Genomic DNA, 65,388 nt, shown 5'->3' with positions numbered 1-65,388 from the left:
TTAGTTTTTAGTTGAAAACCGAAGACAGTTACAATTATCCATGCTCTGGCCTACTGCTAAGCTCTTAAACACGGCTTTAAACACTGAGTTGTCTCACTGCCCTGCGCACAATTGATTTTGACAATCTTTTCGCCATTGGGAAAAACACATAACTCACTGATGACTGTGGGCCTGCACTCCTCGGCTCCTTGGGAACCACAAAAATTATGCTAGCATTAATGTTTAATATTGCCAGGGACTCAAGAGATGCACATGTGTGCAAGGTCCTTTGTCTTTGTGTCAAGCGAAATGTGCTTCGATGCAAGGCAAAAATCATTTCAAATGGAGGAACAAGGAGAGAGAGAGAGTGCTTCCCCTTGGTCACCTCATGGTGAATAATGCAAAGATGGGGAAAAGATGACGACTGGGCCTGTGCAAACAGACCAGGCCTCGGTAAGGCCAGGCCCACTGAGAGCTGACCCACACAATTTCCTTACATCTGTTCAGTGTATTGAAAACAACATTTCGCAGTCTTAGAAGCGCAATTATTGAGATGTATGTGTGCTTACTGCGTGTAATCAAATAAGTCGTGTCTGCTTGTAGCAGGTATTAAAGGAATAGTTCACCCAAATTTTTTTATTCTGTCATCATTTATTCACCCAAGTAGTTCCAAACCTATATGAATTTCTTTGTTCTGATGAACACAAAGGAAGATATTTTGGAAAACGTTTGTAACCAGCCGAGTTGTTTGGCAGAACAAAAAAATTTGAGGGTAAGTAAATGACAGAATTTTCATTTTTGGGTGAATTATTCATTTAATGGTACAGCGAACACAATAAAGTTCCAACAAATACATTATCTACATACATGTATGGCTTTCTGCGGGTCACAAAACAGAACTTTAAACAATTTCCCTGATGAAAACAAACAGAGTCATAGTTATTCAGGTGGTCTCAGATGGTCTTCCAACCTGGTTTAGCAAGTTGGTTTTAGACAGAGTGACAATAACAGCCATTTTCCCAGGACTTCTATATTATTGCCTAATATAGGCTTGGCTTTGTTTGCGTGCAGATTCATCGATGTATGACATCAGTTCCTAAAATTTTCAAAACGTTTTTTGATACTTTGAATCAAAGCGCTACAAAAAATCCTGGCAAAGATGCGTCCTGGAAAAAAATGTCTCTTATTTGGACCACGTTAGTTGGGACAATAACAAGCCAGTTTCCGTAGGCCAAAAATAACATAAAAGTACCATAAACCTACTTCATGAATCTAACATGCTGTTTTGCAAGCCTTCTTGAGGCATATACTAACGTGTTGTGTGAGGAAAGGTGCGACATTTTATTTTTTAACGAAACCAATGACTTCTAATTGTTTTTATATTATAAACATACAGAATAATCGCTACTATGAACAGAAATTACCTGATTGCTGAATTAATGTAGTTTGCAGGCTGAATTTCCACTGATATATCCTCGCGAGCTACACGCAAAAACGTACACGGACACCCGTTGTCCGATTCACTAATAAATGACTCATATGAGTCGGTTCTTTTAATGAATCCTTCAAAATAGTAGCTAATATTCGTAAATCAGTGTTATTATACTTTATATAACAACGTGTGTTCAAAGATTTTGTAACATATACGCATAAAAGTGTGGGGTCAGTAATATTTTTAAAGAAACCTACTTGTATTCAACACGCCACAGAAACTGATCAGGTTGCAAAAATATTCAGCGGCACATTTATTTACAACATTGATAATCTTGCTATTGAAACTACAGCTTTGCCATCAATGAACATGAATTGTTTTAAAATATGCGACCTTGGTGAACATAAGAGACTTCTTTTAAAAACATTTAAAATAGAATAAAATAACTTTTTAACGTTGCATATTTGTTTCTTAAATGTTATTTTGATAAGCTTAGGCCACGACAAAAATTCAAGCAAGGATCAGCTTGAAATAACTTTGTTATTGCCTGATGATGACAACGATGACCTTAAGCCTAGAATAAGAGGGGAATAATTAGTTGCACATGATTTCAGCAGTCTGATAAAGCGTGACATTATCCAGGTCAAAACTGTCTGTGAATCAAAAACAGGACAGAAAATCAGTGTCCTTATCAAAAGACCCCAGGACAGCCACAGGCTGTGTAGTATGAGCACATCCCTGTGCAATACCTGCATTTAGAGCTTTCACGAAAACTTGTGACATACTAGCAGAGATGACTCATCCACAGACCACCGCTGCCTTTCCAAAACCATCGAGGGCAGATGGGATGCATGGCGCGTGCATTGTTGTGTTGTACGTGTCTCAGACTCAGACCCGTTTTATAGCATCCTCATTTATATCCCACTTTATATTATAGAACAGTATACAAGACAGATGGGCTCTCTTTCTTCTTTAATAAAACACCATAAAATAACCTCCCCTGTGAGAAACGTGATCAATGAGCAAATGAATCTGAGCCTTGTGTCCTGACAAACTGATCTCTTAATATGTACACTGAGCACATAAATAACATATAAGTTCTGCAGTCACGTATAAATGAAGAACTGCACAAGAAGTCAATTTCAGCATATGCTAAGATTTAAATAAAAGATATACTTGAGTATTACCGTAGTATTAAAACCGCCTACATTTTTCCTGAGCAATGAATGAACTCTGGAGCATTGCCATGTACACCACTGAATTATCCACAATCATAATTTTTTGTCAAATGCTTTTAATCCGGTACTTTAAGCGTTGCATGTGTATGCATTGTTTTATTTTTAGTATATTACTATATGAACAGTGATTGCTTTCTACTACATTTTATTGTAGTAGTTTCTTCTCTAATTTTAATGAAAATATTTCAGATTCTTTATGTCCCCGTCATGTTTTATGCTTACTATAGCCTGCAACATTTAACAAAAACAAAATAATTACAAAATTCCTAATCTGGTCCAGGGTCTGCCTTCATAAGATAAGGAGCACTTTTAATCAACAACATTCTATTGTGTTTGTGTGAGTGTACAGGTCAGGTCAGGCTGTCTTCCATACAACCCTCACTACTATCCTAAGCAGATCTTCCTGTAGTCGCAACTGAAATGCAATAACACCAGCGTGATGACCTCACATTAGCCCTCCACCTCTCTGACACCACATCCGCCAGACCACTCTGATCACGTAATGGCTGTGACCGACCGCTGCTGGAGATTCTCAGTGAAGCTGAGTGTGGCAGCGCATGGCTGAGCTTTGCTAACCTTCTTGTTAACCCTCTTTGTGTGAGAAAACCGTACAGTACCTAAAGCATCATCATCGGCAGTTCATTTGCTGGTACTCAGGGCATGTGTGATTACCGACAGGCAGCGGTGAGGAGGTCTCAGCCCCTCTCTGAGTGATTACTAATTACAGCTCAGACTGAGAGGGTGGCTGCTGGTGGAGGAAACTCAGCTAGAACAACAACGCCACACTGAAGTTCACAGCAGAAGGAACACTCTGGTTTATATGTGGTGAGAAAGCAGAAGACAGTCTCTCCATCATCTATCTATCTATCTATCTATCTATCTATCTATCTCCATCTATCTATCTATCTATCTATCTATCTATCTATCTATCTATCTATCTATCTATCTATCTATCTATCTATCCATCCATCCATCCATCCATCTTCTACATAAAGACTACAACTACCGTCTTCTCCTGGTATTATTAGCTGCTCTTTGAAAAAGTATGACCATCAAATTCTAAACAAAAGAAAGTTGAGGGAGGGAGGGGAATATATTCCGCATCTTCTTTTCATCTTTACAAGCACTCCCATTTCTGTCAGCCTGCATCAGAGACATTTGTGGCTTTCTTTTTATATGCCTTAACAAAGAGAGGCAGAGGAAAGAATGGCTGCGACTTAAAGTGACAGCAACATTAAAGGATGGCCTTCATCTGGCATCTTGCAGGGAAAGTGACATTTAGAGGTGCACCTTGAGAACTGTCTGTTTACCTCACTGGACTGTGGGATGCATGAAGAGTCGCCACGTTGATGGCACTGTGGGGAATGTAAACTTCAACAAGTGAAATGCAACCTGGGCACATTTTGTCAGATGACTGACATGTTGGAGAGGAGCTTGCGCTGCTTTTATTTGAATGAGAGACAGGAGAGAGCTTTCACATATTTATACGGATGCAATGAATTCTTCAAACTGCATTAAAGCTGAGGCGCAAACACACATATACATCGTTCGCGAATAAAATGCTATTTCTGAGAAGCTATCAATAGAGCAAATAATAAACCTGCATTACATTTAAGAGGTCATTTGGAAGAGCACTGCAATTTTAGATGTCTATAATGCCATCTAATTTTATGCAGGAGTCTAGAATGTTCCAGTGTAAAATAGTCCGCAATTCCATGCCATTACCTTCCCCTGTAATGAAAGGACATTTTCACTGTTTTGACACATGTCACTCAGGTGACAGGGTGCTTGCGACGTATTTTTGGAGTTGGCCTACACTTGCTTTTCAGAGCTGGCTGGTACAATTTTTCAGGAGAAGTCTTCTCTCTAAACCATTGATTTTCCAGCGTGACAGGTGTTCACTCTTGTGTGCCATTCGGAATTGATTTGAGAATGCCTTTTGAATTCTAATTCAATTACTAACTTTAAACTGAGGTAACAAATACAATGCGAATTGAAATTTAAGTAGAATTAAAAGGAACTGAAATACAAATAAAATCACACACAGTAATGTATTGACTATTATGTATTAAATTTCAATATATGTATATATTAGTGCTATCAAATGACTATTCACAATTAATTGCAGGTTTATATGTGTGTGCATTGTATAATTATTATGGAAATATAAATCCACACATATACAGCATGTATTTTGAAAAAAAAAATTACATATACGTATATATTTATATAGTTTATATCACCTATAAATATATTTAATATATAAATGCAACATATTTTTTAATATATATATATATATATATATATATATATATATATATATATATATATGTGTGTGTGTGTGTGTGCGTTATATACAAAATACATATACACACTACACGCATATATTTTGTAAAAAAAAAAAAGAAAAATAACTTTTATTTGGGATATACATACATGTATATAACAAACTGTATTTTAAAAAGGTATAGGTTTAAGGACTGATAGAAGAGGGCAGATGTAGAGAAGGTAGGGCTCCAAATAAACCACTCCCCCCAGCTACACTGTGATTGGCTGACCTGATCCAATGAGTGGTAAAACAAATGAAGTGTCACAGTGGGAGATTAGATAAATAAGTGAGTGAGGAGCAGAAGGTGGACTCGGGTTTATTTCAATTTGGCCAGATCACTAGAGCGTTGCAGGGTCTCAATCCCTAATGACCAGAGGGGGATGGGAGTGTGGAGATTGTATGGACTCTGTTTGGAGGAGGGGAGTATACACAGACAAATGGATCTGAGATAAACAGAGTCCTTAAGACGGTCTCAGTCGCCACATTGGGGATCAATGGATGGCACCGTTTTATTCAGACAGTCATAGTATATAATATATTTTAATCTTCATGCTATCATGCCACCTTGGTCTTCTTGGAAATATAGTTCTGATAATAAAAGTTACTAAACAAACCGATCAGGCTGAAGGCATATCCGAGCACTATAATATTCATGGAGTCAGGAAAGTCACAGTCAGCAAAGAGGTTAACTGCAGTGTGAATGGTCACAATGAAGAACTGGAGCTGAGGGGGACATAGAAAGGCAGTGATACAAAAGCGGCCGAGCCTAAATGTGGAATTATTATAACCTCAAAAAAATCATTTTGAAAGTCTTACCAGCTGAAGCGAAGTAAGGTAGTGTTTCCACCACAAGTACTTATGCATTCGCTGGCCCAGTGCTGCCAGGCCATAGTACATGTACATCACCACGTGAACAAAAGAATTTATGAGGCCAATAAAGAACGCTGAGGGAGAGAGAACATAAATAATTATGTAAATCATTCCCTGCCATGACACTTCAGAACATATGGCGCTCTGAATAAAACAGCAAACATACATGAGATGAGTTGCCTAACATAAAGACAATACTTTCATTGTCTATTTCTGAAGCAATACATCATCTAGTGGTACTAGATTGCTACTGCACCTACATCAAGCCCAAATACAGAAAATCACATTTAGGAGCTTTTTGATAAAAAACGATTTTATTATAAAATTATTTTGCAATTATAGCATAATACGAGTGAAAATGAACACGAATGCATTATTTGACATGATCTAATTTGCATCTTAAGCTTCAATAGAATCTTTTGTGCTAGTTTAATACAAGGTTTAAACTATATGTTAAATGTCGCCTCAGTATTTTGGACCTACAATAGTTCAACCTAATAGTTTATTTTGCAAAGTAATTAGGAATAGTTCACCCAACAATCTAAAATTCACATCAGTTAAACAGATTTGTCAGCATTACATCTAGTGAATGGGTGCCGCCACATCGAGAGTCCAAACAGCTGATAAAAACATCACAACTTCAATCCTTCCTTTAACATTTTGTGAGGTAAAAAAAACTGTTTGTAATAAATTCACTGTAACTTCAAACTGTTTTCCTCCAGCTAAAACATGCTCTATCCAAAAGCTACGGCTTTTTTTCAGTTTCAGTTCCCTGAATCAGGAGGGAAATATTAAGCATGATTATGATATCAAGCAGATAAAGCATGCAGTGTTTACAATCCAAAACAGTTCTAAACAAACATGTCGGTGGATTTTAATGTAATACGACAAAAATAATGACAGATTAATAATCAATGTGTTAATTACGAAATATAGCTTTTCAATTTAGGTGACGTTTGGACTCTTATCCTGACGGCACCCATTCACTGCAGAGGATTCACCGATGAGCAAGTAATGTTCTGCTACATTTCTAAAAATCTGTTCTGATTAAGAAACAAACTTAGTTATATATTGAGCAGCTTGAGGGGGGAGTAAATATTTAGTAATGATTTACTAAATATTTTTTGTGTGAACTTCACACAACCTTTCTAATAGGTCTCTTGATTATAACATTGCATCTTACTCCAAAGTAAGAACACTTACACTGCCCTCCCGCAACATACTTGACCCCCGCCCACCAGTTGAAAATCATGGTGCCATGATGATAAACATGCAAAAAGGTCAGTTGATTATTCTTCTTCCTCAGAATGAAGAACACCTGATGATAATGACATTTACTTATTTATAAATAAAATAGCATAAGGCATTCATAGACATGATATCAAAGGACTAGATTCACTTACTGTATCGGTAAGTTCAATGACTTTGGAGAAGTAGAACCACCAGCACACTCTGGCCATCTGCATGCCGTTAAAATTGCACAAAATTGCAATAAGCATAATTCTTCACCTAGCAGAAATATTAACTTCTTAGGGGAAAATACAAATAAATTACAGTAAAATAATGTGCTTACCCTCATTGCCAATGGTGTTTCAGAGTAGTCGACAGGCTGACAAACCAAACTGTAATTCGCAAACCAAGAAGATGCTGTGAACTATAAGCGAAATGAATGAACGAACCGACCCATGAATGAAAATTACGTTTTTAATCTTTGTTTCCCGTACCTCATAAAACATGTAAGCAGAAAGGCACACCATGGAAAAATTGTAAATAATAAGGAGAGCTTTGATGTTGACTGGTTCTCTGTAAGACATCAGTTTGGGACCAAGCCAGACGATGACCAGGTAAAACAGGAAGATCCCACCGACAGACAGAGGAGAGTAAACCAAAAGCCATCCATCTGTCCTCTTGTCTGTTGGAACGAGTTTCATTAGCTCGTTATATTACCCGATGTAGCTGTTAAAGTGCTTTATCAAAGTATTTCATACTGCTTTCTTAAATGCAGCCTGTCGGTGAATGTAAGGAAAACGAACAACTGTTGTAAGTCTACGGCTGCTGTAGTTTGTTGAGTCGTATGAAATGATAAAGATAGCTCATACCTCCGTTTTCTAGGACCCACTGGTGAAATATCTGGATCCTCTGCCATGTCGACGGGGATACAGACACCTGAGCGATTAATAATGAAAGAAAACCGGTGTTTGTTAATCTATGGAAATATTGTAAAAGCAACAAGGAACAAGCGAACAAACTAAACTATGCCCTAAAGTAGCTTATTTTCAATATTTGAGAAACGTTTTGTGTATTTTAAACGTAAATGCCTTACCATTACGCCCGGTGTTCATTCAGTAATGCCCGAACAGCGCCATCCATCGGTTGAATGCGGGAACAGCGCGAGGCTTCTTTGAAGGGTGTGACTTTTGCAGCGAAAGGAGTAGCCTAACTGGGTAAAAATGTCAATTATGATAGCTATTTTAGCTCCACGAGAGACAAAACATGTTGTTATCAACGGAATTACGACACCGAGCTCTCGTTCAGCATAAATCAGTGGCTCAATGAGGAGTTAAGACGTTTACACATGGCATCCTCCACAAGACGGATTACCAAAATCCCCCGGATAACTTTATTCTTTACCAACAGCTATTTTGAGCGTTGCCCAGTATTAGCTATTTAAGTGGCTTTTTAAGGACACTATCAATTAAGCCTAATTAACAGGATACACGATGAGGCTAATGTTTTTAGGTTTGGTTTTAAAAAGTAGGCCTGAAAATTACTTCTCTGTCTTAGAAATAATTGTGCTAATAGGCAGATTGAAAAACAAAAAGTTTTACTCAATTAATTACAGGTTGTAGAGTATGTCTTCTCTGAAAAAGTGATGCTTTGTTATATTGTCTAAATACATTATATGAGTTGACGGTGGGTTTTGTGGAACATATAGCTGATTTGTTAGGACTGGTCAAGGTGGTCTACCAGTCCTATTAAACCATGACCAAGGTCTACCAAGTCAGTCCCAGCCCCATCTTCTAAAATAGAATGACCATAAATGCAATCACATAAATCCAATAGCTACCAAAGAAATAGTTTCCAAATTTAACAGCCCAGTATGATGAAGCTTTTGACAGGAAACGTAGATTCTGTATATTAAATGCTGTATATTAAATACACTTTCTTTCATACCACTTTGGGTCATAAACATACTTCCTTAACACATCATACCATCGCATAAATACAAGTCAACAAATAATACAAATAGCAAACTCTTTCGTTCAGCAAACATATAATCCCTAAAAGTAAGGAGGAATTCAAAAGCCTCGTGCAAATGATTTTTCCGCTCAACATCTGCATGCAGACCCCTGACTCAGGTTTAAAGTGCACACTTCATTAAGAGCAATGAGAACCAACTGAATTCCTCCTTAAAGGTCAATATAAGGTCTGACACAAGAGCAGCTGCGTATAGATAAAAGAGAGTACATTTATAAACTAAAATACAACAATTATCGAGAAACAAAACAAACAAGAAGACCCAAATTTTAGTGATGACTATGTTCTTGATGCGAATGCTGTACTGGCTCCTTTGAAATGCTGGTCACATCTGAATCACCGGTGCTGTTCGTTTTATTTTTATGGTAATGATGATGATGATGATGCACATGATGATGATGATGATGATGACGCTCAGGTTGATGGTGATGGTGCTCAACAGTTACGGGCTCTGTATTGTTAGTCTTCCGGTTCTCTTCTGTAAGCTCCTTTGCGTCATTTTTGTTGTTTTCGAAGCCTTCTGATATGGAGGAGTTTGCATGCAACTGGAAGAGAGTTTCAATAAGTGAACATTTTGCAAACATTTAGAAGCAACACTTCCTGAAGCTTTTCTGAAGATTTTCACTCACTGAGCAGTTGCATATGTTTTTGTGGTACGTAGCCCTGATGGCAGCTTCTACATAAGGGTAGTGAAGGAAGCTATAGGGCAGGACAATGTGGAAGGTGAGATGTCCACATCTGTGCAGAAAGGACATACAAAAGAATGACCATGGCGTTTAATGCAAAAAAATTATGCTTGAGAAAAAGATTTCAGATGTTCATTTTTTTTTCCGGAGAACCTTCATACGAGTACAAATAAGTCACGTGACCTTAAAGAGAAACTAGTCAGACTGGTCGTATTACCGGATGGATTTAATAGTGTGCTTAGCCCATACCTGTCATAAACTAAGAAATCATCCTTGTCTCCATCTAGGATGTCCCAGACGTCATTTTGCAGTGGGCTCTGCTGATACACAGGGATGCCCTCTGCTGTCCGTCTCTTCAGCTCCCAGTACATGGCTCTGGACTGCGCATCCTGCTCATTGACGACCAGGAATGATATGTTAGTCAGCTTGCCACGCGCCAGCTTGTCACGCAGGTCTCCCAACCTTCAGAAAAACAAAAGAACGATCTGATTTAACTGACTCAAGTTTACCGAGATCGTTTGTACAAACCCTGAAATTCTACCTACTAGAAACAAAATCAGTCACTTTAAACAAGGAGGGTCTTTCTACAAAGCGTGTCATTTCTGTCCCTCACATAAATGTGAATATTATTTCATTATATGTTCTAATTAATTTGATTGCATTTATATATGCATGATTACTAAATAATACGAATTTGTATGATTACTAAATATTATTAATAAATACATAAAGGCTATTACTTAGTCTAAAAATAATTTTGTCTAATTAAATGTTTAATCATTTAGATTCTTTTTTTTTTAAATGAAACATAAATAAAAGTCAACATTTACATTACTGTTTTGTTACCCTCGCATAAATGTGTTATATATTATATTATTATATATTCTACTCGATTTGATAGCATTTATATACTTTAACTGGTATGATTACTAAACACTAAAAGTCATATCTCTTATAATCTCACCTTCTCTTATAATAGCACCTCGCAGTTTCTTTTCTCATTTGTTAAATATCTGCTATAAAAATCTGTAAGAGATTACTTTAAAGAATGAGCCAGTAAACTACACAGCACTAGATCTCTCACCTGGCGGCCTGCGTGAGACAGAACTGTCAGCTCGCTTTAAGAAGAGCCACAACGACTACATTTCCTAGCAGGTCCTTCATTGGAACCTCGTCCTCGATCTCCCACTTCGGAGCAGGCTTACAAATCCGGGAGCCAGTGCTTTCCTTCTCCACAATCAGCGATGAAGCTCCCAGCAGAGCTGGAAAAGCAGACAACCACAGAGCCCAGAGAGCCTGCATCACGTCCGCTGAACTTCACCCACCGCAACAGCTGCAAACAAAAAACAACCATCAAACTGAAGCACTACATTCGTTTTTACATTTATTTCATCCCATATAAAAGCAAAACTGATACGATTAGCACAAACCTCAAGCTACGACCCTTGGCCTCCTCTGTGTTAAAAATAATGAGGGTAAGTTGTCTGGTCCACACTTTTAAAGCTCACAATCTGGACAAACCTCCCCCTAAACAAACAGAACAAACCAGTAAAAGATGGGATCGGGGCCTGGTGTGATACAAAGTGAGTGATCCAAGATAAATATGAATACAAGATAAACACACTAGTTGATAACAAACCGAACAAATCTTTAGGGATTTTTTTTTTTACATGAAAAAATTTTGTTCACTAAATTTTTGTTCAGCTCACTAAATATGCAAATGATTTGAGCTTCTGTATGGCCTTTTACATAAAAAGACTTGAGAGAGGTATAAAGCATGCAAGTAAAGGAATAAATATTCTCGGATCAGATTTGTTTGGAATCTACACAGAGGCAAAATGCTGTTTTATAGCTGCTGCGATGCTCTGATTGATCTCCTGGTTATTTGAGTTGACAAATGAAACATAAATCGATCTACAATTACCGAAGTTTAAAATCTTGGGGGCGGTTCATGCGCGTTTTATTTAATTTTCCTTCTCCCTGGCAGTTTTGGTTACTGTTTGCTCGAGCTAAACATTCGGTGATCACATCATCTGAAAAACAAGTGCATCTGTAAATTTACTTTTCATGATGCAATGGATCCCTGAGTGACCGATGTTTATCAATTACTATACAGGTTTGTGGAAAGGTAATGCATGGTAGATATTTTAAAAGAATGTTCTTGTCGGCTCGTTCCTTTCTGTTAACAAACACAGGGACATTCGAGGGGCTTCGGATGTGCACCGCATGTGAATAAATGAGAAAATGTAGATTGAAAGTTTTATTTTGTAAACTGGCCTCGTTGTAAATACACCACAGTTAACAATCTGACATTTACACTCGACATAACATTCCTGAAAGATCTTACACCATCGCATAGGAATTGATTTGTTTTGCAAACAACAGTGTTTTATCCTTGAAATGATTGGGCCAAAGTACACACTTTAATCCACAGAGCAATAACCTTCAGTACACTCTAAATATCCAAGCAGCAATAAGAGCCAACACAAATTAACAGTAACCCCCAGAACTAAACATACTGTGTTTTTTATTAAACTGCTTTTAATTGATTGTGATTATTTGGATCTAATACAAGTTTTTTACATAATAAATGTATGTGTACGTATTTACATGTATATATACATACAAATACACATTTTATATTGTATATAAATATTTAATAGAAAAACGTTAGACTTCTCTTAAATATATACATGCGTTTTTATATACATAAATTCACACAGTACACACACATTTTACGAAAACAAAAACTTTTATTTTGGATGCAATTAATCATTTGACAGCACTAGTTTGATGTTCCTCAAACGTCCCTATTAATGTGTTTTGTGAACTTTTCTGTAAACACTTTTTTTTTTTTTACCATAACATTAAACGGTTACCGTTCTTTTGTGTTCTACAGAAGTCAATCCTACAGGTTCAGGAAAACATGTGGGTGAGGAAAAAAAAAAAAAAAAAAAAAGTTTATTTTGGGGTGATCTACGCCTTTAAGACACACAGTTGACAAGGGATCCATCAAAGAGCTGTTGAAATAAAACTGTACAGACAGGGGGTGGCAAACATGAACACAAAGGGAAAAAAAAAACATAAACCAGAAACTCTGGTTTGCGGACAGGCAGAAGTTTATTATTCAGAACAGTCCCCTCAGTTTGGCAACTGCATGAATCACTTGTGTGGTGGCTCTATAAATATGTGCCATCTCCCTGCTGCTAAACCAGATTTACAACGCTTTAAAACAGAACCACTGCCGACACACCACTTTAAAACAGTGACATTTGCAAAGTCTTTTTCGTCAACTTCCTCACAGAAACGAGCGAAATCTTTCTAATATCTTTGTCTCAGTAGCAAAAATCAAGTTTAGAGTGAAACATTTGGTTTTCAGGGTACATTCTTATGAACAACTGAAACGATTCACTGACAGTTCACCTCAGTTCTTTAACAGGTGCAATATTTGCATCGGGGGATTCCAACCACACAGCCAGACGCAGCAAGACCGAAAGATCTCTTTTTGTTAAAGAAAAGAAAACACAAAGTAGTAAATCATCTCCAGGCTGCTGTGGTATTTGCGCAAAATGGTTTTAAAACGCAACAACAACAACCCAAAATAGTTTAACCCGGTAAACAAACATCTTCAGCTTCGCCTTTGGCTGGTTTAACAGTCAAGCATTAGTGCATTTTCTCGCAAACACAGTGTTTCAGGTCATGACCCCGATCAGTCCTTCATCACTCGTCACGTTTCCCTCTGGGCTGTCGCAAGCTGTTATGATGCCCAGGCCGAGCTCCGCCAGTTCGTCCTGCATACTCGTGGTCACCATCATTTTGGGCTCCAGTCGGTTGCAAAGCGTCCTGTATGAAGGTAAAGGGTAGCCCAGTTCCCTTAGGAACTCGTATCCTTTAACCCCGACTGCGCAGCGAATTTTACGGGCTGTCAGTAAAGTGTCGTGGGACCACACTGCCCTCCGAGAACGCTTGGCCAACGTCAGGGCACGTATCTGATCCTCGAACAGAAACACCTGCAGCCCCTTCTCTATTTTACTCAGTTTGTAAAGACGTTTCTTCATCTCCTCTGCCTGTGTTACAAAGAAATGAGGAAAAGCGCTTTCATTCGCTGATATGTACTGTCTGTAATGATTTATTGGACTGAATATTACCTCTCTCTGTAGTCTGACTGTGTGCTGCTGTTGCTGCTCCAGTTTGGTTTTATAATGCTGGCAGAGAGAGCAGGGTCGCTCCTCGTCTGTTCTCTGAAGCCCGTCCTCCTCTGAATCCACCGGGGGCTGTCGACGGGCATATCCATGGTCCCCCATGTTCAAGTCCTTTTCCACTACACGAAAAACACAATGTGTTCATCCCCGCAGCACACAAAGTCACCATAAAGGGACTGTGTTCATACCCAAAATGTATGGTTTGTATAGAAAAGAACTGTTTAACCTTTGAATGCAAGTATAACTAACATGGATGGAGGTCTATTGATGGTGATTTTTAACACTGTTGGACAGGAAAAAAAAAAAAAAAAAAATGCTTACACCATTACATATCTCTGGTCACTAGCGACCCCATTAACTTTTTTCTTTTTGTAAAAACTAAAAGAAACAGAAAATAGATATTCTTTTACAAATGTGATCTTTTCCCCTTGCCCTTTTATTGATAATGAATACTTTGAGGAATATTAAGAAGGTTAATATTAAGAAGGTTAAATTAAGAGGCTAACATTAGAAAAGAATGTAGAGGTATTCATTTAACGGTTAAACTTTCATAGAAAACCTAGCAACTGATTTGGAATGGCATGAGTATCGCAAATAATAATAATAATAATAATAATAATAATAATAAAAGGACTCATTTATGCCTTCATATAAGTAAGTTTCCAAACACCCAGTACACAAAAATAATAATAACCATGTTAAGTTTTCAGTCCATTGCCTCAAATATGTGACCCTGGACCATCTTATAGGGGAGAGAAATATACACTGAAATATAAACGTATCTATTTTTTTTTTATCCTTTGTGGCTAACGACTGATAACTTTACCTGGCTCATTTTTAACAGGTAACACTACTTGAGGGGTGACAGGAGAGGGAGGGTCGGGAACATTGAACAGTGTGGGGATTGCGTTGGGTTTGAGTTTCCTTCCCCCTGCTGGTGATCTGGCGATCTCCTCAAACTGGCTTTCTTCAAAGTGGTCCTGCAAGTCATGGAAACGAAGCTTTACGACAAAAGCACACATATACGATTACACAGAAAGGAAGCCAGAAGAATGACTTCATTGTTGTCTTCTGCAGAATTTAATTCTCGCATGCTTTCACTTGCCTGGCACAGTCTGGAGCAGGGAGTCGGTACAAAATCACGCCGACAGTTTACAAGCCACTTTCTCATGCGCACGGGGTCTTTAGGAAAGCGAAAGAGCTGCTTTCCAATAGTTGTAGAGTTCGAGCAGTTTGGAGCGGAGCATCCACCCATTTTTATTTGCATTCGCCAAATGTTTAACTTATCATCTGGGCAGAACTACGGTGACACGTAGCGGACTGCTAGCAGAGGACTTAGCAGGTGTATTACTAAAAATACTTTGCAATTAAGAAAAAGATGCAGCGGTTATTTTAGCAGACGCACGCAGTGACTTTACGGGCGGCCTCTTTAATGCATTGAGTACAAAATGCGATTTCTTAAGACGAATGTGATTTACTAGTAAGTGAAATGTAGAGTTTGTTTGAGCCAAAATGGCGTCGGTAACTTCGCTAGGCTACTTGATGACGTTTACGTGAGAGCTGACTTTAGATATGCCTGTATAAAATTCACTCACATTTAGCACGTATTGTGACAAAGGAATAACGTTAAATACTACGTTATTTTTTTTTAATCTGATTACACGTTTTTAACGGAATTTTATTGCTCTGTAGTATTTATTTCAGTAACAACAGTTAAATAAAAAAACTAAAGAATACGTAACTGTCAAAAGAACAAAACAAGAGCTATTCAGAATAAACAAATTTATAACACATATGCATTTTTATCAATCCGTAAAGTCCATTTTAAAGTAAATATTTAGGTAATTTATTATATTTTAATATGTACTTTACACTCCAGTCCAGTAGGTGGCGGCAACGTGCAACCAATCTGTAAACAGCAGAAACTCAAACCGGAAGTACACAAACTCACGTGTAACATGCACGGGCGATAGAACTTGGAAGTGTGAAAAACAGATTTACGATTTTTAGGGAGTAAAAAAAACAAGACCCATGTAACGACGAAAACACGCATATTATAGATATGTTCGATTATAATTTGTTTTACTCTGCGAGATGACATTTTCATCATTTCAGCATTTTGTTTTACTTACACCAGCGGAGACGTAGATAGCTTACTTAAGCGGTTAGAGGAAAGTCTTGGGTACAGTGAAGTCCCCGTGTTTCGCAGATGTTAATTCATCTGGTGAATTTGTAAAATGTCATCCTCAATGATAGTCCCGGTTATAGATGTGCAGGGAAACAACTTTAAGGAGTTGTGGGCAGCGATGGTCATAGCCATTAAAACATCTTCATTCATCGCCATTGATACGGTAAGAAACGGAAGATGCGAGTGTTTACATACGAAACTAGAGCGATATCATTCATGTACCGCGGTCTCTTGCAGGAACTGAGTGGTCTTGGATCAAGGAAAGCTCTTCTAGCCGAGTAAGTTGTGTGGTTAAAATATTCTTATCCAATATCTGAAGACGTGGTAATGTTTTTCTTACTTGTTTTTATCCTTTAAAGATCCATAGAGGACAGATACAAAGCCATATGTCATGCAGCTCGATCGCGGTCCATACTTTCATTGGGCTTTGCTTGTTATAAAAAGCTTGACAACAAAGTAAGTCTCTGCCATGAACATTTTTGATTGTATGAATGCCAAAAAGGACATTACATTAATTGTTGTATATTTCTTGTCTTTAGGCGGACAGCACGTACCTGGTCCAGGTTTACAATCTGACCTTGCTTTGTTCAGAGGAGTACATCATTGAACCTCAGTCAGTGCAGTTTCTTGTACAACACGGATTTGACTTCAACAAGCAATATGCTGAAGGCATTTCTTATTATAAGGGTAACGATAAAGTAAGTATGATTAGACATTTAACCAAAAACTTTGATATTTTCAGATTTCTTGACATTTAACAGGTTGGTGTGTTCTGTGCTTGTTTTAGGGAGGTGATGCCCACGGGGTAAACATGCGCTCCTTGTTCGTAGAACTGCTTAGGGCCAACAAGCCCTTAGTGGTTCATAATGGTCTGATAGACATGGTCTTCTTGTACCAATGCTTCTATGCCCATCTTCCCGATCGACTGGGCACCTTCATTGCCGATCTATCCCAGATGTTTCCATCAGGCATCTATGACACAAAGTACGCAACGGAGTATGAGCTGCGGTTCTCGGCCTCTTACCTGGAATACGCCTATAAGAAGTGGTAAGTCTCAATATGTCAAAAATGCATAAAAGTGTCTGTGCAGTGGCTCAAGTTTCAGATGTTTTCGTTGTCCTCAACAGTAAGTTGGAAAACGGCAAAGCCATTGCCGGAGATGGCAATAGGAGTCATGTGTTCCTGGAGTTTTGTAAATACACAGGCAACATGCAGAGCTACATAGACTACAGGCCGTGCTTGGACAACCAGAATCAGGACGGTGCCCTCAACATTTGCGTTCAGTTCTCTGTGAGTTCCTCTAACTCAAAGTTTGTCTATTTTATGAAACATTTCTTGCTTTTTAAATTTAAGAATCTTAAAAATTCTTTATTGTGGTTTCCACAAAGATGTTTAGCAGCATAGCTGTTTTCAGTGTTCCTAACAAGAAGTGATGTTTCTTGAGCAGAATATCAGCATATTAAAAATGATTTCTGAAGCACTGCCTGATACTGAAGACTGGAGTATTGGCTGCTGAAAATTCATCACAGGAATAAATTACATTTCCAAAATAGAAGACATTTTAAAAAGTAATATTTCACAGTATATCACAGTTGCACCTAACATTAAAACGTCTAAACATTTAATCCTCAAATTGATGTAGAATCAACCAAAATGTCAGATTTCTTTAATGGCATCTTTTACTATCAAAATCAATGTCAGTAGAGTAAATGTTGATAAATTATCAGATTAAAAGGTTTATAAGCATAAATGTTGCATTTACCTTTAGTGTGAAATCACTTGAGATGTTTCTGTTGTGGTGCTCGAATGAGAACTGTTACCCACTTCATTTGTCATGCAAAACAAAACCATTAGCTAATAATAATTCTTCAATATTCACCCTTTTATGATTGTATCCTGCAGGCCTGAAGAGATGTTGTACTCAGATTACAAAATGTATATGTGACACACTAATTGTTTTCTGCTCTAGGCGTATGGATGGTGTCCTAATGGCTCTCAGTGCTCCTTGTCACATGACACAGACCTTATAATCCAGCATGATGAGAAGATCAGAGAAGACAAGAGGAAGAAGAGGAAGCGTAAGAACAAAAAAAAAGGTTCTCAAGGGCCCTCTGAGACATGCGGTTCCCCACAGGGCAAAAGGTCACACTTTGAAGAGACTGAGCTGGACCAGGCAGTGCCTGTATCTGAACAAGCGCTCCCTGAACATCAGGAGAAGACCGCAAGTTCTGAGCCAACAGATGCCACCCATGCGTTTGAACCTGGGAAAGCAGCCAGCACGAATGAAAATGAGGAATCCCAGCCAGAAGCATCTTCCGAAGCTCCCGTTAGACCAAAAGGGAAGAAAGCGGAAGGAGGAACTCACCGAGCAGGGTTTGATGCTTTCATGACCGGCTATATTTTTGCCTACGCCAGAAATCTGACTGAAAGCGCAGAAGAATCCAGCACTGCTCCTCTCATCCCTGCATGTCTCAATAAGCTCTTCCTCAGTGGCAAGTCTGTTCCTCTACATGTAGCCAAAAGCACCTTCTCCAAGTCTTCAAAGGCTCATGTGCACAAGATGGACTACATCTGGGGAAAAAGCACTGCTGTAAAATCTGAAGGAACTGCATAGAAAGCTTTGATTTTAGATTTCATTTCTTGTCAAATAAAATGTATGTTTCTGTCCATGGCTTGTATGTTTTTTCCTCTACTGATTTATTTGAATCTAAATCAAGGCAGACAAGACTGTATCCTTTTAACTGTACTAGTCTAGATAGCATCTATAATATATGTCTATGGGAAAAACAAACAAACAAAAATTGTCATATAAGAAAGCCACAATAAATACCAATAAGACATTCTGAATTTATTTTAAACAATTGGGAATACACACATGCATTTAAACAACTAAAGCCATATAAATTGGGAAAATAAGTCCTGATCTGTCTTTGGTACAAATATACATCTCTGAATCAGTTACAAATCTACAATCTAAAAGTGTTGAAAAAAAAAACAGTCAGGACAAAGCAGGAAAAGAGTTAAGAACAAACTAGCATAAACTGACCATTTTTCAACATGTACAGAAATCAGTTTATATAAACAACACAGTTTAAACAGTTCACAGACATAGTAAAATTACTTTTTCTTCTCATAAATATCAAAATAAATCATCTCTATAAAACTATCATGCCTTGGTTAAATTTATTGCATAGAAATGTAGTGACAAATAATAGATAAAATAAAAAAAAAAAGGTTCAAACCATTTAACTTATTTCAAGTGCAATTACGATTTTAAGTAGATACAGACATGGACTTTTTAGTTTTTGAAGACCTGAGAGGTCAAAGAGCGAAAATGATCCTCGTTTTGAAATTACCGTGGCACACACCCAGTTTAGCGTAGGATCAAAACAGGAGCTTATTAAGATGCGAGACGACGTGGAATGTTTGCTGCGGATTTTCTAAGCCCATGCAGTGCAAAAAGACTCAATCACCTTTCTCCAAAGACATTTGTTCTTCGATGAATTCTACACAATCAAACGCGTAGAAACCGCATACAGTTGGTGTACAAAATAAAAACAGCATATGTGGTACGTGCAACCAATAGCATGTATTGTCAAGAAAAAAAAAAACAAATCACAGATTGTGTCTCATTATTAGCCCTGTGTGAGGTGACGTCCAATGAATATTTTCCATAGTGTGATGAGCAATTACTACCACATGGACCGGATCAGTGTTTCACACCTCTTTTCCTGCTCTTTCGATAAATCCAAGCCGCCCTTTTAGCTTAAGTTACAAGGGTTTACATCCCCCGAAGGACAAAATATATACAACTTATATTCGTATTAAATATTTAACCAATATAATCTCTGTTCGTGTGGCATCTTATCAGTTCAAACTCGAGAAAGCGTGGCTGGCGTATGCCCTTTTAACCATCTAGATGTCACATCTGGAGATGCGTTCTCCTGAAGATGTGGCTTTGCAGGCTGTTAGGACTATCGGACAGAGTTCCTGTGGCTCTACGGACATGCTCAGCGTGAGTGAGTTCTTGTTGGAGATCATCAAGCCATCCTGGTCTTCGGCCTCCATGTCTTCGCATAAGCCGCCGAGGCTGCCGTTCTGTATCTGGCTGAAGATTGTGTCCTTATCATCCGCAGGGCTTCCTCTGCTGCTGGAGCAGTCCATGGCCTCCGCTTCTCCTCCTTCAGAGGGTACCAGAGACGACCAGTCCTCCTCCGCTCCCACCTCCTCCTGCCTTTCTGCTCGCGGTTTGTACGGAGGGATCTCGTTAACAGCGTACTTCTTAGCCCAGCTGCTCAATGCTTTTTGCTTGCTTTCGCCGCTGGGTTGTCCGGCCTCGCTCTTGGACGTTGGGTGAGGTGAGAAGAAGACATCCGAGTGGGGCAGCTGGGGAGAGACTGGGAGCGAGCGGCACAGGCGACCGGGCAGCTGCCAGGTCTCCGGCCAGGTCGGGGTGCAGTTGTTTCCGGAGGCTCCCGAGCTGATGTTGGGATGGGGCTGGTATGAACTTTGACTGCCGCGAGGCGAGTGCAAATCAAACATGAGCGAGAAGACCGATTTGCTGGGCATGTCGTAAAACTTGATCTTGCCACCTTTTAAGTCCTCTCGGGCACTGAAAGGGTTGACTTTCGGCTGCCCGTGTATGAAGCCCCTGGGTCCTGGGTTGTAGTAAGGGTCCTGGACATTCACTTTGCGAGCGGGCTTACGAGAGAAAATGTCAGATTGGCTACGAGAAAGCCATATGTTGCGACGTGGACGGGGGGACTTGGGTGGAATCTTATCATCCTGAAAAACAAGAGGATTTAACCTCTTTATACCCTTTTCACCTGGACCTAAAAAACACCAAAAAACAATAAGAGAGGCATTAGGCACATTTGATAACATTATAACATGGTGTGTATGTATGTATGTATATATATATATATATATATATATATATATATATATATATATATATATATATATATATATATATATATATATATATGGTAACTGAGATAAATGTTTTACAAATATTGTTCATTGTTAATAATTAGTTATTAACAATGAACATCCAAAATAAGTTTTTGTTGTTTACATAATGTGTGTGTACTGTGCATGTTTATTATGTGTGTGTGTGTGTGTGTGTGTGTGTGTGTGTATATATATATATAAAATATATACATACATACACACACACATATACACATATATATATACATATATATATATATATATATATATATATATATATATATTAGTACATTGCTGTGTCTGAGCATATTGACCAGAGCCAGACAGGGTTTGGAGTGTGTTGATCAATGACAGAAAACCTGTTTAAAAACTATTTTTTTGCTAGTCAACAGTACTGAAACTTTCAAGTCTGAGAGTATATTCTTAAACACTAGGGGGTGACAAAATCTGTAATGTGCATTTGAATATGTGAAAGGAAAAGAGCTTTGTCATGTGTAACATATCGAAACTCAAAAGCACACATGAAGTATATTAAAAACCTTCAACTGAGACACTGAGCATTACAAGGCTGACAATTTAAAAAGTTTTGGGTATTGAAATTGCATCAATTTATAATAAGAGTTTTATATTTTAATACAATTTTAAAATGTAATTTAGTCTTGTAATGGACTAAATGGTTTAGTTCCTGCAGTCATTACTCCAGTCATCAGTGTTACATAATAATTCTGAATATTATTATGCTGATTTAATGTTCAAATAGGGTTTCTTATTATCATCAAAGCTGAAAACTGTTGCACTACATCATGCATGCATTTTTTTCTACATTCTTTGATAAATAAAAAGGAAATAAAATAAACGCACACACACTTGATAAAATCTATAACATAACATTAAAATCTAAAAAAGCATAGGTGAAATATTAACACAAATTCATTCATCGGAGCACTGTTATTATATCGTTACTATATTTAAATTTACTCCATTTTAATAGTAATGTTATAGTTATTACCGTCATAAAAATACGCTTACCTTCCTGTATATCAATATAAAACATACTGCCTCGTTCTATTTTGTTAATTAAAATCTATCACTGTGTCAAGCTCAATATACTTAAATATTTTATAAAAATATTTTGTAGTTTCCTCTTAATTGAATGCTTCATGGCTGAATAAAAGTGCTAATATCTCACTGACCCCAGACATTTGAATGGTAGTGTATCTAATGCATGGGGCTCAATGAGGCTCTAATCTTTTCTAGCCACACATTGTTTTGTGACTTATTCCTTGTTTGTGCAGGATATGAATTAGCACTAAACGGACACTGGGTTGTGAGACTGCAAAGAACAGAGGGAGAAAGTAAAAGCAATTCTCATAAGGGAAAAACATCCAATCCATAAAGCTCATAGACAAAGACAGCGTTACTGTCTCCAATCCCGTTGGTTTTCCAGTCTCCTTGTTCTTAGAACTCATTGGCCCTGCGGTATTACATGGAAAGTGAGTGCTGGATGGTATGAGCAAAGCCTCAGGGGGCGGCAGGATGTACTAGCTCTCTGTCAAAGCAACTCGCATCAAAGATGTGTTCAAAGCACATCAAAGCTTTTGGTTTAGTGCCAGAAATAGTGACTCAAATATTATGTCACAGACACCTGTAGTTTTCATTATCATATTGACAGTTTGCAGGTCAGAAAATCTATACTGGGATTAAAATAAACTGTGTGAATAAACACACCTTTAGGCAAGGGTTTTTTCTCCACCTCTCCGGCAGTTAGTAGCATCCTCTCCCTCTCGGATTCATCAGCTTTCAGTTTTTTCTGGATTTCTTCCAGCCTCTTTACTAAATCTGGGAACGAGGGCCTGAGCTTTGGATCCATCTGGGATATAAGCAGAGTCAACAAGAACATAAAAACACATCAGCATCTAATTCTGGAGAAGCGCCACGTTCTCACTTCTATTCTAAGAATGCTACGCTGCACGTATAATGTTATAGTGGGACAGTTTCATTTTCATGATCAAAACAACTAGCAATGTTGTAGTTGCTCATCTGTTCATAATTCGTATCATTATTATTTTATATCTGAAGTTTTAAAACTGTCAAAATTGTACTATTGTAAAAAAGAAAGTTCAAAACAGCATTTAGCTGAAATAAAGCAGTCAACATCTGAAGCTCAAAGTTGTCCTAAAACCAAAATGCGTTCTTTTTTGATCCACTTCAAATGTTGACTGCTGTACTTGCCGCTTTCCGGATGGTTTGATAAAAAGAAACTCACATTGCAACAGTTGAAGGCAAGCTGCAGGAAGTCTGAAGGACAATCTCCAACCATGTGCTGGAAGGCATGGTAATCTAAGCCAAAGTTCTGCAAGGAGCAAATGTAGGGGGTAAATATTACACTCGGGACAAAGACGTTTTAAGGACTAGCATAACAAGTGATGTCGTTACCAAGTTTATCTCCAAAACATATTAGAGAGGTTTAAAATTACTGCTCACTTCAGTGCGTGGTAGGTAGTCAGGGTCAGCCTGTATCCTTGCAATTATCTCACACAAAATAATGCCATACGAAAAGACATCAGCCTAGGAATGAATACAAAGAAATGATAATGTGTCCTGTAAGACAATGCCAAGAAACGAGTCTTATGATAGTGCTGAGTGTCAACGGCAACCGAGGATCTAACCTTCTCATTATATGGCTCGTCTCTCAACACTTCTGGAGCCATCCAGAATGGGGATCCCACCACGGACAGCTTCTCCCCCTCGAAACTGAACACAAAGGATAGACGTTGTATAAATACAGGCACTTAAGCACTTATAATGACTAAGGCCCAATCCTATTTCTACCCCTTAGTTCTTCCCCTTTCACCTCCTCCTCCGTTTTGAACGTTCACGTGAAGGGGTAGGGGTGTCTCGATTTTCTTTTAGTTGGAGGGGTAGGGGTAAGGGGAAGAGCCTTCTTCAAACAAAGATTTTTTTGTGACCACGCTTCAAAGAGGTATGATTTTTTTCCTCAGCATAACCCGGCTACAGCGCCAACTTAATTTAATATCTTTATTAACATTTAGCGAAGGGGTAGGGGTATAAAACAGAATTGGGATTCGGAATAAATGGCCTCCGAGGCAGCAGTACTATGAAAAAGGAAGTTTTTGAACAATGTGCTCTGAATAGGGAAGGGATGACCAGTTGATCAACAATGCGACTACTCAATTATCTTTGTCTAATTTTTCCTCTTTTTTAGTTTCTATTTTTTTAGCAGTACTGCTTTAAATAGACCTTTGTCAGACCGTTTTACATAACATTGTCTTGCACGTCTGCACGAGCACGAATGCAGCATTCACCACATGTTCGAAGTAAAAGTTCACCCAGAAATGTTTATTCTTTTATCAATTACAGACACTTTCATTGACTTTTAAAACACAAATGAAAATATTTGTAATAAAATCTGTGATAAACGGACATGAACAGATGATATATGATCAGTTACGCTTGACGTGCAAGAACAAACCTCATTGGGATTTTTTGTTTTTGCCAAAACTTGCTTATGTAACATGCAAAAACAAACCTTGCTTTCACGCGTAGGCCAAGCACATTTGAGCTTCCACATTTACATATTTTTGATGTGCTCTGTGCATGTGTGTTTGTCTATATGTGAATAAAAGTCTACATTGAATCTATTCATTATATAAAGCGACTGTCTCCTCAGAACGCTTGATTAATCTGCTCTATTCACGTGGGATACTCTCATAATGTCTTAAGTGTCAAAGTTTCAGTTGAGTGGGCACTAAATGCTGGCACTGAAATGTTCTAAAAAAAATATTGAGTGGAGGGTTTAATTTAAAATATTTTTTGACATTTTTCATTTTTGGGGTGAACCAACCCTTTAAAACGGTGTGTAGGTAAAAAAAACAAACCAAAACAAACAAATTTAACATGTTTATTGAGACACCTGTATCATATATCATGAATGTTTATAGTATATATTTTTATTTTTTATTTTTATTTCTGCACATTTTATATTTTGTATATTGTACATATTTCTCTTTATATCTGTCTTGTCTTGTTATCGTGTTGCACTGTAGAGTTTTTGTCACTAAAACAAATTCCTTGTATGTGCAAACATACCTGGCAATAAAGTGATTCTGATTCTGATCATACGCAAAGCACATCTTCCAAGTGCATGTTATATAACCTGAAATCAGTCTAATTATACAGAGCTTCCAGTTTACAGAGAAGAAATGACTAGCTGTCCAGGTAACCAAATTAACTAATGTTTTTGCTTAAAAATATGCAGCATTGCACTGGTAGTGAGGAGGTAATGGGAGAGGTACATCCTGATTTTGCTGAGTTTGACATGTTTCTAGGTTAATTTTGTTGACCCTGGAACAGTATTTTCATCCAAAAATGTCTTGGCCATATCTTTACACCTAAACCTAACCTTACTCATGAGTAATCCCTAAAATCAGATTTAAATGATAAATGAATGATACTGATGTATAATTACCAAACACTGACTGTAAGCCTAAACTTACAAAAACTAACAAAAACTAAACTGGTTCTTAAATATGATTGGTTAGTTACAATGTTGTACAAGGGTCAACAAAGATATTGACCTGGGAACACATCAAACTCAGCAAAATCAGGTTCTGCAATGGGAGAGGAAGGGTCTTCAACTGCTCTGGTATTATTAGCTCTCTTAAAAGTTGACTTTGGACGGTATGTTCCTTCCAAATCAGATAGTACCACCCCCTGCTAGTAACGCTTGTATCTGACCATTGACTCCTTTCAGACTTTCATAAACAAAACAAATGGATGCCCACTTTATTGAAGTTTTAATTTTCACATAAGCAGCAGAGTGAAATTAGTGCATGCTTTCCTTATTCTGAAAAGTCTCCACTTCGGCTGTTACTCACTCATGACTGGGGATTTTCTCAGCAAGGCCGAAGTCTCCAACAATCGCAGTGTAGCCATTCTCATCAGACTTGATCAGGCAGTTCTGAGAGAACATCAAAAGGAAAGAAACAGTAACTAGAAGAACATATCGCTCCTCCCACAGGATACCTTACACTGGAGATTCAGTCAATTAGAATCACTTAAACAGAAAGTAATGATGTAGCAAGGAAAGCCAAGGGGGTGATTCCCACAGCGTACAATTATGGGAAGTCCCACAAGTGCTTAGGAGAGAACACAACAGCTGGAGGTAGAGACAGCATGTCAGTGCATGCCACCAACAAGAGCCTTGCGAAGACTAAATCAAAGCACCTGTTTCATTGCTGACTGATATAGTCTTCTTGTTTATAAAGTTACATCATTAAACCCACAGGACAAGTGTACCGTCTTCAGTACATCCTGTAATTGCCCATCTTTATCAAGCTAAAAAAAATAAAAATTATTACATACACTACCGTTCATAAGAGTGGTATAAGTAGGATTTTTTTTAAGGGGTCATATGATGTGGCTAAAGAGAACATTATTTTGTGTATTTGGTGTAATGCAACATTACACATGGCATTTCTACATACTGCTCATTATCATTTCTACTCTAAGCCATGCCTTTCTGAAATGGGTCGATTTGTACAAAGCTCATCATTCTAGAAAAGCGAGGCCAGCTATCCAGTGTGTTGTGATTGGCTGAATACCTCAAGCATGTGCCAGAAATGTTACGTTTTTGCATCCAGTATGAATATAATTATGGATTATCATGACTTGGTACTGTATTTTTAAGTGTTGCGTTGCGTCGTGCTAGTGGTGTAATGGATTGTAATGAACTGCTGATACTGACACACATTCAGTTTCTTTCCCTGTCCACTTTATACATTAAGACATAACCCATCACTTTCAAAATTACACACAGCGTCTCTAGAACACGGCCTCGGCAGCAATACTACAGCGAGAATGATAGTTTAGCCTTCTTCCTTTGCATAACTATTTGGGAGGTGTTATGAAAATAAGCAAACACAGTGACATAGAAATGTTAAACTTTAAACAATCCATTTTAGGGGGGTGTGTACAAGTCATAACTTTTATGAAGAATATCTCTTTGGTTTTGCAAATTTAGGGATCTTATCTATGCACTAACAGCTTGTAACAATTCAAAGAGAAAGGAAAACTTGAAATCACATCATATGACCCCTTAAATTAATTAATACTTTTATTCAGCAAAGAAGCATTAGATGTAATCGACAGTGAAGGCTTCCTCTGTTGATGGTAGAAGGTAGCATGACTTAATAATAAAGTGATAATAATACTGTTTTTTGAGCACCAAATACACATAGTACAACAATTCCAGAAGGACAGTGTGACATTTAAATCAGTAATCACTGCTGAAAAGTCATCTTTGTCATTACAGGAATAAATAAACTTTAAAATACATAAAAACTGAAAATGTCACGATAACAGGGAATAAATAGAGTGATGGAGCTCTGTACCTTGGAGGTGAGATCTCTGTGAAAAATGCCCTTGGAGTGTAGGTAACTGAGGCCCATGGCAATTTCTAAAGCCAGTTTGACCCGCGTGGCCCAGCTCAGGTACTTATTGCTGTCCAGCAGCTGCTCCAAGTTGCCACCATTAATATACTGAAAAAAAAGAAGAAGAAATGTCATGTGACAAATATCACAATATTTTTCTCTCTTATAGCCCTCAAATTATTCAAATTGCATTCAAGAGGGTGCAACAGATAGGATGATGGGTTAAATTTGACTCAAATGTAAATGCACAAGAACCTGATAAAACAATTATCTGATGTTCAACAATAATGTGCAATAATGAAATCTGTACAACTTGAATCTTTGCATCATGGGGATTATAATTATTTTGATGGTCACAGTACTTTGTGTTTACAACACCGAAGTGAATCCAATCAGTTTCCTGTGGGTAAAAGTATTCCATGCCAACTCTCAAGTGGATTGGTTTTCAAGTCACAAAAGCGTGCAAATTAGCAGAGCCCAGCAGGAGCCCTTTAAGTGCTTCTGTTTCACATAGTGAATTTGCATGACAGCACCATCTAATAATTAGGCAATTATTCTGCAAGAGATATATTAACTATTCTTTTGCAGCAGTGAATGGTTTATGTCTGATTAACTTTAAAACAAGTCTTTGAGAGATTAGTGTATGTGGCACACATGCTACTTACTAGGAGCCTGATGCATTCACCACGGGGCACTGGTCTCAACAGCGTCCTAATTTTGGGTTGCCCGAAATGATCTGTGCTGACAGATAAAGGGCTCCACATTTAGCTAACTAAATTAGCCACGGCTGACTAAACAGAGGAGACCTTAGTATGCGGTCAGCACAGCGAGGTATCAACAGGCAGACAAGACGGCTGAGTCGAAATGACAGCACCTTCCAGTTTCCCATAATTCTGGTGCAGTGTCCCGAATCAGGTTGTCAACAGACATACTCCCCGGCTCTTCATACATTTTTAATGGCTGCTACCATATATAATCTAAGTGAGTAAAATAACCAAATAGGGTTGTGCCTTTGTAGTCTACTCGCATTTGCAGGCAAACGTAGAAGTTACTCTATCAAAATTTGCTGTCCACGGCACAACCTTGAGATAAATGTTTACAAAAAACGCCAGCAAACATCTAATTATCTGAATTCCCTGGAACTTCAAATAGGCAAAATGAACACTTAGCCCCGTCTCAACTCGCATACTCAGCCCTCTCGTCCCTCCAACGAGTCAACACTTTCCTGCATGTTATGTTGTTGGCTAATGGTACGCTGTAAAGCTCAACAAAAGCGTCAAAGACGCATTGCATAATGTAAAAACACATTTTTCAGTTATCAATTCTGTTTTAGAAACACAATTTGCAAGCAGCTGTAATTTATTCTGTAAACAAAAATGGGTGGAGGGGGCTTAGGAAAAGCGACGCTTGCATGTTCATTTGCATGTATTCGAAGACCGGGACATTGGTACATTGTAGATGGTCAGCTAAGCCAAATCAGACTGCTTGTTCAGTCTAATCCCATTTCTCCCTCTTCTTACAGACCTGATCCCATGCCCAACATCAAATCGCAAACGCAGGTCGGGAAATCTTTCATTTGGAAGTGCCATGCTGGCTTCATCTTTCAGTAAGTTAAAGCTAATCCTACATCATACCATTTGGTCAGCGTAGAGTATCTGATGTACTGCCAGACCGAGTAGGCCAGGTTAGGTCTAAAGCTGTGTTACTTCAGGTGATTAGGCGACTGATGTGTATGCCTATATAGAGCTAATCCTCTTGGTGAAACAGTAACTTTGAGTGCGTTGGGTGCTGATGCTGGTTACAACAAAGGATGGAAACTTCCTGCAGGGCTGATTTCGTAACTGCTGAGTGATGAGATAGCTCATTTAATACACTGTCAACTCACTCAGCGGCTCTTAAATGAAGTGTCTTTATGGGGGAAAAAAATGACTGGGAATTCTTAATAGCATGAGCAACGCAAGGTCTCAGTGGCTTTGAAAAACAGTATAATCCCTCAGCAGGCCAGTGATTACCACTGGACTAATACTTCTTTCTGTCAACATGCATCAAGAAAGCAGCGCAAAGGTCACAAGGCGATGGACAGAACAAGTGACCTGCGATGATTTAAGCTAAAATGGAAAGCCTTTTGTACTTTTTAAAAAGGAAAACACAGAACAGGTATCAAAGACACACTAAATGGTGTATACCAGGATGACTGTAGTGAACTACTACATAAAACTAAGCTTCCATTTATATGGTTATTTATTTATGTGGTTCTCAACCAGTGGTTCTCAACCAGTGAAGGGCCCCCAAAAGCTTCCAAAAAGGTGAGGATGACTTAAGAAAAAAACAAAACATTGCTGTGCTTAATACTCACTGCATGATCTTTATAGTGATTTATGCACATTATACCCAATTTAAGACACTAATCATTTTATTTGTATATAAACTACTTTTATTTTTAAACAGACTCATTTCCTGCTTAACAAGTAAAACCCCTCCTTCTCGTGAAATCAATATTCATCTTGATAGTAAGACTATATAGCACAGCAACATTCATACAAGCATAATACACCCACACGGTTTGAGATGGTAAAAATACAACATGCCTTAGGGGACTGCCAGTGGGTTCTCTAATAGAATATTTCCCCTCAGGCCACTGTGAACAAAGACTAAACTGTTCAATGTCACAGGTGATTCACAGGGGGAAATGCCATAGATTTAGGAATCAAAGACACCTCGCAAGCACTCCAAGACCGACTTTTCCCAGCAACGCAAGTATTATTCAAGCATAAATTCAATACAGGTCTACTGGTACAAAAGGTTACCTTTTGCCTTTTTTCCAAACTGGAAGGAGGCCAAGTTGCAATGTCTTCAATGAGATGAAGTACGGATTTAGTTGACTTTAATTCATTAGGTGTACCTAAAACACTGTCTCTTGTGCATGAGGAGATGTGTGGTGAATGCAACACGAGTCTGATGTCACTTACCTCTGTGAGAGCATGGAGTTGACCTTCCTGCACACACACTCCCATAAATCTACAACACCACAAAAGCAGAAAAAAAGAAGGCCGATGTTAGTTTACTGCTATGGAGGCAGCAACAGCTAAGAGTTTGAAAAGATTTCTAGGATGCCAAAAAATATAAAAACGTCAATATGCAAACAACTGCATAGAGCAAATTCAGCATTATTGACTAGAATGAGCTGAGGCTGCTGTCCAATGGGCTTATTTTATGCTCTACATCAAAAATGGCTTTTACAAATGACACCATAACCTCAGACAGGTTTATGGTGCTGTACATCAACGCAAGCTATAAAATGTGGGACTGTCTGTAGTCGACTTGAGGGTAAAACTTTGATGTAAATACAGGCACAGTGGCAGAACAAATGCAAGATTTCCGCTGTAAATAAAAGTAAGGAAGACGTGGCGAGGTATAATTTCTTTAACTAGAAGCTAAACAGTAATACATTATAATATAATAAGAAAGTTCTTTAATATATCAGTAACCTACAGTATCATTTAAAACGTTGGAATGAGAAAGAAATTAACAGTTGTTTTCCAGCAAGTGTTCATCAGAATAATCAAAAGCAATGTTACAAAAGATTTCCATTTTATATAGACGTTCATCTTTTAAACTCTTCGTTCAGAAATCCTGACAAAACCCCCCCCACAAATGAATAAATATGGATTTATAAACAGCACAACTGTTTTTACTGATGACATAAAATTACATTAAATGTATTATATTAGAAACAGCTCTTTTAAAGGATAATATTTTTCAAAATATAATCTATTATTTTGGGTCACATTAATTTCAAACCCCAAATAAACACGTCAGTTGTGATGCCTGATGTGCCTCCGATCTTTTTTTTTTTTTCTTTCCGGAAAGTCATCATTTTCAAACGGTCAGAAAGATCAGATATGAATAATGCAGCTGAAATGTATGGACCTCGTGAGCCTCACTGTATACAGACATGCAGTAGCCTTAGCAGCTCTTAGCAGTGACACAACGTATCAATGTCTCTGAATGGCCACCTCACAAGAGTCATTAGGCAGGATACAAATTTGTCTGTGTTTTCAAAGTTATGGCCCCATAAACCCAGGCCTACCTCTTTTATTGTGGGTCTGTGTTGGGATTTCTTTAACAAAGCTCCCCTCAGCCTTCTCCTGTCTGAACTACGGTCCCTCCACCCCCATTCAATGAGATGTAACAATGGTGTGATTGTAAACCACACACAGACCCTCTCTCTCACTCTTTCATCCACCCACAAACTCACATTCTGCTCTACAAACAAGCCAAGTATCACAAAAATGGAAGCAATACCAGACATATTTAACAGTTAATCATATGCGTACTGCAGAATTGTATGAAAGGCAGCTACTTTACAATTCTGGGTGGCATTATTACACATTAACACATTGATTAAAAACAATATTTTTATAACATTAATTAACTACATGGTTATGATTTGGATTAGTGTTACTTGAATGTAATTAGGCTATGCATAATTTATTGTTATTATAATAGTGCATTTAACATGTAGCAATGACACCTTAAAATAAAGTGTTACCAATAAAAAAACAAAAACAAACAACAAAAAAAAAAACCAGAACCGAATGAATTCAATAAATACATCGAAAAATAAAACTAATACAAAGATCCCATTCGCTACTTCATCCCAAGATAGCTGACAAAACTCACCAATTATACACTAACAAATGTCAAAAACCAAGAGGATTGCTTTTTGATCTCAATGAAGTCTAAACTCAGGATGTCGTTTCACTCCATCTATTGTTAATGGATTTCTGACCTGATTTCTGTGAAACGAGGAGGAAGAGGTCATCCCTGCTTTTCCATTACAAAGGAGAGAAAGATTCACATTGAAAGCAACACTCCCACGATCTCACTTATTTGAAAGACTGCATTAATTTTGAGCCACTGGCAGTGCATAAAGAGAGGCACACTCCTTTTTCAAAGAGTACGAAACCTAATATTGATATTAAGCTACACCAGCCACTGCTTTATACGAAAACTGCAGTTGTGTCTTTCTTTGAAACCCATGTTATTTCCATTTTGCCATTTAGTTACAAGCTTGTTAAACTTACTTTTACTGGCATCAGCTCCTTAGTTTCTTATTAGCGTAAACCACAACTGCAAAAACCGACTTCATAAAATAACCACACGAGAGACACGGCTTTTAAGAAGACTTTGCAATAAAAGTCATGGCTTAGCTTTTAGCCCTGCACATTTTGCAATCTGCACGATCATTTTAATCCAATCAAAAAAAAAAAAAAAAAAAGTGTTAACCCACTGTGATAATAGTGTTCTGCTGAAAGCAAACCTGAGTATGTTGGGGTGAGAGAGCCTGTTCATGAGTTGAACTTCTCGCAGCATGTTGGCACGATTACTGCTCAGCTTGTTCATCTTTAGAGCCATCACCTGGTCCGAAGCTCTGTGGCGCACCTAAAACAAGGAAAATGACAAATGATCTTTCAGCCTTCTTGTGGATTTGAACTAAACCATACAAATAAAATGAAATGAGTCAATGCACTTTAAGTTAAATATTTAAATGCTCTTAACATTCATCTTAAGTGACACTTTTGCTAAGTGGCATTTTTTTTTTTCCCCAAAGCATCTTAAAGCTATTGCTATTACAAAAATTGCATCTGTGAAACCCACAGCATTAGAACAACAACACCACTAAAAATCGTTATTACAAAACCAATTTTCTAACACGTGATAAACAAAACGGACAACTCTGCACGACTGACTTTTACTTTCACGTACTGTTAAGGGTTTCACAACATTTCTGAAATGTGCCTTTGCAGATCTGTTTTCTAGTTTCCTCTTTGTGCTTTCATCTTGCTGACCAATTAAAAGACATTTAGGAAAAGAAATATCAACCACAGGATTTCCTCATGAGTAAAAAAATAATAAAAATTGTAATAATCATTCTACGTCTGTAAAATGCTGACTTCCTGAAACGGCATGTAGTGATGGAAAGACTCAACACAACAGAGGGATTACTCAAAATTCAGTGCTAGGGAACCAAAATATTGAATTCTGTGGTTAACTGCTGTGAATGTTGTATCCATAACACATAGCGACATTTTATGAGAGTTTCCCCTTTACTTCAAATGCACGATGCAGACTGCGCTGCAACCAATCACAGTCTGGGGGATCAGCAGCCTATGAAGAGCCCATTTCGTGCGCCCACCTACAGTGAGAGCCGCCTGTCAGACATGGACCCAGATGCCTCCGCTACAGCACCCAAACTCTCAATCTGTTCTGCTATTATCAAGACACAGCTTGCAACAAATCCAGCGTCCTAGAAAAATGTTTTGGTTCCTCAAATGTCTATGTATTAAACCATTGAGCAACATGATTATTTAGGGACTCTGCATATTGCTGTGTTTTTTTTTTTTTTTTTTTTAGATTTTACCATATGGGTACAGATTGAAACTCATTTGTTCAAACAAACCGGAAAAGGTTATTATTGCATTAGCTTTGCAGACAGGTTCTTGCAGACCCCCAACACAGCTGGTATTTGGCTCACCGTATTACCCCTGCCTGCACCATATGCAGACACCCCCTGCCTGCCATCCTAAAACCACTCACTCTGCTTTAAATCTCAGCCACCTGTGTGGGGAAGGAAATTCTAAATAGACATAAATCACTAACAAATTTTTCTTTCCGATTTTAAAGTGCAGGGGTTCAAACTCTAGCTCAACACACGCTCCGCAATTATTTACACAGAAATAAAAGCTAAAATACTTTTTGATTTCAATTTAATTGTTTTTTCCACCATTTAAATAAATATTAAAACTAATTTACTTTTGCCTTGTCTGAACCTTCCTTTTAGTAAATCTTGCTCTGAATCTTCTTAGTTTGACACAGCTAAGGCGATGCGAGTTTATCTTTTATTGTTATTATTTAAACTGCAAAGAACTATTTGCATTGCAATTCAAAGTTCATGAAAGGCTTAAACATTTGCATTTCTTGGACACTCGCTTCATTAAATAAAAACTAAGGTTAAAAGTGAAAGTGCCTGCAAGATGCAAAGTAAAGGGGGATTCATTTTTTTTTCTAGTTAGAGAGTGTCCATTTCAAAACAAGCATCATAAAAGAAAATAAATAAAATAAAATGCAAATAAAAATTCAATGCATACAGTCAATGTACACATGTTGAAAGGGTCTACAGTACTTACATCTCTCCATACACAGTTTGATCTAAAAATGACTGAGCTCTGATCTCTAAATGACTTAATACCTGTCCTAATACCCAAGAGGACAAACCTGGCCCATTTATGACAAAACACACAAGCTAAAATTAAACCCGATGCAGCATGTGCATGCACAGAGAAGTACAGAGACAAATACCGCTCGTGAGTGAAAGAGTTCACTGTTATGACAGGAATTGATCTTGGTAATGGGCATCATCATGCACTGTTCTCCTAGGGCTTTTCTGACCTCAAAACTTCATTGAATTATTCACTGTGAACATAGTTTGCAGCAGTGAAAGGTCTACTGATGCTCAGCCTCAAGGGTAGTCCTCGATTTAATGCAGGAGGTCGCTTGGATTTATGTGCAATAAACAACAAAAAAAAAAAGATAAAATCGCAAACAGTAGCCTAATCAACGCTACGGAGGAAGATGCATGTTGTAAACAACATCCTCATGTTAAAGGAATGACAGTTATTTGGAATCTGGCAGTCCAGCCTACTACTTCTGATTGAACAGAGAGCAATCACAGAAGCCCTGACTCTCACAAACTCTGAAAGCTACTTTATGCATGTTAATGGCTGAAGGACTACGTAAATCTATCCTTTAATAGGTAAGAGTATCTAAACAGGCTTTTTAATGGACTTTTAATGTCTTTATACAACAGGATAAGTGCAGAGAAACAGGAAACTATTGGGGTGAGAGAGAAGGGAATGGGATCAGGCCGGATTTGAACCTGTGTCACTGTCAGCCAATGACAGGCCTTGCTATGCACTACTTTAGGCCCAACAGCATCCAAACAGAATGAAAGCAGCCAGTTTTACTGCATTTAAACTTTCATCTTCATTAACTTCAAACTTTGGCATCATATCAAACTAAGCCATACACTCTCTTAAACAAACTAAGGGCCTACTCTCTTCTTACTTGCTCAAGTTAACTTCATACTGCAGTCCAATACTAAGTATTGTATTAGTAATACTAACAGCAATTAATTTACATGCCAAAATACGCACACCTATCTGACATTGCAACCTAGATGACAACTCATCAGCTGAATCACAGGTTTAACTTTCTTTTCCTCCTTTAGGACCTTTTCAACGAAATCTCCATCGATCTTTAAAAAAGGTTGCACAACTCTCAGCTCCTGGTGTGCAAAAACTGTAGGAGTTATCAAACTGTTGAATGAGTTAATCAATGTTTTCAATGTTCACTCATAACCATAAATGAATAATGTCAGAACTCAACTCTGCAGGTGGTTTGGTAAGGCCAAGTGACTAATAACCGGAATCGAAATGAATTATTGTCATCACACAACCATCTTACCTTGTAGACCTCAGAAAAAAACCCAGATCCAATACGCTCGCAGATGAAGTCATCAAGTCGGGTCAGGCAAGAAAAGGCACTGATGAGAGCCCGGTAAGACGAGGGACAGACCCTGTCCAGCGGTGCCGGACTGGTTTCGGCTCCTCCTCCACAATCAGGGTCCTCCAGCCGATCTGGCCGCATGGGGAACCCAGCAATGGAGTTGCGTTTGCTCCGCTCCATTGCTACTGGTGCACAAATAATCTGGTCGAGTATCAATCACCGGTTCACATTTTTGACTGTCCTTGCCAGACCTGCAAAAGGAATAAACAGATCAATAGATGAGCAAAATATTGATAATAATATAGTTTGTCCCATTATAATACACATTTTTACAACTTGCATATTTGGCTACTTGTAGAAACGCTTCTTTCTGAGTGAACAATACATAAATGACAGACACCCAAAAATAAACAGTACACTGAAAATGTATTCATAAAAATGCTAAATCCTCATCTGATCACAAAAATAAAATTCAAAATACAATAACAAAAATAAAAGAATTATTTAATAATTAAAATGCAGTCTGTTGTTTAAAAGGATGGTCATGGTAATAAAGAAATGCATAAAAATGATTTCACAATAAGAAAATAAGCATTAAAAAAAATAAAGATTCTTTCTGTGCTGACTTTGAAATGGATTTTCATTTTGTGTGTTGACGAAAGAAACATATGGTCAATTTCTTTAATATCCTCAATAGAAAATCTGAAAACTGCTCCTGCGCTTTTATGTATTAACATTTATCAACTATACTAAGCACTTTTTGCACAATCGTTTAAGACAAAAAAAGGCAAACACATGGAAATAGTGTTATGGGCAGTAAACACACCTGCTAAGTGCAAGCACGAAGGCCAAGAACTATAAAGATAACATTAAAGAAATAGCGCTAAAAATCATTTAAGAATAGTTCACACAACAGCTAAAGCGATAAAAGCAAAGAGAAACAATATTTTTGGAATCACTTCCACAACAAAGGCCAGTGGCATAAAAAAAATAAATAAATCACCTTGACTAAATTGTCCGTAAATCAACACAGAACCAAGCCATTCTTACTCATTTCCCTCCATTCATCACAAAAAATTAAAAAAAACAGGACGGATACGGGAAAACTGTCCCTGCAACGTTTAGTTGTAAGCTTGGGAATGAAATAAAGAAATAAATAAATAACACAAAACTCAGCCGGGATCTAAACACTGCCTTCCCACTCGTACATTCGAGTGCCACACCCCAGTAAAAGCCACTTTAAAAGAACCAAACATTCACGCAGGCCTTAGGCTTCTCAGCAGCTGGCTCTACTCCCTACAGCGTGATAAATCAACTCAGTCCATTTCTATAGATCCCCTCTGTCATTTTCAAATGCACTCCAAAGAAGGAGTCAATCGTATGACTTACCTTCGAGGACAATTAAGGAGGGCTTCCATGCGTTATATATAGTTTCCGTAAACATTCACTACTAAATTCTGCGATTTACAAAACCGGTGCGTGCTCAGGGTTAAAGTGTGTAAGAAGGGCAGGACCACTAAAGACGAGCCCTAAAACAGCTGTTTTGGTCATGATTCCAGTGGCAACGTTCCACAGGAGCTCATTTCAAACTTGACCTTCAGCATGGGCAGCCTTAAGGCCAGCCAACATTCAATGCTCGGCTTACTGCGTGATTTGACCCATATACCAATCGCTATTTTCCCAAAATAACACTCTCAGCCTGGAAATAAGCGTGCCACGCAGGGTCAAAATTACGCACTGGCTTCCTACGAAGAGGTTGCGCCAAAGCATCAGCTAGGACAGTTTGCTGACTCTGAACATTACACAACAAGGCCTTATTTTGAACTAAGGTTATTTGGTTAGCATATCTCATTATCTCCAGCAGCCAAAAAGGTAGAAATTCCAAAAGAGGTTGTAATGCCTTCACATTCTGCAGGTCATTCGCAGGTATTTTAAATCACGTGATTAGACAATACAAACCCATTTAGCTACTCGCTGACAGCATGTCTGACATTCCAAAGCTTAGAAATAAAAAATGAGAAGGTCTTGTGTCTCGTGTGAAGATTTTTCAGTTCATGCCATGCATTTTTTGCGTGCATTTAACTGCTGTACAGTAAGGCTGTGTTTTTCATGAATCTGCTTAACACTTCAAAATCTGCTCAAGAAGTTGCTAAGAAGTGCTTAGACTCAAATAGGCATATTAATGACCACACTTAACACACATTTCTGGGTTAAACACGTAATGCACTTCACAGGGCTAGTATGCAACCCTTACAGTAACGACTTTAAAGAAGCGCAAACGCGTTGAGGAAACTACGGCCGTGGTTAATTTGCAAACCGCCTTGCACGTTGATCGTCAGCATAGGATAATGTTTTTGCTAATGTTTTTAAACGGCTCGCGTTGTTACCAGGGAAGCCAGCTTGAAGCGGACGCGAAAAACAATTCGGAAGTGTAAGTGTTGCAATCCGAGATCGCATAAATGATGCTGACCGAAAGTGAACCCAGTTGCTGCAAAACAATAAGCTACAGAATACCGCTGAGAATAGTGATCAGGTGCAACTGCATGCTGTCATTAAACTGTTACTCATAGGTGGAGACCAAAGAGCACTTTAATTGTTTACTGACACACGCGCATGCTTCAAGAGTTTAACGCACTTTAAAACCAAAAAGAAAACAACGTTACTGATCCGACACAAAGTTCGGTATCTTACCTGTTCATCAGGCTTGAAAGCGAAGCAAAGATATTCTGGCGGTCCAAAGGCCTCAGTTAGTCCCATTGCATTTTGCAAAAGCAGACGGGGGCCATATACTACAATCCATGTATTTACGTGAAGATATAACTGATTGTTTTGAGCGAGCGTCGGCTAGGCTATAGTTGAACTCCACGAATCCAACGAGCACCGTGTGAGCTTGTTAAAACTTAATTTACCCCGCCTATAACAAACTTTATCATAGAAACTCAGTTTTAACGTGCACAAGTCGAAAACTGCGTACGTCTTGTCGCGCTGTCCACAAACATGAAGCGGTCAGGAGAAAATAAATAACGCGCGAGCTCTTTCCAGAGAGGCTTTTCTATTTCACGCCGGGCTCTTCGCTCAGTCTCTATATCCCTAAACTAATTTAACAAGCAGTGAATCCCCAAATACGCTATCCCACATAGAGTGAGTCAAAACACAGTGAAGTAAATTCAAGAGGCAACCACTTCCATAACAGTTGCCTCTCCCCACGGACCAAACTTACGTTTCTATTTGATGGAGACAGACGTCAACGTCGGCCATAGAGATACGAGAGACCTCTTAAACAGTATTGTTTTGAACCAATCACCGGAGGAGCTGAACGCACAGTGGGCGGATATTTGATTGGTTGACTTGTCCGTGAGCGAATCAAAATGTTCTCTTAAGGTGCAGCTGTCTAATGATAGGCCTGGTTGTGTGGCATACAACATAAACAAAACTAGATTCGCAAAAATAAATAGTTAGTAGGTCGTCTTCTAAACATTTAAAAGGCATTACCTGCTATTATGGGAACGAAAACAGTTAAAAGAACAATAAACAGAGAAGTGCACTGACAACATTTACCCCATTTATTTACTTAGAAATTGGCCAAGCAAAATGTAAAATTTACCTTAAGAATGTATAAACTTAAAATTAAAATAATAACGTCCAATTTTAGCACAGCTGTGCATTCCAATAAAACCAGAAGCAGCTGTATGCCAAATGGATTATTATGGCGCCATCTTTCGGGAGAAAAAGTAATTATTTTGTCAAGCTTCAGTGGATACTAAAATGCAACAGACAATACGCCAATTGTGGAACGATATCACAACAACAACAAAAACAAAAAGTTTTCTAAATGTAAATGACTCGTTTGATACAATACACACTGAAATGCACTACTTTGTGCATCTCTTTAAAAAATGTCTACATGCAGTTCATGCTTTACGCTGGAAAATACAAAACTAAAATCTAATTTAAACTAATTGAAGTGGCGCAACGCAACGTTCACCGCTTGCCCAGAATCAATTTGTGGCCTAATTCTCTTCGTTCCTACCCCTCGGGGCAAAGGGGGTTAATCTAGTCAGTCGGCCAAGAGCTTACTACCAGTCCGATGAGTATGTCACTAACCTAACAGTGACTCCGCCGCTTGTAACATTTCAAGGCTATTGCACGGTTTATGACAAGATAAAAGGATGGCAAGAATGAGACACTTATTACTTACAGGTATACGAACGCCTAGTAACTGAACAGACACCAAGTTCGCCAATATAAGCGAAATACAAATCTCTTTAACACGAATCTGTATGTGACTGCGTTTCTTTTCAATAGCTCTTCTGTCGGTCATTGCTGTGGTGTCGGGATACGTGGAGGAACTCGATGACAAGTAAGTCTTTTACACTGTAAAGGTAGGCTACTGACTGCGCTTTAGTCGTGAAGGGGCGTCATTCATTTAGTCGCATAGCAACATACATGGATCTTCTATGGAAGAAATGGCACTTAATGAGTCTGCTTAATAAAATGAGGGTTTGATGCAAATGTGTGTTTTTAGGATTATGCATCATGCTATATTTATTATTATTATTATACCATTTTATACAGCTAACAAGGTAAACAAGGTTTGCTGCTTCGTCACAGCTAAAATGGGTTGCCTGCAGGCAACTCTAATTTATTTGTCAGGGTTTGTCATATTATTGATTGCATAGATAGATATTTAAAATTTGTAGCCGTATGAAGTTTTTTTGAAACTGCTGAGAAGAAAATTTACAATAGTCGATGTGAGAAATCCATGTACAAGGACAGTAATATGTGATGTTTCGCAAATGATAATGCTGACCGAGTAATATTATTTGCATGTGCCTCAAAAGATAAAGTCCTCTTAAGGATGACACCCAGACTCTTTTAACCTGAAAGGGAGAAATGACAGAATTATCAATAGCCAATTAAAAACTTAGCAATTTTCGATTTAGTACCTATTGATAAAATTTCAGTCTTTACACTATTAACCTTAAGGAAAATATATGTAAACTATGATTTAATTTCCACAAAGCAAAAGAGAAGAAGGTGATGCAGTTGAAATAGGCTTTAAAGACATAACATATGTCATCGGCATAACAGTGAAACTATATACCAGATTTACAGTATATTTGTCCTAAAGGCAATAGATAAATAATTCCAAGATGGTCCTCGGGCCGTAATAAACAGAAGAGGGCCCAAAACTGAGCCCTGAGGCACACCTTTCATAATCTGAGATATTTATGATTTTAAACTTGTTAATTCAAACAAACTGTGTGTGATCTGATACATAAGCTCTTAACCAATAAAGAGGAGTACCAGTGATTCCAATGGAAAATACTATGGGAAATGTTGTCAAAAGCTAAATTTAGTAAGAGAAAAAATCCATAATCTGCAGCCATTAATAAATAATTTTGTGACTTTAATAAGTGCAGTCTCTGTTCGGTGGTATGGACGACAGAGGTAGATTCAAACTGCACCAACAAGTTATTCTTTATTAGATAGGCATGTAAAGTTTCAAACAACTATTTTTTTCCAATAATTTAGAAAGAAAGGCGAAGGATACACAGGGTAACCTTTTAAGCAATGTTGCCATCAGTGGACAGCTACGTGAGACACAGAGCCCACAACTGATCTAAAGTATTAGAAATTTGTCACCTATTCTCAATGGGAAAATGCCTGAGCAACATTGCTCAAAAAAAGCTGGCTGGCAAAATTGCTCAAAAAGTTTACCCGTGTATCATCAGCCAAAAGGTATTTTACAAATAGGTGGAAGGTTTCTAGGTTATTATGAGACGTATCAGAGTGGGATTACATTAAACTGTTCTCTTTTACAGGTTTAAGGAGTACCTAAAGAATGAACTCTGGCTGGTGGAGGTGAGAGTGTATACAGTACGACATAAGCAGTTTTATGTTGTACGATATGTTTGCTTTGTAGCTTTCTGTCATGCTGTGTGATGTCATGATTTTTATATTTCAGTTTTATGCGCCATGGTGTGCATACTGTCACACGTTTGAGCCGATATGGCAAGAAGTCGGTGCAGAGCTGAAGAGTATGGGCTCTCCTGTTAATGTGGGCAAGATTGATACCACAGAGCACACAAGTGGGTTTTGTTCACATATTCACATAAAAGTATTTTGGAAGGATTTAATTACAATGATTGCATATCTAAGAATATATTTATTACCAAGATTGACATTTGTGCCATACCCCCTGTAGGATACTTAGATGAAAGTTATATCTCCTACTGTAGCTTGGTTTGAGATGACAGTAATGGTAATGCCACACCAGGCCATTGCTTAGCAACCAATTAGTATGCTACTTAAATGGCAGGATAGGCTTACCTGCTGTTTAATGGGATTAGTTAAGCAGGCCTCATGTGTTCACGAGACTCAGTTCGTTGAACTGTATACGTATTTGGTGTTGAGTCTGTATCTTGTTAACCAGATGGCCATATGGCATATGTTGCATTTCAGTAATTAGAAATCCCTTTAGTTTCTTGGAATTAGCTTGTTCAGTGTCTGCCTTTTGCACCATTGTCTTCCGACTTCATAATCTTCTTATTTTTAAGTTTACGCGTAAGCTTTCTGGGTAAATATAACGTAGCCCGTGTCTTGTGTTTTACCCCCTACCATGAGTACACTCATTTATTAATTAGATTAGACTAGACAGTAACAAAAAAAAAATCTGAACAAGTTAACAATAATTAACTGTGATTTACTAATGATATAGCTAGCAAAACACTTCAGCTAACAACATTAATAGTACTATTATTATCACTGTATATATATATATATATATATATATATATATTTGGTTTAAAATATACACTAAAACATAAATTGTGCTTGCAAAAAACATCCTGTCTCTGTCCTAGGTATTGCTTCAGAGTTTAATATTCGTGGATATCCAACCATAAAACTGTGAGTTAATGACAATTTACCATATATATATATAATAACATTTTTATAACTTCATTTAATAATTTGACTTTCTGTATTTTTTTTTTTTAAGTTTTAAAGGAGAGCTGTCTTTTGACTACAAAGGGCCTAGAACAAAGGATGCTATTATTGAATTCACCAACAGAGTTTCAGGGTAATTTTCATCATAATGAATTGTCTTGTGTCTTTCGTGTTCCGCATAGATTTTATTTTTATGTCGATGCTACTTATAATTCTACTCATGGTATCCCCTTGTCCTTTTTTCTTTAACCTAGACCTGTGGTAAGGCCACTTTCTAGTGTTCAGTTGTTCCAGCATGTTATGAGTCGTCACGATCTTATCTTCGTTTACATTGGAGGAGAGTCGCACCTTAAGGTAAACATTATGTAAAATTAATAACGGTCATATTTATGGACAATGAATGAATAATGATGGAATAGTAATGAAATGCAAACTATTGAACACTTGACTAGTGTTCACAGCTACCGCTGCTTCTGGTTAGTATTTTCATTTAAAGTTTTACTGTCTTATAAATAAACTATAAGAATATTTGTTTTTGCTAGGTCATGCAGAAATGGTTAAAATAGTATACTACCATTGAAACACAATGTACAGTTTTTTGCTTTTTCTAAACAGAAGAAATACTACAAAGCTGCTACAGAGCATATCATCCACACATATTTTTTCACTGCATCTGAAGAAGTCCTTCCAAAGGTAAGACTTCCACTTAAAGGGTTAGTTTATCCCAAAATTCAAATTCTGTCATTAATTACTCACCCTCATGTCGTTACAAACTCGTAAGACCTTCATTCAACTTCAGAACAGCAATGAAGATATTTTTTGATGAAATCAGAGAGCTATCTGACCCATAGACAGCAACACAACTGAAATGTCCCAGGTCCAGAAAAGTAGTAAAAATCTGTAAAACATCTGTCTATGTGACATTAGCGGTTTTGCGATGCTACTAGAATACTTTTCATTGCACAAAGAAAACAAAAAGAACTTTTCTTCTCCCCTGAGTTATGTCTTCTGACATTTTTGAGATTGCTTAAGAATGTATTTGACAAAAAAAAAACTATTATTGTAGAGTTGCAAAACTGAAGTTGAGCCACTGATGTAACATGAACATGTTTTACCAATGTTTTTAATACATTTCTGGACCTGGGAACATTTTAGTTGTGTTGCTGTCTATGGAGGGTCAGACAGATCTCGTTTGGAACAACATGAAGGTGATTCATGACAGAATTTTCCTTTTTCAAACCTCTGTGGAATAATTAGCTTCTTAGAAAACGAATAGATTAATTTTTAATATTCTCCAAAGGCGGTCACTCTGCAGGATGTTCCTGCCATTGCTGTGTTCAAAGACGGGACGTACTACCTTTACAATGGTAAGACGTACTACTTGCAGTGTATCACTTTAGGATGACTAATAGAGACTAATAGGATCTGTAAGCTCATAAAAATCTCATAGTCTCTCAGCGTCTGAGCTCCAGGCTGTTTCCTCTCATTGCCTCTCGAAGGGTGCCGTTCCACTGTGGCACAGAGGGGAGGTGGTAGTGAAATGCCAGGGCATCGAGGCAGAGTGTCACTAGGAAAGGGCACCAATAATGGGAATTAGGGAGGCGTGAAGAACGATGCAGCACCCTCAAAACAAACACTAGCCCACGACAGTCGTTTATTCTTAGGGTGTTGATCTGCTGGACTTCCCCATTGTTGAAGAAGGTCTTCTGTAGCCAGAAGTTTAGCAGGAGAGGATCAGCACACTGAACCTGGACCCGAAACACTGCACTGTCAGATGAGTCCTCCATAATGTGAATGGTTAGCACATCCATGGAGCAAGGTTAAAAGACGAGGTCTAGAATGTGGCGTCTGAAGGAGATGTTGTGCAGTAACATCTTCCAGATTACCTAAAAAGAAATGCAGGTTTTATTATAATTTTAAGGTTTGCTGTTCCAGTATACAGTGTCATATTATGACCAATTCTTGTGTTATCGTTGTTAAGAAATGTATCTTAATATCAGTCCATGTATTTGTCCTAAAGTAAAACAAATACAGTTTGCACATTAATATTAAAAAAAAAGCAAAGAAAGACTTTTGATACATGTATGTGATAAAGTCTTGCAAATAATCAAAATGACATTTATGAAACACTTACCTGGCAATTTTTACTTTGGTACCAGAAATTGCATGGTTAATTCTTTTAAAAACAGAGACATAAAAGTTTGTAACAAAGATCTAAAAAAGACTATAGATTACAGCACACCAATATAGTAGACAGAAACATTTACATTTTCCCTTTACAAATTGGCCATTTATGGCACTGGATTTAATTTACTTTATTAACATTATTTCTACTTACATTAGAAGAAGTTACTGTGTTGTATGTGTAGAAGTGAAGAAAAAAAAATTGGCGAAGGCATTACAGTTACAGTAATTTGTTTCTTACCATTCTGCTTCAAAAGATGAGAATAGAGAGACAGTGAGGTGTTCCAGCTCTCTTCTGTCATGTGGCTTATTCTGAACATTTCATCTGGGCTAACATCCAATACACACCCTTTAAGTCAACAGCTTGACTGTGTGCAAGTAACATATTTTGCATAATTTAATGCACAGTCAGTGAACAGAAACACTCGTTTTGTTAATAAAATAAAAGATCATTTGTTTTTCATGATTACGTATTTTAGATTAAACATTTTTGAGTACTTTTACTTTGCATGTTGTTTGCACAGGCTTGATGGTGACATTTATAGGTACAGGGCTACATTTAATAAATGAAAACATTAAATGTGCATGAAGTATTAGTACGTTTAATCTCACTTGTCTTATTGTTTCTATAGAATTTCTTGATGGCGGTTTGTCTTCCTGGATAAATCGAGAACGTTTTCCCTCGTACTTCCAAATTGATAGCTTCAGTCTGTATCAGATGGGAGAACTAAGTAAGCACGCTTTTCTCCATTAATATCTTTTACATCATTTCTTTCTTTTATTTGTTTTTATTTTCCTATACCATTTGCAGCATTAATTATCACCATTTTGTAATTGCTATATTTCTGCACAACTGGCATGGTGATTTCTTTTCCCCCCAGATCCAGTATTTGTGTGCGAACATGATGCTTTGACGGATTGCGATTATGTGAGCTTTGTGTTCATAAATAATTTATTGTGTTACTGTTCATTTTTCACACTTCCCTCAAAGGTAAACTGGTGGCGTTAGCAATAGTAGATGAGAAGAATCCATCTGAAGAAGGCATTCGGTAAGCAACATCAGAAAATGTGACCTCCCTCTCACCCCCCCCATCATCTCTATTCTAAAACTCAAAATTGATCTCTTTAGTTACAAAACTCTGATGGAAAGGCTGGCAACTGAATACATAGATCATTATAAAAGGTAATTAGCATATTTGTAAGAAAGGTACCCAATATCTGAATCTATCAAATAATGTGTTAACAAAGACGATATTGATTTTTTTTCTCCTAGTGATTACCAGTTTGGTTATATGGATGGTAATGAATATATCAACGGCTTAATTATGGGGTGAGTTGAATTAGATGCAAAGATTTCAGGAAGTGCAAAGTGCTGTAACTGTATTTAAATGAGTCTACAGAAACAATGCAAATATATTACAGAGGTCTAATCTGTGTACATACACTTCTGTGCAATCACCACCGACATGTTTCTTCTCAGAGAAGTTGAGATGCCCTCCATAATTGTGCTAAATATAACCATTGATGGATATTGTCTACCAGAAAGTAAGATCGAGACCATTGAGGATTTGCTTCACTTCTTAAACAGTGTTCTGGATGGCAGTGCAAAGGTATGTGAAGGGAGATACTTTCACGTCTGTCTTTTGTGTTCTAATACATTGTGCCTTTTCTAATAAAATTCTCCTTTACCCCAATCAGCTACTAGGGGGAAATGGATTTTTTCAGTGCGCTAAGAGATCTTTCTATAAAGCTAAGTCTACTGTGGTGGTAAGACCAACTAACACCCTTTATTATTTTAGCAAAAGGATAGATTTACTCTTATTTCATTTTCGCTAAATATTTACCAAAAGCTTAACACACCAAAACCAAAACACACGGCTGATCACATCCTCATCAAATATTTACTTGAGACTAATATTTAGGTCACTGTTGTCCTGGTAACTAATATAAATCTCCCTGATCTCAGTCCATGTTCCAGACAGCTCCAGTCTTCTCCTGTATTGTGTTTGGGCTACCAGTGGGTATAGTTGCACTGGTTATCTGGGGTACATGTACTGCTGTACCAGCGGATGATGAGAAGCCCGTGGAAGGAGCTACAGCAAGTCCTGCTTTGGATGCACATGGGAAGAAGGCAATAGAATTGCAGCCTGACAGTACAGTAAAAACCTCTGAAGCAAAGAAAGAGGATTAGCATGGACTGTTGACTTAGGATCATGTTAATCTTTACCATATAATTACATGTAATACCGTTTTCCCTTTTTTATAAATTGTCTTCCCAGCGTACATTAAACTGTTTTTGGTCTCTTTATCAAATAAAGTAACTTAAATGATCCCAATTTCCTCCATTTAGCTTCCATCATATGAAAGACTAAATGTTTTAAATCAAATTAAAACAATACACATCACCATACTTTTATTATGAACTTCATTATTTATGTTCAAAATTTTACTGTACCTTTTTTTGGAGCTCCCTATGTGTTTGTGTTTGTAAGTTTGATAGAAAAACATTACTGTGACCTGTGTCTGTTGAACAAGTCGAATTGATCAAATTATATTTGATATAGCCTATAAACCGTACTTTATATCTGAGTAGCAAATTCGTTTGATTAGTCGATAATTATAAACAAAAAGACTTTAATACCGGAAATGCAGTTTAATAAACCCCTTAATGTGATATTAGGACGCCATCTATCGACCATATTAAAATGGTTAATGCTGACAGCGATAGTTGTTACGTTTTTAGATAACTTGGAAGATGGAAAAAGCTACTTGACTTACAACGATGGGACAGTGTTGTGACAGAAGAAGAATGTAACGCAGGAAATTTAACCTTATAGCCTTAAAAGTGACATTGAAATGGCATCGTGGATTCTTCATATCTGTCTTTAGTTCAGATCAAATCAGAAAACATCACCACTTAGATAAACGACACAGCAAGCGGTACGTTTCCTTCGCCTCAAAGTGGATTAATGGATTATCTCGCTTCACGTGTAACAAGATGAGAAAAAGGCGTTAAGAGTGACTTTACATGCTGCTGTGAATAGTTACTAGAGAACGCTGCAACTTTCTGAAAACTTCCACAAGACCCGCGGGAAGCAGAGGATCAAACTTGTAATGACGGTTTCTGAAGACGGAAGTTTCTTTGACACATCTCTGCATTTATTATATTTCCGTTATGGCACTTTGTGCGGATATCGTTTTAAACAGCGAGACTGATTTTTGTACGCGGTTAAATAACACAACAGCGTACAAATAAATGCGGAAGAAAAATGTTTTGCGTGGGTTTATCAAGTATTCGTTTAGCCGGATAACCATTTATGGGAGTTAATGTTTTTTCAAGGAAATGGGAACGCTTCCTACTGGCTACATAAATACCGCCATAGTCATTTGGGTTTTTGCCTGAAAGGAAAAAGTATCTGCAGCTCTGCATGTGAGTACAAGTTGGACTAATAACAAATTTTTGGGAGCTTTAGAGGAGGAGCTTTTGAAGAGAAAAGCACCACATCTGTTTCTTGGATCATGGTCATGGAGAACATGCAGAGGTCTGCGGTTCTGCTCTGCGTCTTGGCTGTGGGACTTGCTTTCTGTGGAATTTCATCTGCCTCAGACAGATATTTGTCCTTGAATGAACACCAAACAGACAATACCACCTTGGCGGCACACCTTCACCCCAAGCTATACTTTGATCAGACAGAACTGCGTTTGATGAAACAGAGGGCCACCACCACGCATAGACACATATTTAAAGTTATTCGTAATGCTGTTTCTGTTATGTTATCCAACGCAGCTGTTTACCAGCCTCCGGTAAGCCACGAAGATTTCGGCAAGAAATGGAATGAGATTTATGGTAACAATTTGCCTCCTCTTGCACTATACTGTCTGCTTCAACCTGAGGATGCTGCTGCTTCTCAGTTTTTGATTGAGTACATGGACCGAATGGTGGAATATCCAGATTGGATGGTGTCCAGTGCGCCAAATGATGAGGTTCCCATCGCCCACTCCCTCACTGGATTTGCCACGGCGTATGATTTCATTTACACCTTTCTTGACACCCGCAGAAGATTGCGATATCTCAGGAAAATACGTTCTGTTACCGAGGAGCTTTTCGAGCTTTCCAAGCACAGGGGATGGGGAAAGCAGTTTATACAGAACCATCAGACAACTAATATACTAGCCATTCTCATTGGTGCTTTTGTGGCAGGGGAACATAATGACCCAGAGACCATGCTATGGAAGCAAATATCAGTGAACTACATGGAAAAAACTATGTTCCTTCTCAGCCACATTGTCGATGGCTCTCTTGATGAGGGTGTTGCGTATGGTAGCTACACAGCAAAATCCATCACACAGTATGTTTACTTAGCATTGCGTCATTTTCAGATAGACAACACACAGAACAACTGGCTCAGGGCTCACTTCATGTTTTACTTTGCTACAATGCTTCCTGGATTTCAAAGAACGGTTGGCATTGCAGACTCCAATTACAACTGGTTCTATGGGCCAGAGAGCCAGCTTGTATTTCTGGATGCATACGTGATCCAAAATGGCTCGGGAAACTGGCTGGCCAAGCAGATTAGGAAGCATCGTCCAAAAGATGGACCTATGGTGCATTCGGCAGCCCAACGCTGGGCTACTTTACATACAGAGTACATATGGTATGACCCTGCTTTAACTCCACAGCCTCCACCCGACTTTGACAAAGCAACCATGCACATTTTCTCCAACTGGGGGGTGGTGACGTATGGGGCAGGGTTACCTCAAGCTCAAGGTAATACCTTTGTGTCATTTAAATCTGGAAAATTAGGAGGGCGAGCAGTTTATGATATTGTCCACGCACAACCTTACTCTTGGGTAGAAGGCTGGACGAACTTTAACCCGGGGCATGAACACCCTGATCAAAACTCCTTTACTTTTGCACCAAATGGACTGGTGTTTGTTTCTGAGGCCTTATATGGCCCTAAATACAGCTATCTTAACAATGTGCTGGTATTCGCCCCTTCACCCACCAGCCAGTGCAATCAGCCATGGGAGGGACAGTTGGGGGAATGTTCAAAGTGGCTACGATGGGGAGAAAAGGAAGTCGGGGATACTGCTGGGGAGGTCATTGCAGCTTCATCGCATCAGGACATGTTGTTTGTGAGTGGAGAGTCTGTGTCGGCCTATTCATCCGCTATGAAGCTAAAGAGTGTTTATCGAGCACTTGTGCTTCTCAACTCTCAAACATTACTTGTTCTGGACCACATTGAGAAACATGAGCACTCCCCTCTCAGTTCTCTCAGTGCGTTTTTTCACAACCTTGACATTGATTTCAGGTACGTTCCTCACAGATCATTCGGAAAATACAATGGGGCTCTGATGGATGTGTGGGATGCACATTACAAAATGTTTTGGCTGGACGCTCAAGGATCCAGCCCCGTTGCCAGGATACAAGAGGCAGAACAGGCTGCAGAATTCAAAAAGAGATGGACGCAGTATATAAACGTGACCTTTCCCATGGAGAACACTGTCACTAGAGTGGCTTATTTGATGCATGGCCCGTACGTCAAGGTCTCAGACTGTAGATTCATAGACAACAGTAAAACTGGAGTCAAAATATCAGTGACTCTTAATGACACAGAGACAGTTGTGTCAGTTGTAACAAACTATGAAGACATTGAGGCCAGACATGGCTACTTGGGCTTTGCGGGCTTTGCTAAAACAGAAGACAACAGAGGAATAGTTCAGTTTGGCCGGGAAATTCACACCTTGCCTATTCAAGAAACAAAAGATTTTGTGTTTGATTTTGGATCGGTGGTAAACATCTCTGTGGTTTTGACTTTATGTTTGGCTTTAACTTATGTAATGAAAAAAAGGAAGTTTCATATGTCTTTCAATATGCTAATTCATTGCACTCTGTTCTGTGTGCTGTTTTTGTGGGTGACTGAACTTTTATCACTTTTTTATGGATGTGAACAGCTTTTGTGCAATGTTAAGTCGAAAGATAGCAGCATATATGATGGAACAGAGTCCAACGTCCATGAGCTTCTCCCCATCGTCACGATTACATCCATGCCAGGCTCGGGCGCAGAGATCCTTCAGCACCTTTTCGATAATAGCTCTGACTTTGTATACCTTCGGATCCCTTCGACCTACCTGCGGTACCCTGTATCTCCTTTTGTCTCTCTGGTGGATGCTTGCGAGTGGTCCAAAGCAGATGCACAAAATGGACGATTTCGAGTCATTCAGGGATGGTTTAGTTCCATAGTCCACAATGTGAAACTGCACCTTCAAAACATTCAGTTGCACCAGAGCAGTGATGAAACTGATAACAAAGTCAAAGAAAAAGGACCTAGAAGGAGAAGAATGCTGCTGTCAGAGCAAACAAGAACAGGGGGTGACAAGGGTACCCATATGGACATCGCATACATTCAAGAGCTCAGGCAGCACATGGTAAAGTACCCAAATGCCCGGCCAGTGCTGAACATGGGCAGTGGCGGCTGGTTCTTGAAGCTGCCATATCTTCAAGAGGTCATAGGACACTCACTTCGCTCAGTTCACGTGGTCAGAGACCCACGTGCATGGATTTATCTAATGCTCTACAGCAGCAAGCCAAGCCTGTACTTGCGTAAGAATATTAAAAGGCACATCATCAACATTTTTAAGCATAACGTCGATGGTGTGGATCAGGGTTGTGCTGTAGTGGACTCTCAGTTCCTTTCTTTGAAGAAGATCCTTTCCCAGCTAGATCCCAACCCTGTACAGCTGCTAGCTCAGCTATGGCTGGCACACAATTCAGCAGGGCTCAAAGTGAGCTCAAGCCTTCCCCCACACACATACTTCATAGTCAAATTTGAAGACATTGTATATTTTCCTGAAGAGACAGCGAGAAAGATACATAACTTTCTTGGGATACCAGTTGCACCAGCTGCGTTAAACCAGCTGATATTTGCCACATCTACAACTTTGTATAATCTGATATATGAAGGAGATATATCACCTGCCAAAATCAACTTGTGGAAAGAGAATATGGCTGTAGATGAGATCAAACTCATTGAGGACACATGCTGGCCTGTGATGGAGAAACTGGGTTATAAAAGACATACATTCAGCCATTCTTTTTTGTAAATGTTTTTGCATTTTTCATACTGTGCCTGAAGATTATATAAGTAGCTCTGCAATCAGTCATCTGATTTCAGTATATTTAAGCATTGTCTATATATAATTTAAATCTTTCAGATAAAACTGAGGGTAGAATGTCTTGTCAAAGCACTTTATTGCCTTGAAGGGACAAAGGTCTTAAAACATCAGTTGGCTTGGTTTTCTGTTGTTTCTTTGCATCATTATATAAACTATATATAAAACACCAATAGCAAATCCATCTTTCTTTTTTGAAAATTGTATGCTTTGCTCATGATATAATCATAAATGGAACATTTAAAAACCTAAAGAAGTAAAACCACAAAACATCTTAATGGGTAACTTTTAATGCAGTTTTAAGAGACAACTAATGTAAAATGTTTTAAAAGACACAATGCAAATGGATTTTCCATGGCACCACATGCATATGTAGTGTAATCATCACTGTGGGATAACTGAAATGGAGGAAAATAACGACAATTTATGTGATATTTCTGTGAAACATTTGCAAAGGCTGCTTGTGTGTGCGTGCGTGTGTGGTGCTATTTGCAGAGTCACTCCTTTGTGCCCAGCGTGCTTTCGGACTAAACTCAGCAAGCAATTTTTCATAGAATAAGGGCTGCATGGAGAATATTAAGACGGTCTTTACATTAGACCATACTGCTGCTTGTGTAGGTCCCCAGCATGTCTACCATATGGTGTTTTTCTTTTTTTTTGGATATTTTGTATTATTGTCAGAATTATTATTTTACATTTTGCATTAAGCAGTTTTTGAAAAACAGGAGTTCAGATATGGTGCAAGGCATGAACACAGTGGAACATTAACCTTTTTATTGTACTTTTATAATGTGCTTAGATGAATTATCACAATAAACTTGACACTGGGTTTGATATTGGTTCAACAAATTGCACCAATAAGGACAGTTAAAGAAAAGACGTACAGATCATAATATTTCTCAACATAAACTAATAGGAACATGACATAATGAAAAAGCAACAAAAAACCAACAGTAACACAGTAACATCAAAGCATATTGCTATGGCTTACAATATATTCATATTTGACTTTGTTAAAATATAAAATAATTATGATTTGATATATATATATATATATATATATATATGTGTATATATATATATATATATATATATATATATATATATATATATATATATATATATATATATATATATATATATATATATATATATATATATGTGTGTATATATATATATATATATATATATATATATATATATATATATATGCTATATGGCCTTCCTTCAAAGATAAAGCAGTCTTTCCTACTTGCAGTACATTTTTTCCCCCCAGAGCACTCTTGGTTTTAGTTGAATAACTCCAGTCCACTACATACCACATTTATAATTTTATGTTTATCTAAATTATTAAATTAGCACATAAAACAGTGTTAGCTGGTGGCTTCTGGAGATAAATGAATTCAATATGTCAGCAACAGACCTCACAAAAGAGGAAAATGAAAGATTTTGGCTACAATTCAAAACCTAGAATGCCTCATAGAACGTTGCCAGAAGAGGGCAGCAGATAAATAAAAAACCTACAACATGCGCTTCAGCGGGAATTTATTATCAGTAGCTGGGACTTCTCTTATATCAGCAGCAAATATATAAGGACTAAAAAAAGCTTGCTCATTGGTGCCAACTACACATTTCCTCTTTACACTCCAAAATACTTGTCATTTACATTAATAGGTCTGAGATGAGTAAGGCCTTGGGCAGTGTATTGAGTCTTACTGTGGTTTCCTAGGTGCTAAGCTAATACTTTGCAAATGTGTTTAATTCGGAAGAGCCAAATAGTGACAGCGTGTTAAGTTACAGCAACACCTCATGCATTCGAATGAACAAATGCTTCGACGCTAGATACCTCGTTAGATTTTGCCAGAAAATTGATTTGTTTTTAGATTATTGTATTGAAACCCTAGAACCGTGGCTTTCTAATGCATCTCATGAAAGGGATTGATAGTTTTCCTGATTAGCAGACAGTTCCTGTGCCTTCTAATGCACCGATGCCTTCAGCATGCGCCAAAAGCCCAGCTAGTGTTTGATCATTCACACTGGGCATGTACTCGTGGCAGCGACTTTGATGAATTAGGTGGTGTTGTGAAACCAGTGCTATTTATTCTTCTTAATGTCAAGCCCTTGGAAAGAGCATACTGATAGGAACATGTTTTAGCATTATCCATTGCAATGAAGAATGCACATGGTCTCGGAAAGAGAAGATGAACGAACTTCATTCGTTTTATGGTCATGCGGCTGTAGTGGATGTTAAATTTATACTAATAAATGTATCATATTATAAAATTAGTATCTGAGATCAAACCTCATGGTTAAGGCTTCTCCCAAAAGAGGAATCTCTCATGAAGTAGATGAATGCACTGTTAAATACTATTAACTAAAAATATGATAAGTGAGTAATGGCAGCCCTCAGAGGACTTTAGATAACAGACGGGGTTCCGGGGGTGGAGGATACATAGGCCTAAAAGAAAACATGAAATGACTTGCGTGTAAATGCATCCATTTACAGGCAGTTTTCAAAATCTACTTTAAATCTGCTGCTTTCAAACCATCTGTAGCCTCTCCTCCTTTGAATCAAACTAGATACAATCTAAATGCTAATCAATTTCAGCAACAAGCTCTTTTAGGGCTGACGGATTTTCTGCCGTAGTCTCTGGTGTCCAGGGGGACTGAAGTGATGAGGCTTTGTTGGCATACTGGAGATCAGTGGACCTTTAACACTCTCTCTTGTGAAGGTTTACTACATGTGCTTCCAGCATAGTACAAAAAACCGACCTGTTCTCATAAAAAGACTGTGCATTTTTACGTACCTTACTGCACGTTTTACTGCAGTTTCAAAGAGTAATGTCGACTGAGTCGTACTAAAAACACAGGTTTAAATATATGAACCCTGGTACATTTATATTTTGTTGATATAAGTGTATTGCGGTGCTTTAGAATTGAAATAGGCCTATCTGTGGACTGTTCCTGTTGTTATTGCTCTATCATGTTGGAAATATGCCCTCATCCAAATCCAACTCTAAATTTTGCTAAAAATGCAAAACTGATATAAAAACACATTTGTTAACGCAACCACATAATTTCAACTTCCTTTTGCACTGATTTGAACTGGTTTGTCAAACAAATTTAGTTACACAGGATTCGAACCAGAGCTCCTTGTCTCTTAATGTCTCTTAGTAAATCTCTATACTTTGTGAGCTACTGAACAAACCAATAATATGAGATATATGAAGCTGGATATGTGTGATGCTAATGTTCAAAAGCATCGGTTTTCAAATATCCCAACATAATATAGTTTTGAAGTCATAACATGATATATTGTGTGAAAATGATTCTTTAATAATTGAACCTCTGTAAATTTGTAGGAAAAGGAATAAAAGGTTTAAGAGTTTTACTGCCTCTAGTGTTCATTTCTTTTGGAAACTACAGTAATATGAAGTGGATCAGACAAAAACCAGCCATGTACTATAGATATTATACACAATGATATTATTATTATTATTATTATTATTATTATTATTATAGAGTATTATATTATAAGTACGGTCTATTAGTCAATAAGCAATTTTGGATGCAGCCATGATATGTTTTGCATCAGCATCAGCTTAACTATTATAGCTTTGAATATCTACTGTCCATGTAGGGATAGACAGAACACACAAGGTGAGCTAGCGCTGTTCTAAGACAGTGGATAAAGTGGGATCCATACTCCATTTTGGAGGATCAATGCTCCAGGAGACCATGAGGAGAGAGGGATTACGTTAATAACACTAATAACCATGGCCGGCTCTTTAACTATGCCGATCTCTGAAACTCAGCACACTGAAAGCCCCTTTATAGTCAGCTGTGTCTTTAATTTCATCAGTGCAAATAATTAGCGTTACTGTGAAGAGCTGTTTACACTGTAAATACTTCTGATTGTACTTTTATGCCATCGATTAGTGGTCATTGTTTCTTAAATATGCGGTTTAATTGAGATTGGGGCCATTATTATTACCTAATGACTCGTCAAACCCCCCCACTAACATAGGGCATAACACACCCAAGCATTAATTAAATCAGGAGCCGTGTCCTCCGGGCACCGTAGTCCAGTCCGCTCTGTGGCAGAAGAAGGGCAATTTGAACATAACCTCAATCTGGGATTTTTCCCAAATGAAATAGTGAAACTGCCGCACACAGTAATTAAGGAGACAGTGCCCCCTGAGTGCCCTCGTCCTGGCCCTGCATCAGCTCACAGGCCTTTAATATTTCATCAAGATCTCTCCAGCTCTCACCTGTGCTCGTAGAGACTCAAGCAGACGCTAGGATAACGCTTTACTCTGTCACTCTCTCAAAACTATTGGCTTGACCCCGGAGATTCAAACTGTGCCCCTCTAATCTGACAGCAATTACTCATTACACACACGTGCACAAGCCTTTCCAACGAAAAACTAGAATTATAAAATAACATTTCAAAAATGTTATAAAATCAAACAGCAGTTATTTCAAGTCCTCACTGAATCATTCAGTTGTTTCATTTGAACAACCGATGATTTATTGTGGAACAAAACAAGTGGTTATGAATGAGTCATTGAATCATTCCATCAAACAATTAATTCAGAACGCTCACAATTAATTCAGAACTGACTCTTTCAATTAAGAAAAACATGAATAACTGCTTCCAAAATCTCATGCTGCTTAGTACTGTAGGTACTATGTTAGTTTCACAGCCATTCACAAACCCTTACAAAAAGAAACAATAGCTTAAATTAAGGTAAAAGTATAAGAGGTGTAGTGTTTTTTGGCATACTGATTACCATTTGTATAACCAGAGTTTTACTACAAATACCATGGTTAAACTACAGTCAGTGTATCATAATTTTAACTAGTATGGTTTTATTTGTAGCAAAATAATGGTTAATGGTTAATTTCATTAGTTTAATTTCTTTCTTGGCCTATAGTATAGTAAGTGTCCAAGCAGTCCTGGTTACTTTTTTGCATACTGTTTTTCAAATAGTCTAATTTCCAACATGCTTCTGTTTTTCCGTACTGTTTTGTTTGCCAACTATATAGTATTTTCAGACAAATGGATTCCTTCAGATATACCTCTGATGTGTCGCTATACCATCTGAACCATTTCCTTAGCAAAACGATTCACTGTTTCGAAGACCACCGCTACACTGGCCACTGAAACGCAAACTCAGCTTAAACATGTTTAAGAACCAATTGCATTTTTTCCCCAAGTATCAAATTTATTCTTCAAATAAAAAAGAATAAACAATGAAGGTACTGTAAAAATTTATCCAGCAAGTCATTGTTTGCAGAATTTATGTTTGAAACAAGCTCAAACTGATTTGTTAATGTTTTGAAGGTTTAAGAATTAATATTTTGTTTCCATTCCTAGTTAATTATCCTCCGACTTTGTGTGGAACTATTTTCATTGGCATAGCAACAATAGACAAATGTACTCTGAATATTGTGCCTAAAATGTAAGTTACTGAGTGTTAACTTGTTTATTGAACTGTCTTATTTAATCACTGTCACAATTACATAGAAAAGCAATGAAAGGGCATCACAATGGAAAACAAGTTCTGTGTTCCTTACTGGTGTGATATCTGTCATCATTTATATATATATATATATATATATATGTGTGTGTGTGTGTGTGTGTGTACTCTTGTTGTTCCAAACCAGAAAGCTACTTTCATGATCCACCGTTGTCAGCTTTTATTTCAGATTTTTATTTTTCATAAACACGTTATAAAAGTTTCTCTAGAGTCTAGACAAAAATATTAAGCATCACACATATGAGTCACAATGACAACTATTCTGCATTTGGTGAGATGTAAAATGTCATGACAAAGAGGCACCGGTTGGTAATATTTATACAGCAACCACACAGCAATTTGGGGATCACAAGCGTTTGATCTCTAAACTGAGCTCTCTAAAAGCTTTCCGTTTGAAGAGAGCATCGGGTCTCAGCAGTGCACTGGGAGCTAGTGGCGGCAGCAGCGTTAGTAAATCATAAGAGTAAACAGAGATGCTGTGGTATGGCAGTCGTTTGAGTGAGAGCCACACTCCATCGGCCAGAACTACTCCGGCGTACCTATCAATCACAGCTGGTGATGAGTGCTGAACACATCCACTCACTCAGTGGTACCTCTGCACATCAAAGTTATGGGTCACTTGTATGGAGCGCTCTTTCCCCTCTATATAGCACTTTGGAGCCATAATGCCGCTTTTACCACATATGTTGGAAGTGGCTGCCAAACTCATAGTAGATGGGGTGATCCATTTCTCTTTGCAGCCACGCTAGTGAATGTGATGAGGATGAATGTAGAGGAACCAACTTTTTTATATTTATCAAAACAGATTTATTTTCTGTGTCTTTGGTGCAATAACCTATCATATAAAGGAGATGTAAAGGAGAACCAAGACCCAACAAACAGAGACACTACATATTTATCTCTTAAACCTTGCCTTCAAACAGCTATTACTCCTCCCTGAGGCGTCTTTATGCCAGGAAACGGTGTAGTGGCGTTGATAACAACATAATGGCCTGAGAACCCCTTGACATATACATCTTAAACCATCTCAGTGTGCATCTGTTCCCCCACAAAGTGGAAACTGCATGTCCTATGCTGTCTCTGCGGGTAGCATAACCTCGGCCTGCTGCGCAGCTAAGAGTGGGGAGTTGTGGAGAACAGAATTACGAGGACACGCTCTACGAGCCTGTCGATGAGCAATATTATGAGCGAGCCTGCACACTGTGCTCAAAAATATTGCAGACATTTCCAGTTTCAGTGCAACAGAACATATCACAACATTTTGATGTTTGACGCTAGATACTCTACATTTAACGCTTATAGCTTTTAAATATTTAACTCTGTAATGCCTTTGTATCATACTTGATACATGCGTTTCTAACTAAGAGATCAGAAACTGAGAGCAAAACTATTAAAAACTGCATAACTTTCATGGGTCTTGACTAATAATTCATGATCTATACAGTAAAGTCTTAATCTAAAAAGTGCCCATCTTCATCTGTGAAACCTGTAATTATTACTTCTTTTTTATCATTTAAACACGAGTATTACTTTTATATAGTTAGCAGTATCTCAAGATGAACATACTAGACCGAAGCATCTTAGGTTTACTTGATTATTCAAAAACTAATAATGTTAAAATGTAAATGTAAAATGTATCAGTAACAATATAGTAACAGTAACAAATAACATTGCATTGCATTGTTTGCCTAATTAAAACAATAAAGCCTCAATCGTATAACTAAGTATCGAAATACCGTCTTATTATGATTATTATTACTGGGTAATATAGCGTGACAGCTGATATATTTATGCATTTTGTGTAAATTTACATTTATAAAGATTCCATTGATTTACATTACAAACTATCAAATTTGCAAATTGCATATTTAGAGTATATATATATATATATATATATATATATATATATATATATATATATATATATATATATATATATATATATAGTTTCTGAATTTTATAATCAAGTTTGAGATATTCTCACTATATTGGCCATAAACCCTGATGTATTTTATAATGATGACAAAATAATGACAAAAAAACAAAACACATTTGCAAAAACACAAATTTATTTGTACATACTTGTCAGACGTCCAAAGAATCCAAATCATGTAAACCTTAACAGCTCAATGTGTTTTAAAAACAGTCATGACTGTATGTTCAAAGCATGGCAAAACCTCATCAGCAAAGTGGAATAGTGGGCATAACTGAAAGTGAATAATTGGGACTGTTAAACAATAAGAAGGATTGTGTCCAAACAAAACACAGAAGTACTGCAACAAAATGAATGCATATTTCAGTATTCACCTTGAAGTCCTGGCTTTCAAAAAAGCCAACCACAGACAACTTTACAAAGCCAACATCCATGAAAGAGCTGCAGTTTCTAAAAGGTTAATCAAAGACACCAAATGAAAAAGAAAGAAGAAATCTGTGTCTAAAAATACAGTATTTTGGAGTCTATGATATTGTAGCACTGCCAATATTATTGAGTCACTATGAATTGTTGTGTGAAGTCCCATTAGATACGATCAATGTAAATTTGCAATATAAATGTTTTTTAAAATGATAATGTACTGTAAAAGCATGTTTTCACAGAAGTGTAATGATAAATATAATATCTAAAATCTGAAATAACCTTTCTTTGTGTTTATAATGTGTGTACTTGTACTTGTATTAATGTTAGTGTTTGTTTTGTGTTTTTGTGGAGGGCTTGGCTAATCATGCCAATTAGGAAAATTAGCTTGCTTTTTTGTGAGCATTAACAGCTCATCTTTTTGGGGTTATTCGTCTTTCAGTGGTGGAATTAGAATATTTTCGCACTTGATTTCATGTATTCCCACGTTTCACAAATTCTTATTTTTTTGTGTAGCTTATTTTTAATCACTGATTGTTTACAGGTTGTGGCCATAATTTGCGCAAATATCAAGTGCCGCAGGAATACTGTCTCCTGCAGAAGCCAGCAGTTCACCTGCTGTGGGGTTTCATACACTCCTTTAAAGCCCATCTGTAACGGTTGGGACTTTATCTGCTCTGCGGCACTCAGGACCCTCCAGGTGATGACTCACCCAACTTGTGAAAATGAAATCTTTTCACAAGCTGCCCTATTGTCACGGAAAGCTGGCACAGGTGCTTTAGTTCTGTTTGTTGGAAAAGTTGCTGCATCAGGTCTACACATGTTGGCAGGGCATCATGTTTCAGTGTCAGTTTTATTTGACATTTCATTTGAAAATGTACGTTCTGTGCTAGTCGTGAAAACAAACTAATCTTTAAACGAGGAATGTTTTCGCGAGCACAGTTTGAAATGCTGTCTTAGTGACTGCGTTTTGAATGTAGCATCTTAGCGTAGCTTATAGCAAACACATTATTGTGACTAATAATTCATTTTAAATAGGAATACATAAACAGTATAAAAGCATTAGATGAGTCTTGGTTTTCTTACGACACAGACATTGATGGTGAACAGCTTTTAAATCCTCAACATAATAAAACACAAATGAAAGCAATAGCTGTGTGGCAGAACAAAAGATTAAAACCTAATGTGTCTTCTGATCTGTACGTCATGAATTTTACATTATTCCTTCTCTCTGTCCTCCTCTCTGAAACTTGCATTTTGATCGGAAATCTGAGGGCTATTCAGCTTGCTAATAGGAGAATTTCAGTTCCAGACCAATGGTTTTCCAAGAGCGCTTCATCTTTTTAAATTCTTACTAATTTATTTCCCATCTCCTTCAGAGCTCTGCTAAGAAAATGTGCATCTATATGTTTTGGCCTACCAAATTACAGTCCTTCATTATGAAATTACACATTCTGTTCCCTTTTTTAAAAATCAGATTTGGTCCAGCAGCGAAATAACATCCATCCTGAATAATATAGCTTGAAGTGTGATTTTGCAGATGGAGCTAGTAAAGACATCTCTTAAAATGCCTCGTTCCTCACACCCCGAATCAACAGCGAGTGTGCAGAGTAAATCAAGTAAGTGTCATCGCGTTGGAAGATGGTGCTTAAACCCCAGAGGATAAGCTGCTATTCCAATAGATACATTTTCATAAGTTCGTAGCAGCTCCAAGCGACAAGTCTAATAGATTTCCTCAATCAATTTGCAGAGGCAGAAGATATTATCCTGAAGAGCATAATCTTATGAACTGTGATATGATAATAATGGCTTTTCTGTCTTATTGATCATCTGATACGTTCAGGCTTAGGGAGTAAATATCGAGAACAGTTGGTTTCCATCTGTTAGCTCGAGCACATTGGATCACTCAATCTTACAGTACGGCGCATTACATGAGAAACTCGAGGCTTGGGATGGAGTTCCTTTAACAGTGAAAGGGTATTTATGAAATCAATTATGTTTTAAGGCATTATACGCTCTGTTAGCTTCTTTTGTGGCTGGAAGTTCGATGCAGACTAATGAATAGCGCTCGAGAAATGTCAGTGGTGAGATCCGGCGAACGTGACGCTTATTATACTGATGTGGCACCAGCAAAGAAGCGGTTGGTGTTTGTCTGTCTGACCCTTAACTGAGATGATTTTCATGCTGGTTACACTTTTAATTAGAGAGATTATACTGTAATTGAGCTGCTACGGGGCCGCCGCATCCCCCCGCTGCCGCGCGCGCAGTGCAGCTCAGGCTACGTTGCCCCTGGAGACCACGGGGCAAATGCTCTAAATCCCCTCCACGAAATATTCATGCCGAAGACAGAACATAAAAAATGGGGGGAAACAGAGAAATGGCCTTTGGAAAAGGGAGAAAAGCGAGGCACATGTAATTCCATGTGAAGTCTTGTACTTATTTCTATCAGGTGGCTTGTAAACTAACAGCTCCAGGGGGCAAAGAAGATGACAAATATTGTTCATAATGGTTGAAAACTAATGAAGCGTGAGATGCCAGCGAGAGCTTGGAGGGGGCCAGGGGCGATCTCACTCTGTTGTGTGCGTTCCTCCCCTTTCTCCCTCCTTTTCTGCTGCTCTCGAGAGCCGTCTCCCTCTTGTTCTTCATCTCTTTTCCCTCCACCTTCATATGCAGTGTTGCTCTCTCACTTTCAGCGAGCTGTTAAAGAGTGTGGTGCACAACAAGTGAATGGAGCAGGCTATAGACAGCAGGGAGAAGCCTGATACCAAACAAAAAGCATGAGGTTTTGTTATCAATGTGGCCCCATCATCTTTTTTTATTGAGATTGGTTAAACAATGTCAATTAATTAAACTTACCTTGATTTTCTGCAGAATGCAAAAAGAAAACATTCAGTAATGCAGGAATTCAGCATCTAAGTCATGCATGTTTGTAATGAAATAAAGAAGAGCGAATATGTTTTCATTTTAGAGTGAACTATTTCTTTAAAGAGCTTTAAGGAAATAATCACTCAAAAATGAATATTTGCTCCAAATGTATGCACCCTCAGGCCCCTTAATACGTATGAATTTGTTTCTTCATTTGAACAGATTTGGAGAGCATTACATCACTTACTCACAAATGGATCCCCTGCAGTGAATGGGTGCCGTCAGAACGAGACTTCAAACAGCTGATAAAAGCCTCACAATGATAAGTAATCCACATGACTCCAGTCCATCAACTAACATCTTGTGAAGTGAAAAGCTTTGTATGTGTAATAGAGAAATCCATTAGGATGTTTTGAACTTCAAACCCTTGCTTCCAGTTAAAATACAATTTTTAAGTCTCAGGTAAGAAATATGCACAGATCACGTTTACAAGTAAAACTGTCCAAAACCCTTAAAAACATATAGATATAAATTTATTTCAAGAGGACAACAAGAGATACACTATTCCATGGGAAGAAGTGTTAATATTGATTATGTTCTTCTCAGCTTATTCTGACGGCACCCATTCACTGCAGGCAATCCATTGGTGAGCAAGTGATGTAATGCTCAATTTCTTCAAATCTGTTCCAGTGAAGAAATAAATTCATCTACATCTTGTATAGCCTGAGTACATTTCCAGCCAATTTAAATTTTTTCGGTGAACTATTCCTTTAAAAAAAATCTCATCCACAGTTAATTTTGAATCCAGAAATGTAGTTAAATTAATAATTAAAAAAAAAAAAAGTATATATTGACATATGCAAAATTAGTTTCGAAATGTTAAAATTGATCATTTTCTGTTGGATATTTACAGTACAGGCTGTCAAGGAAAACATCGTTCTTTTAAGAATCAAAGGGGATCTGCGGTCTTGACAGCTTGCTCGCCTCCCTCACATTCTGAAGGTTGTGAGGCTGACTCTTGATCAGTGAAAAACAGGATCCATCACAGTGGTGCAGAGACCTCAAACGATGTGCAGGGCAAGACGTGAGTTTGTCAGTTGCAGTATATAAGCTGTCATGGTAGACGGATTCTCCAGTGAGAATTAAGCATCACGCTAGTTAAAGCGCTGCACACTAGCCTTTTGGTTCACTGTGTAGTGCAACAAATTTAAGGATCCCAAGTGAAAAAGAACAAATCTTTCATGCTACAGTTGTTCTTTTCATGAGGATTATCCGATCATATCAGTATAAATAATAATTGTGATGATTGGCACGTGCTGAGGAGGGCATTGCACTCTGTTGCAGTTTTTCTTACCACTGAGCTTTGATATTATTAACTGATGGACTGTTTTGAATTAATGCAATGGATTTTTTTTAAACTAGCAGTGAATAACTGAACAGAAATTTTTACATTTATTTATGGTTTTCTACATATAGCTTACTAATACTTTTGAATTGAAATCGCTAAATTATGAAAATTTGGGTCCACATTATATTAAGTACTTAACTACCATGTACTTACATTTAAATTAATCATTTGGTAAAATGCATGTTGTACTTATATTTTTAAAATACCCAACCTGGTCTCAATAAAATATGTACCTCTGTACACGTTTTTACGCGACATACTGCACATTTCACTGCAGTTTCAAAGAGAAATGTCCACTGAGTGGTGCTAAAACACAAGTTCAATACGTGAACCCCGGTATGTTTTTTGTTATATTCATATAGGTATGTATTGCGGTGGTTTAGAATTGAAATATCTGTGGACTGTTGCTATAAGTTAATTCTCTGTCATGTTGAAAGTATGCTCTACACCAAATCCAACCATAAACCTACCCCATAGTGTTAACAAATGCATAAATATAAATATAGAAAATATTATATAAAAATGCCATTGTTGATGAAATCCTGCCACTTCAATTTCTTGTTTTGTCGAACCGTAGTTACGCAGGATTCGAATCGGAGCATTTGAACAAACCTACCATCTTTAAATATTACGCTTTATTAATCAAAACTTTGTAAATTTGTGTAAATGAATACAAGGTGTGAGAGTTTTACTGCCTCTTACTTGTTGGTATATAGCCACCAATCATTTCATGTATCTCCAAAAAGTGCCCCAAGC

At 37.8% G+C, this 65,388-nt stretch overlaps 7 protein-coding genes and 1 long non-coding RNA gene across 9 annotated transcripts; 3 read left to right on the top strand and 5 right to left on the bottom strand.

Annotated features, from left to right (window-relative positions):
* Nucleotides 1-5,043: 5,043 nt before the first annotated feature.
* Nucleotides 5,044-8,505, bottom strand: elovl8a (ELOVL fatty acid elongase 8a). Of its 2 annotated transcripts, none has more exons than XM_043219017.1 (8): nucleotides 8,172-8,505; nucleotides 7,948-8,014; nucleotides 7,573-7,854; nucleotides 7,422-7,502; nucleotides 7,252-7,308; nucleotides 7,052-7,166; nucleotides 5,795-5,922; nucleotides 5,044-5,701 (listed from the first exon to the last, which is right to left on the bottom strand). In XM_043219017.1, exons 3-8 carry the CDS (start codon nucleotides 7,777-7,779, stop codon nucleotides 5,534-5,536), a joined length of 756 nt encoding a protein of 251 aa, XP_043074952.1. In that variant the 5' UTR covers nucleotides 7,780-7,854; nucleotides 7,948-8,014; nucleotides 8,172-8,505; the 3' UTR covers nucleotides 5,044-5,533. The 2 variants fall into 2 exon arrangements, with proteins under 2 accessions (XP_043074952.1, XP_043074943.1); XM_043219008.1 differs by having other exon boundaries at nucleotides 7,573-7,760.
* Nucleotides 8,506-8,977: 472 nt separating this feature from the next.
* Nucleotides 8,978-11,374, bottom strand: selenop2 (selenoprotein P2). Its single transcript, XM_043218997.1, has 5 exons — nucleotides 11,223-11,374; nucleotides 10,877-11,125; nucleotides 10,042-10,254; nucleotides 9,736-9,844; nucleotides 8,978-9,651 (listed from the first exon to the last, which is right to left on the bottom strand). The coding sequence occupies exons 2-5, from the start codon at nucleotides 11,092-11,094 to the stop codon at nucleotides 9,376-9,378; spliced, it is 816 nt and encodes a 271-aa protein (XP_043074932.1). The 5' UTR covers nucleotides 11,095-11,125; nucleotides 11,223-11,374; the 3' UTR covers nucleotides 8,978-9,375.
* A 1,161-nt stretch (nucleotides 11,375-12,535) lies between these two features.
* On the bottom strand, nucleotides 12,536-15,542 carry si:ch73-382f3.1 (uncharacterized protein LOC100151273 homolog). Its single transcript, XM_043258015.1, has 4 exons — nucleotides 15,100-15,542; nucleotides 14,821-14,974; nucleotides 13,941-14,113; nucleotides 12,536-13,859 (listed from the first exon to the last, which is right to left on the bottom strand). Exons 1-4 carry the CDS (start codon nucleotides 15,259-15,261, stop codon nucleotides 13,485-13,487), a joined length of 864 nt encoding a protein of 287 aa, XP_043113950.1. The 5' UTR covers nucleotides 15,262-15,542; the 3' UTR covers nucleotides 12,536-13,484.
* Nucleotides 15,543-15,957: 415 nt separating this feature from the next.
* toe1 (target of EGR1, exonuclease) lies at nucleotides 15,958-18,849 on the top strand. Its single transcript, XM_043257999.1, has 7 exons — nucleotides 15,958-16,345; nucleotides 16,420-16,460; nucleotides 16,542-16,638; nucleotides 16,722-16,880; nucleotides 16,970-17,229; nucleotides 17,310-17,472; nucleotides 18,152-18,849. The coding sequence occupies exons 1-7, from the start codon at nucleotides 16,232-16,234 to the stop codon at nucleotides 18,794-18,796; spliced, it is 1,479 nt and encodes a 492-aa protein (XP_043113934.1). The 5' UTR covers nucleotides 15,958-16,231; the 3' UTR covers nucleotides 18,797-18,849.
* Nucleotides 18,850-19,009: 160 nt separating this feature from the next.
* Nucleotides 19,010-39,389, bottom strand: tesk2 (testis associated actin remodelling kinase 2). Its single transcript, XM_043257989.1, has 11 exons — nucleotides 38,847-39,389; nucleotides 36,114-36,406; nucleotides 32,911-33,032; nucleotides 30,557-30,605; nucleotides 27,549-27,695; nucleotides 26,034-26,116; nucleotides 23,805-23,889; nucleotides 23,620-23,703; nucleotides 23,402-23,488; nucleotides 22,864-23,005; nucleotides 19,010-21,014 (listed from the first exon to the last, which is right to left on the bottom strand). The coding sequence occupies exons 2-11, from the start codon at nucleotides 36,333-36,335 to the stop codon at nucleotides 20,098-20,100; spliced, it is 1,938 nt and encodes a 645-aa protein (XP_043113924.1). The 5' UTR covers nucleotides 36,336-36,406; nucleotides 38,847-39,389; the 3' UTR covers nucleotides 19,010-20,097.
* tmx3a (thioredoxin related transmembrane protein 3a) lies at nucleotides 38,458-47,612 on the top strand. Its single transcript, XM_043258005.1, has 16 exons — nucleotides 38,458-38,586; nucleotides 40,461-40,515; nucleotides 41,981-42,020; nucleotides 42,124-42,247; nucleotides 43,022-43,067; nucleotides 43,159-43,239; nucleotides 43,361-43,460; nucleotides 43,722-43,799; nucleotides 44,407-44,473; nucleotides 45,923-46,021; nucleotides 46,282-46,339; nucleotides 46,420-46,473; nucleotides 46,564-46,620; nucleotides 46,771-46,900; nucleotides 46,989-47,057; nucleotides 47,257-47,612. Exons 4-16 carry the CDS (start codon nucleotides 42,199-42,201, stop codon nucleotides 47,479-47,481), a joined length of 1,113 nt encoding a protein of 370 aa, XP_043113940.1. The 5' UTR covers nucleotides 38,458-38,586; nucleotides 40,461-40,515; nucleotides 41,981-42,020; nucleotides 42,124-42,198; the 3' UTR covers nucleotides 47,482-47,612.
* Nucleotides 44,468-45,591, bottom strand: LOC122358236. The gene is made up of 3 exons (XR_006252588.1): nucleotides 45,532-45,591; nucleotides 45,241-45,282; nucleotides 44,468-44,992 (listed from the first exon to the last, which is right to left on the bottom strand). It is a non-coding gene; the product is annotated as an uncharacterized LOC122358236 (long non-coding RNA).
* A 391-nt stretch (nucleotides 47,613-48,003) lies between the features above and the next one.
* dsela (dermatan sulfate epimerase like a) lies at nucleotides 48,004-53,380 on the top strand. Its single transcript, XM_043224163.1, has one exon. The coding sequence runs from the start codon at nucleotides 48,810-48,812 to the stop codon at nucleotides 52,392-52,394; it is 3,585 nt and encodes a 1,194-aa protein (XP_043080098.1). The 5' UTR covers nucleotides 48,004-48,809; the 3' UTR covers nucleotides 52,395-53,380.
* Nucleotides 53,381-65,388: the final 12,008 nt, after the last annotated feature.

This window comes from Puntigrus tetrazona, chromosome 2, assembly GCF_018831695.1.
Source record: "Puntigrus tetrazona isolate hp1 chromosome 2, ASM1883169v1, whole genome shotgun sequence".
NCBI lineage: Eukaryota > Metazoa > Chordata > Actinopteri > Cypriniformes > Cyprinidae > Puntigrus > Puntigrus tetrazona.
This window is presented reverse-complemented; position numbering and strand designations above follow the sequence as displayed.

Excerpts from the sequence above, each read along its gene's own strand:
- dsela (XM_043224163.1), top strand. The coding sequence starts at position 48,810 with ATGGTCATGGAGAACATGCAGAGGTCTGCGGTTCTGCTCTGCGTCTTG.
- tesk2 (XM_043257989.1), bottom strand. The coding sequence starts at position 36,335 with ATGGAGCGGAGCAAACGCAACTCCATTGCTGGGTTCCCCATGCGGCCA. Across the intron at positions 26,117-27,548 it reads ACAGAGATCTCACCTCCAAG|AACTGCCTGATCAAGTCTGA; the intron begins GTACAGAGCTCC and ends ATGTTCTCTCAG. Across the intron at positions 23,704-23,804 it reads ACGAGCCATATAATGAGAAG|GCTGATGTCTTTTCGTATGG; the intron begins GTTAGATCCTCG and ends ATTCATTCCTAG.
- elovl8a (XM_043219008.1), bottom strand. Across the intron at positions 7,503-7,572 it reads CTGCTTACATGTTTTATGAG|TTCACAGCATCTTCTTGGTT; the intron begins GTACGGGAAACA and ends TTTCGCTTATAG. Across the intron at positions 5,702-5,794 it reads ACCTTACTTCGCTTCAGCTG|CTCCAGTTCTTCATTGTGAC; the intron begins GTAAGACTTTCA and ends TGTCCCCCTCAG.
- tmx3a (XM_043258005.1), top strand. The coding sequence starts at position 42,199 with ATGGGCTCTCCTGTTAATGTGGGCAAGATTGATACCACAGAGCACACA. Across the intron at positions 46,621-46,770 it reads ATCAACGGCTTAATTATGGG|AGAAGTTGAGATGCCCTCCA; the intron begins GTGAGTTGAATT and ends GTTTCTTCTCAG. Across the intron at positions 46,901-46,988 it reads TTCTGGATGGCAGTGCAAAG|CTACTAGGGGGAAATGGATT; the intron begins GTATGTGAAGGG and ends TACCCCAATCAG.
- toe1 (XM_043257999.1), top strand. The coding sequence starts at position 16,232 with ATGTCATCCTCAATGATAGTCCCGGTTATAGATGTGCAGGGAAACAAC. Across the intron at positions 16,461-16,541 it reads AGGAAAGCTCTTCTAGCCGA|ATCCATAGAGGACAGATACA; the intron begins GTAAGTTGTGTG and ends TATCCTTTAAAG. Across the intron at positions 17,473-18,151 it reads ACATTTGCGTTCAGTTCTCT|GCGTATGGATGGTGTCCTAA; the intron begins GTGAGTTCCTCT and ends TTTCTGCTCTAG.
- si:ch73-382f3.1 (XM_043258015.1), bottom strand. The coding sequence starts at position 15,261 with ATGCAAATAAAAATGGGTGGATGCTCCGCTCCAAACTGCTCGAACTCT. Across the intron at positions 14,975-15,099 it reads CCTGCTCCAGACTGTGCCAG|GACCACTTTGAAGAAAGCCA; the intron begins GCAAGTGAAAGC and ends CATGACTTGCAG. Across the intron at positions 14,114-14,820 it reads ACCTGTTAAAAATGAGCCAG|TGGAAAAGGACTTGAACATG; the intron begins GTAAAGTTATCA and ends TTTTTCGTGTAG.